Raw genomic sequence first — 58,470 nt, 5'->3', positions numbered from 1 at the left:
CAGTTCGAGGAGGAGCCATACCTGAGGAGTGTAGCTCCTGGTTAAAAGCTTGTGTGATTTTTTAGGCCTAACTACAGGCAGTTAAATGGCTTTATGTGTCAGGCCTGAGGGAAAGCTGTCCCCCCGACACCAGACTTGGTGCGTCGCCAGAGCACTGCAGTTTCTGAAAGGAGTTGCAGTCAAGGACTTAGGCCCCCTGGACAGTCATGTTCTTCACATATTTGCATTCCCAGCCCTGGCGCCTGCTTTCCTAAGTCTCCTTATCTGAGACCTTGAGCAGAGGTCTTCTTCAGGTGTCTCTGCTGAAACCTTCTCAGAGACATGAGGGAAACTTCGAAGACACTTTTCCCCACTCTGACTCAGTACCCAGTACCTTTTCCACTCCTCACGCTTTCTCCTTGTCCTCCCTCTGATCCCAGGGTCCATAGAGGTGTCAGAGCCTTTTGTTCAGGGCTCCTTCAACAGTGAGAGGACCCCCACATTGGCAGTGATCCACTTGACCCTTGACTGGTACATTTCATAAGGGCAATGAAATGGCGGAGTCGGTGTCTCCTCCAGTTCTAATCTCTTGCTTATACTATTGCAATGTGATTAAAGGCTTAACTCTTTCCTTTTTGGTTTGTTGCTTTAATTGGCTCCTCTGACATCTGGCAGCTCAGAGCTCTCTCTTCTAGCTCAGGTGAGCCCTGACAGATTGGTGCAGCAAGCAGGCTACTCAGTTAGGCACAGTGCCATTCTGGAAGAGCAAAAAGCCTTAAGAATCCTGCAGGGTACCTTTGGGAGGTGCTAACAGAGTCCATGGGGAACATTCTAGAGGAGTGCTAGAAGATTGTTTGCAGGAGTCTGAGGGTCACTAATGGGTCTTGGGAAGTGCTGGCAGAGCCCCTGGGACACTTCACCAGCCATGCCGGTGGGTCTGGGGCAGTGCTAGTGGAAACCATGGGGCATTCTTGAAAGATGCTAGCAGACTGTTTATGTAAGCTTTTCTATTCTCAGGTCCTTCTCTTTAGCCCCTAACTTCCCTGATGAGCTTGGCCGATGGGTCAGGTTAGAGATCCAACAAAAGTGTTCAGAGAAAGCTAAGGAAGCTATTCCCTAGCCACTGTTTGTGGTCTTCCAACAATGGGACCAGAGACTGTCAGTGGGCTCTCACAAGCTGAGTAACTCTAAGCAGGTTCCTGGCACCAGTAGACACACTTGGTGCAACAGGCTGTTGAAACTTCAGGAGAAAAAAGTGTGGGGGCCAAAAGATTTGGGTTCATTATCCTGGAGGATGGATGAAAGGTGCTATGCTTGCACGTGGTACAGGACAGACTGCCCACATCCCAGTCAATGGGGAAAAGTTCCCCTGTTAGGACGTGAGCCCCTTTGGACCCAGAAGCCCAGGTACAGGGGAGGGAGAGAGTGGGGATCTAACATCTCTTCTCTCCCCCTCCAGAGTAGCCTGTGTCACTTCTTCCTGGATAGGGAGGCCTGTTTGTTTATCCCCATGCAGCAAGCAGTACCTTTAAGGGAACAAATGTCTATCTGGCTGGCCAGTAGACAGCCTAATGCAAGACGACTATCTGCAACCATGGCTGCCAGGAAGTGTTGCCCTTCATTTAGGGCTCTGAGGGCTATTAAGGTTTTTTGTTTTCTTTTTTGAGGAAGATCAGCAATGAGCTAACATCTGCTGCCAATCCTCTTTTTTTTTTTTTTTTTTTTGCCGAGGAACATCATCCGTGAGCTAACATCCGTGCCCATCTTCCTCCACTTTGTATATGGGATACCTACCACAGCATGGCTTGCCAAGTGGTGCCATGTCCGCACCCGGGATCCGAACCGGCGAACCCCGAGCTGCCAAAGCGGAATGTGCAAACTTAACCGCTGCGCCACCAGGCCAGCCCCGAGGGCTATTAAGTTTTAATTATACATTTGGTTATTATCTTGGACATTTCATGACTGGCATCAGTTATTTTATTTTGTTGTATAATATTGTGGGTTCCTAAGGCAGCACCAGTGACTCCCAGTGTTGTCACTTGAATAAGGGCAATTGGCAAGAATACAGCACTCTTGTGTAGGAATAAGATTGGCATTGCAGTGTGTTTAGAGACAGACCAAAAGGTTACATTTTGCCCCAAAATGCAGACAGTGCAAGTCAAATTAAGGAGAAGCCTGAGGCAGAGGAATAAATGAAAACAGAAGTGAGGAGGTATCTAGGGCAAGAATACCAATAACCCTTGGGGGCTAAAATATTAGACAGTATTTTACATGGACAACCCAGATTAATATATTGCCAGTAAGCAATTTGATCATAAGATAATAAGAAGCCATCCTTAATAGCTGAAATTAGTGTTTTGAAGGGAGGACCAGGAAAATATTTGAGGTTTAGGTCTCAAGATGTGGCCAACAAAAATACATGGACAGAGGTTGGGTTGTGCTATTGTGAAGGTTTCTTTAAGATCAGCTGCCTAGGCAGCAGTACGGTCAGGTAATTGACCAATATTAATCTCCATTGGCCTTTCTCTGCTCTCCACACCATTGTGGGTATGGGTCCTGGGTCAATGATCTTCCTGAGTGAGATCATCATTATCAATTAAATATCCTTTATAGCTTGAAAATTGTGGCAAAGCTTGTGGCTTAGACAAATCATCACCATCAGGGTGCCTGAACGCTCTAGCAGATAGCCCAGAGGGGCATTCAGTAGTGAACGGATTATAGTTAACAATCCATCCTTGGTCTGACTTCCATCGAAATTGGGATGGGGACAGGACTCAAAAGGGACAGAAGAGGAAAATGAGAAATTTCTAGTTCAGTGTGATCTTCAAAAACCCTGATTTGTGAAGTCTCACCAGAGGGCAAGGAAAGGCAATTAAGATGTTATCAATACGTTTTGATACAAAGTAGAGGACCCCAGGGCCAGGAATTTAGTTCAATGAGGGCCAGTAGCAGGAAGGAGACTCATTTAGAAGGCCACTCTGATTTTGTAATTTCACTAAGGTTTGTTAAAACAAACCGGTGTAGTGTTGTAGAAGATTGGCAGCCTCAGCTGAAGAAGGTGAAAGTTACATTGACTGCCTTGTTCAAGAGGCCAAGATTGTGTAATTTGAGAAGTAAAGTGAGTGCCTTGGTCAATAATGTCTGGAACTCCAAAGAGAATGGAGTGTTTTAGTGAGGCCATGTACGGGAGCTCCTGCATGTCTTAGTGGCGTGGGCATGTAAGATGCCAGTGTAGGTATGTGCCATGGTCAAGGCATAATGACCAGCACCAGCAGAGGATGGCAGTGGCCTAATAAAATCCATTTGCCAGCGACTGTAGGAGCAGGACTGCTGTGGGATGGCACCTTAAGAATTATATTGTCAATGACAGGTCTTCTCACAGAGTGCATTGGCTTGTTACCACACTGGCCATGACAGAACAGAGGGAAAGACTTTTGCATTCATCCCAAGCAGTAAGGGTAGAAGCTCCTCGATGTTCTGGTATCTCACGGGCCCTGGACCAGAAGTAGGAAAATGGGATCTGGAGTGTCATCTGAGGAGATTTTGGCCTGAGTCTCTAAAATTTGTGCTTATCTATCAGCTTGGGCATTAAATTTGGCCTAAGCAGTTTGAGCCTTGGTGTAGGCAGAGACACATGTGACCTTAATTTGTATGTTTGATGTCTAAGAGGCAAGGAATCACCCAAAGTTCTTTATTATGCCAAAGGGGGAGGCCTTGAATGAGAAATTGTTGTTGCCATTGGCTGGATTAAATGGCTAGACTATTGGCAATTATCCTGGATTGTTGGACACGACATCCTCCAATGCCAAGATAACTGCCTGGAGTATGGCCAATTGTGCTGACCCTAATAAAAACAACAGCCCTCCAGCAAGTTCTATCACGTGAGATGATGGTGCTACCATCCATAAAATATACAAACTCCATTGGCTGTTCACTCAGTTGGTCCCAAGGGGCTCCCCAGGTAACCAAGGGGTCTGGGAGAGGGATGACATCCTCCAGCATGGTAGCATCTGGCAAAGGACTGAGGACAGAGGAGGTCACTTCCTCCTGCAGGAGGGATATGCCAGAGAGGCAAGGTTGGGGACTATCCTGTAGGTACCACTTCCACTTCAGCAAGGAGATCTCATTGGCCATCTTAAGCTTGCAGAGTACTGTTTCCATGACCCAGAGCATATTGGGCAGCTGGGTGTAGAGTCACAGGGTCAGGTCCTATGAGCCTCCATTTCTAGGAGGACCCAGTATGCAGCCAGCAGTTGCAGGTCTAATGGTGTGTAACATGGAACTGAAGTGGGCAGCTTTTTACACCAGAGGCCCATGGGCAACTTACAGCCATCATGGGTGGTCCACAGACTCCAAAAACCATAACAAGTGGCTGCCAGAGCTTGCACCATGAAGGAATCTCCAGGAAGTAATAAAAGAAGCAACGTTATATGGTCATCTGGACTGACTCTAGGGCCTTCTCTTGTAACGGGCTCCCATTCACAGTGGTTTGCAGGTGAAGGCATAAACAAGCATTAGTAATATTTGTAAACAGGAATATGTTGCCTCCAAAAGCCAAAGAGACCTAACAGGTGTTGGCCTTGCTTGTGAGTGGTTGGGCCTGATAAAGTTAGAAGTTGCCTTTTAAGTACATGAGTGGTGGAGCTGCCCTCAGCAGACCATATGAGGCCTAAAAACTTAACTGAGGCGACATGCCTCTGAACCTCATGTGGAGCAATAGCCCATCCCCTCTCAGTAAGTGCAGTGGTAAATGTTTGTATGTCCTGTGTCAGTATCTAGTGACTATCCCAACATGAGTGTCATGAATGTAGTGCCATACCTGGGAACATACGGACACCTGGATCCAATTGAGGTCTTGTCAGCAGGATTATGTGCAATAGTCAGGCTACTTACATACCCCACGGGCAACTGAGTAAAAATGCATTGTGTCCCTTCAAAGCTGAATGTGAACTGAGAGGCTGTTGAAATAGGTACTAAATGGAACATGTTAACTAAATCTATAACAGCAAAGTATTTGGTAGTGAAAGATGGAATGGTGTTGGTCATTTCTCCCCCCTACCCCAGCTTTATTAAGGTATAATTGACACATAAAATTGTGTGTGTGCATATATATATTTTATTTTTTTGCTGAGAAAGAGTCACCCTGAGCTAACATCTGTTGTCAATCTTTTTTTTTTTTTTTTGGCCTGAGGAAGATTAGCCCTGAGCTAACATCTGTGCCAATCCTCCTCTACTTTATATGTGAGTCACTGCCACAGCATGGCTGACGAGTGGTGTAGGTCTGCATCTGGGATCTGAACCTACAAACCCAGGCCCCCAAAGCAGAGTGCACCAAATTTAACCACCATGACATGGGGCCGGCCCCAAAACTGTATATATTTAAAGTGTACCACGTGATGATTTGATATACAGTCATATGTCACTCAACAGCAGGAATACGTTCTGAGAAATGCATTGTTAGGTGATTTCATCATTGTGTGAGCATCATAGAGTTCACTCACACAAACCTAAATGGTCCAGCCTACTACACACCTAGGCTATATGGTCCTAATCTTATGGGACCACTATCATATATGTGGTCCACTGTTGACTGAATCATCATTATGCAGTGCATGACTGTATATACATATTGTGAAATGATTCCCACAATCAGGTTAATCAACACATCCATCACCTCACATACTTACCTGTGTATGTGTGCACGTGTGGTGAGAACACTTAGATTTACTCTCTCAGCAAATTTCAAGTATACAAAATAGTATTACTATTAGTCACTGTGCTGTACAGGAGATCCCCAGAACTTAGCTTATAACTGAAAACTTGTACCCTTTTGGTCATTTCCGTTATGTTAGGTCCCATTTTAATGGGTGGGATGACATTAACATTGTGTTAATCTACTGTAAGGCACCACTCATTCTTTCCAGGTTTAAGACAGACCAAATTGGGCTGTAAGGTGGAGAAATAGGATAATTACCTGATCTAAGGCCCTGTTTCAATCTATATTGGGCCATATCAAGAACTTTGATGAATTGGGGCAGATCCATGAGATTCCATTTGGTCAGGCCAACATTAAGGGCCAGAGTTTTAATTTTATTTTAACGGGCCACATGACCAGTTAGAGCATCTATCCCAATAATGGAAAATCCAAAGAGGGTGTAAGACATGGCCACTGAAAAATTAGGCAAAGTTATTGTGCCAGTGGTCAAGGTAAGGTGGACTTGTTTGCCTTTAATTTTATGTCCAGTAATGCCCAAAAGAACACAGTGAGGGTCTCCTTTAAATTTCGTGGGGTTTCTGGGCATCACCACGATTTGGAAACTGGTATCAATAAAGGCTGTAAAAGGTTACACATTGTGTGGTGACCAGTGGACCACCACAGTTGCACAGGGTCAATTATCTGTGGGTGGTGGCTGGGGTCCCAAGGGCATGCTATGTCCCTACGAGGCTAGGGAGATTGCCATTGACCCAGGTTAGGGAATGGGGCAGTGGGTCCTACACTTCAGAGACTAGGTTTGGGCAAGGAAGGGACTGAATGTTCTGTAGTTTGTCATGGAAGAACCTGGAGCTCCTTGGGGTCTTATTGGGATGAGAAGCCCAGATCAGTGTTACCAATACCAGGTCTTTTGGTGGGGGTTCTGCAGTGGTAGAGGGCAGCCCTGGAAACTTTGAAATGGGGACTAACTTCAGTAGTAGGATCTGTTAAAAAGTATCTGTGCCACAGGACACCATAGGTGTTTTTCCAAATAATCCTGAGGATCAAGATCTTTGTTGTTCCTGAGTCCTGGGGAGCAGCAGCAGAAATACTTAAAAAGCTCTTAGTCGGCCGTCTGCTCTTAAGAGTAGAGACCTCAGCAAACCACGTCTGCTTTTTCACTCTCAAATGACTGCTCTTTCACAAGGAACCAGCTGGTGGGTGCGTATATTGTACGGAGTATCACTCTTTCTCCTATTTCTATAGAACAGGGGCCAGTGCCTGCTTGAGACACACAACCAGCAGTCACAGAATAAGAGTCATTCCCCTTAGCCAGCATCAGTTACAGCATATGCTGGAACCAAGACACAAAATTCTAAGACACACATAGATGTATCCGTGCCAAGACACACAACACAAGGCCACGTTAAGGAGGACCCCAATCCCATACCCATCCCTAATACCAATTATCAAGACTTCTAACTATAACAGATTTAATCAGTTATAGATTAAATCTATAACAGAGGCTCTGTAGGACTCAGCAAATGCAGCAGAGAGCAGCACAACTCAAAGCATGACCTTGCCAGCAAGCAGCCGAGCCATCTCCCACACTATTTAAAGTGGTGTGCACCAGCTAGTAAGCCAAATGCAAGAGAAGAAACATCTCCAAGTAGTGGTGGTCATAGCCTAGAGACTGTCCTGCCAGCTACACAAATTAATCTGTGGTCACTTCACAGAGTCGGGATTGACCTTCCTCTCAATTTTACACTGAATGTTGAGGCTGATGACACTCCACACATCAAGAGATTCTGAAGGTTTGTTACTCACAAAAGGGGCCCCTGGGCAGAGCAGGGCCCACACAAGCAGGTATGGAGCGGCTTGAGCAAGGCAGAGAGAACAGGTTGGCTTTTATACAGGGTGGGACTGGACGTGGGCTGGACTTTGCAAAGTTTAAATTTCCCACTGACTCCAAAGGAGGTGTACACAGGCTTTCCTGTCAGCCTTTCCAGACATGTGGACAAAGAGGATAGAGAAGGTGAGGCTTAAAAAGCAGCAAACATCAAAACTGGAGTCAGACTCTTTATTACAAATAGATGCTATTACTATCAACAGTTTACCAATTAATAAAATTAAGCATAGAGAAGTTAAACAATTTGCCTGTCACATAAAGAGTAAATGGTAGCCTTTCCTCATTTACTACGTTCTCTAGTGTGAATCTGTAGAATTGCAAGGTTTGAATAATGCTAGAAAACTTTTCTACATTCATTATCAATTTTTTTCAGTATTAAATTTTCTGATTCTGAATAAACTAAATATCAGATAAAAGGAATTGCCACATCCACTGTATTTTACTGTCACATGAAATCTGATGATCTCTGACAAAGGAATGGCAAACACAGGGTTTCCTGCAGTAATTATGTTAGATTATGAACTCTCTGATGTTGAGTAAGGTGTGCTGACTGTCTGAAGGCCTTCCCACACTCCTTACATTCATAGGGTTTCTCACCTGTATGAATGCTATGATGTCGGGTAAGTTCTGAGCCACGGACAAAAGCTTTCCCACATTCCTTGCATTTATAGGGTTTCTTGGCAGTATGAATTCGCTGATGTTGAGTAAGTTGTGAGGCACAAATAAAGGCCTTCCCACATTGTGCACACTCATAGGATTTCTCACCAGTATGAATTTGGTGATGCTGAAAAAGTTGGGAACCACAAATAAAGGCCTTCCCACATTCCTTACATTCATAGTGTTTCATACCAGGATGAATTCTCTGGTGTTCAGTAAGTTGTGAGCCACGAAGAAAGGCTTTCCCACATTCCCTACATTGGTAAGGTTTCTCACCAGTATGAAGTCGCTGATGTTGACCAAGTTGTGAACGCAATCTAAAAGCCTTCCCACATTCCTTACAACCATAGGGTTTCTCACCAGTATGGATTCTCTGATGTCGAGTGAGTTCTGAGCCACAAATAAAAGATTTCCCACATTCCTTACATTTATAAGGCTTGTCACCAGTATGAATCCTCTGATGTCGAGTAAGGTGTGCAGACTGTCTAAAGGCCTTCCCACATTCTTGACATTCAAAGGGTTTCTCATCTGTATGAATTCTCTGATGTTGAATAAGATGTGAGCCACGAATAAAAGCTTTCCCACATTCCTTACATTCATAGTGCTTCTCACCAGTATGAATTCTCTGATGTTCATTAAGATAGGAAAAATGACTAAAGACCTTCCCACATTCCTTACATTTATATGGTTTCTCACCAATATGAATTCCTTGCTGTTGTATAAGTTTTGAGCCATAAATAAAGGCCTTCTCACAGTCATTGAATTTACAGAATTTCTCTCCAGGATAAATGTGCCGATGTAGAGTAAGAGATGTCTGCAGGCTGAAAGTTGGCATTTTTTCATAAGTCATTAATGCTTGCCCCAAATATCCCTCCTGATTTATCTCTTGCCTCTCAAACTGGCCTTTGCATTCCCAGTCATCTCTGATACTGCAGCCCAAGAAGCTATGACTTTTTTCCATTATTATCCATTGGGATGATGTTACTTCACAGATTTCTTTTTGCAGAAACAGTTCCTTGGTCTTACATCTGAACTCCAAGTCTGAAAGATAAACAGAAAGTAAACACATAGTGTTTCCTCTTTGGGGTGAAATAAAACTTCTATGGTAGAAATAGGGGAAAAGCTGAAAGTAATGTCCATAAGAAGTAAAGATGTGTACATGACCTTCAATTTGAAAAAGAGGTCAAGAGCATAAACACTTAAAGAAGAGGGAGGTTGTCAGGAAAACAGGTTAAGTCAGTAGTTTCTAAATTCAGGTGTAGATCAGAATCACATAGTCTATTAAAAAATTGGATGTCAATCACCTAAGTAAGAATTTACACCAATAGGTCTTGGGTTTCCTATTTTTAATACATTCAACCAGCCAATTCTGATATTGCACCAAATTTAAGAATCCCACCTAGAATTCTTCAATGGTTTCCAGTTGTACTTAGGATAAAATCCAAACTCCTTACCACAGTTTATGAGATCTTCTGTAATCTCATCTTTTCTTTGGCATACCTCAATCAAAATCCTATCCAACATCTTGTCAACACACTTCTCCCCACTGTTCATTATGTACCAAACAGTCATCACCTGTGAGCATCTGAAATTTACTTTTCAAAATTTTCCACAGACTGTTTAATTTGTTAGAAATTCTCTAAACTTGGCTCTTTGCATGGCTGGCTTCGTAGCATACTATAAGGCTCTTCCTTAGAAAGGTTGAGCTAGACAACCGTATTTAAATTCACTTCTTCATTCTCTCTATCTCATCTAGTATTTTCTCTCTTGTTGCAATTTTCTGGATTTTAGAATTATACAATCATTTATTCATATGTAATCTTTTATTTTCTTCCTGTTAAAGCTCTTGAGGGGCAGGAACAATGGCTGTTTCACTCAACACAGAATAACCAACATCTTACTCATAAAAGGGGTTCCATAGATAATTGTTTAATGAATGAATCACTGCATTAATGAAAGAGAATTATTATAGGGATAAAGGGAAATATATAGATATGGAACTAGGAAAGGTATTTAAGAATTATAATATTCATTTCTATTTATAATTATAGAATAGTTAGAATAGAAACATGTCTCTGATTTTAATCTCTCCCATATCACTGAAAAGATGATATATGCTCTTTACTTCATCAGTTCCCTCAGAGACTAAAACAAAATCATAACCAAAGCTAGATTATTAAACAGTACAAGTGGAAAAATGCTATTATATCCACCTAACTTCCCATCCATCCAATTTTTTCTCCCTTTACATATATACCTCTCCCAATGCTCACTGCCATTTATGTATAGACACGACTATCTTTTGTTTCCCTATTTCAACCACTATACTGAGGTGCCTTTTCTTCTACCCTTCACTTGAATTTGTAGTATTCCTCAACCTTCCTTCCAATACAGTCTATTTTGTTCCTCCAAACCCTTTCTCAGGGCCTCCCTTCCACTCCTTTCTGTCCAAGACCACTGTATTTTTACTTCCCAGAAAACTTCTTTTCTCCAGGCATTAGAACAGGTTGAAACGTAATTAACAGGGCTATGTAATGTTGAGCAGAGGGACTTGAGAACGTTGGGAGACTAGAATTGCCAACTATTTGGCAGAATGAGTCTGAGGAGACTGGGGCACTAGGAACTCTACAACAAAGGGCATGCTGGATGTAAGCAGAAGGAAATAATGGCGAATGGCAATCCGGGCAATGGAGGAGACAGAAAATTCTAAAATGCTGAGTTGAGTACAGAATGATTACAACACAAATACTGCTGTGACTACAGTATGATACGTTTTGTGGATTCAATGAAACTATCATTTGGTGCAGATGCTATAAAGTTTGTCCTTGAAACAGTAACTCAGGCAAAGTCTCTAGCAATAAGTGACTTGATAGTAAAAGCTGCAAAATGGCTCAAAGTCAAATAGTAAGGAGATTTAGTGAGGACACAGGATTCAGACAGACCAGCATTTCAGAACCCCGCTCTGTGGATCATTACCTTTAATCTACAAGACGTATAGTTAAAGATAAAACACAGCTTGAGCTCAAAGTAATCCTCCCAATTCATATTCAGGACTACCGGGCTTTTACTTAACGTTACCAATGTTCCCTTTCCTTTCTCCCATACTGAAAGTCTTGATTTTAAAAGACTCCAAGTAAATTGCTCATTTATTTTATTCCACGTTACACACACCACATTCTCAGAATAACAATATCAACACTGCTATCACTAATACGGTTACTTTTTAAAAACAATGTAAGGTGGGGTTTTTTTGTCATTTCTTTTGTTCTTAGGATATATAACCACTGGATACCAACCAACTTTTAGACTGAGTTATTTCATTTCTCTTTTGGTTTCAGGGATTTTTTTTAAAGTTACTTTTGTTTTATAATTATGTAATATATTTATATAGTTCCCAACTCAAATCTACAAAACAAAGTATGGTGAAAGAAGTCCTCTTCATCCTACTCCTTTGCCCACCTCTTGTAGCAAACAACTAAAAAGACTTTTTAAAAAAATACAATATCGGGGGTTGGCCCTGAGGCCTAGTGGTTAAGTTCAGCGCGCTCCTCTTTGGCTGCCCAGGTTTGGTTCCCGGATGCAGACCTACACCACTCATCAGTGGCCATGCTGTGGCAGCAACTCACACACAAAATAGGGAAGACTGGCACAGATGTTAGCTCAGGGCAAATCTTCCTCAAGCAAAAAGAAAAAAAAATATATATATATATAATATCCTTCCTGTTTTTGATAAATAGCAGCATATTTTATATAACCAGTGTTTGGCCTTAGTTCTATCATTTTGATTTATGAAACAAACACTTGAGCATGCACACATCCATATCCTTTATATACAGTCTTTTATACGATGTATACCATTTTACTTATTCTCTATTTGGGGGTATATCTTTTCATATTTGGTCAAGTTTACAGTTTTGATCCAATGGTTATTTTTATCCTAATAAATTTATATAATAACTGTTGTCCCTTTTTTTTCTTTTTTGCTATTATCTACTGGTTTCCTAATATGAGAAACAAGGAAAATAATTATTAATCTCTTCTCCCTCCCCTAGCCTGATTTAAAATAATTACTCCCTGTTAATATCTATAAGGTAATTTGCAAGCTTATTGTATCTTTCATACACTCCCCACATTCTTACCCTACTTCCTGGGGAATTATATCCACACATCTACTGTATCTAAGTAATAATATTATACTGTCTTCCTTAATACCACCACTTGGTATTAGATATACAGGTTATTATATATTTAATGCTGACCTAGTCTTTAGGTTTATGTCTATTTCAGTTTTCTGAAGCTCACTTTCTGGTTGATTCCTCAGGAAGGGGTTAGGGAAACGATATCACCTAAGTTTCTGCATGTATATAACAATTTGGCTAGATGTAAAATTCTTAGCTCAAAATTTATGTCTTTGTATACCTTAAACAGAAAAATATACATCATCTTCTGGAATAAAGCTTTCCTATACAAAGGCCAGATGATAATCTGATTTTCCTTTCCTTTCAAGTGACTGGTCTTTATGCTTAGATGCCAAAGGTATGATTTTCCTGGTCACATGGTGTACTCTTTCAAAACAAACTTTCAATCCTTTTCTTCTTAATTTTAGTAAAGTTATCTTGAATCATTTTTGGCAACTGTTCTGTTCATTGCACAATTATTGGAAGTCTTAATGAAGATGTTTGACCTTCATTGTCTACTTTCTGTATCTATCTTTTTCTGTCTAATCCTTTTTCTCTCCTTGTTCATTTCTCCTTGATTTTGAAGTTTTCTTTCTTTTCCATCTTCTATTTCTCCTAAGTCATCATTTGTTGCATGTTTTCATTTTTATTTTCCTTCTAGTTTGGTCTTGACTTCTGAAATGGTTTTTTATTTTATTTCTAATTCTTTCCTAAGTTATGTCACCATCTTTTCAATTTTTTTCTCCAATCACCTCATATCTGAGTTTTTCTAATTCTGTAGAATTGTACTTTCAGAATGTCTGCCATTTTCTGAAATTTTCAGCTAATTTTGAAACATTATGACACAGTTTGTAGATATGACTTGCTGCTGTGTCTTTCATTGTTTATAGGAAATGTTTTATTCCTTATTATCTTTTATCTTTTTCAAAGACTGGCACCTGAGCTAACATCTGTTGCTGATCTTTTTTCCCCCTTCTTCTTTTCCCCAAAGCCCTCCAGTACATAGTTGTATATTCTAGTTGTATGTCTTTCTGGTTGTGCTATATGGGATGCCTCCTCAGCATGGCCTGATGAGCGGTACCAGCTCCACACCCAGGATCCAAACTGGTGAAACCCTGGGGCGCTGAAGCAGAGTGTGCAAACTTAACCACTCGGCCAGAGGCAGCCCCTCTCTTTTATCTTAAAGCAATTTTGTACAAGGTGAAACTACAATCTTTTGCTACTTTTAATTAACTTTTTGAAAATTTTAAATTAACATACAGTAAAGCTTTCTTGGGTACAGTTCTAAGGTTTTAATATGTGTAGAGATTCATGTAAGCACAATAATGATACAGAATAGTTCCATCACCCCCTAAAACTCCCTCCGCTATCCCTTTATACCACTCCCTCCCATGTCCCTAATCCCTGGGAAACACTGATCTGTTCTCTATCTCTATATTTTTTTCATTTCCAGATTATTATATAAATGGAATTACACAGTAACCTTTACACAATGTTTCCCACTCAGCATAATGCCCTTGAGATCCTTGCAAGTTGCTTCATGTACTTATAGTTCATTTCTTTTTATTAAGTAGCATTCCATTGTAAGGATATGCCACTCACTTGTTGAAGGACATTTGCAGTGTTTTCAGTTTGGGGCAATCATGAACAGAGCTTACTACAAATACCATGTATAGGCTTTTCTGTAAACATAAGTTTCCATTTCTCTGGGGTATTCATGAGGATTGCTGGGTCATGTGTGTTTAACTTCATAAGAAATTACCAAACAATCCTCCAAAGTGACTGGGCCATTTTGCATTCCCTCTAGCAATGTATGTGAGTTCCAGTTGCTCAATACCCTTGTCAACACTTGGTAAGGGCAGTATGTTTTATTTTAGCCAATCTAATAGGTGCGCAGTAGTACCTCATCATGGTTTTAATGTGCATCTTCCCAATAGCTAACAACGTTGAACATCTTTTCATGTGTTTATTTGCCATCCATATATCCTCTTTGATGAAGTGTCTGTAAAGTTGTGATTTGAGGGTTCTCTTCTTCTCATAGCTGTCAGACTCTCCCTCACTTTGCTTCTACTTCATCCCATAAAAGCTCCAGACACCAAAAGGATCTTGGGGTTGTCAGTTTATTCTCAATTAAGCCTCTTTTAGGGTTCAAGGGGATGACTTGTCACTTAACGTTGATTTAGATGATACCTGCGGACTTGTTTTTTGCTCTCTTAGTTGCTTTCCTATTTGGTTTGTTTGTTTTGTTTGGTGGGAGATGGGGAAGATTCAAGGAAAGCAAAAACATTACACATCCACTGCCACCATTTTCCCAGAACTCTCTTACAATTTTTTCAAAGTAATTTCAATCAGGAATGATTTTTGTTTCATAACTCCACTGAAAAAGCCCTCTAAGACCACCCAAACCCTCCCTTTCGTTAAATCTAGCGGTCAGTCACCCTTCTGCCAGCAGCATGTGGCAGCTGACTTACTGTACACCCATACTTTCCTTGGTCATTTTCCTACTTTACTCACCAGTCTGTCTTAGTCTCCTTTAAGATACCATCTAGGGTGACCAACTATCTTGGTTTGCCTGGGACTGTCCTGATTATAGCACTGAAAAGTCCCACATCCTGGAAAACTCCAGTCTCAGGCAAACTAGAACACTGGCCAACCTAATGTACCACCCTGCTTTCCTGCCTTCCAAGTGGAGGAACGTCTCAGAGCATGGTCCTTGACCTCTTCTCCTCTCGGTATTTCATTCATTTACCAAATGATCTAATTCAGTCCTATGGTTTTATAAACTATCCATATGCAGGTGATTTCCAGCTCCACCCCCTCCACTCTGCCAGAGGATCACATATCCAACTACTACTGATCCTGTTGGCTGAACCTTTGAAAAATATCCCAGATCTAATTTTCTCAACATTTCTACTGTTAACATCATAGGTATCAGCAAACTTTTTCTTAAAGAGCCAGATGGTAAATATGTTAGGCTTGCAAGCCATACAGTCTCCACTGTAACTGCTCAACTCAGCCACGGCAGCACAAAAGTAGCAACAGACAACATATAATGAACAGATGTAGCTACGTTCCCATAAAACTTTATTTACAGGCAGCTGGCTCACAGGCCATACCTAGTCTGCTGACCCCTAGTCTAATCTATCATTATTTGTGTGTGAGTTACTAATACAGCATCCCAGCTGCCCACCTTATTCCTACTTTTAGCTTCACTAAAAGTAGTCAGAAAGTATTTTTTGTTAAGAAATACATATAAACAAGAGTGGTTTGTGCATTTGTATATAGATATATAAAAAAGGTATGAAGAATAATGAAATGAACACCATGTATCCATCACTAAGCTTAAAAAAATAAAACATTACAAATATTATTGATGCTCCCGGTATATCCCTCCTAAAGCAAATCGTTCCCACTTTCCTGTACCCTACAGGTACCACTATTTTGAACTTCGTATTTCTCATTCCTTTTCTTTTTTATTATTTACTATATATATATGAATCATTATTTAAAATACTGTGCAGTTTAACAAAATTTGAATATTATATAAATAGCATCATACTTCTGGTTTTCTGTGACTTTTTTATGGTCAAATTGATACATTAGTTATAATTCATTCATTTCCTGACAATTTTGGTTTTACATAGCATACAATAGAAGTTGGGTGATTTATTGATCTATTTAGCTGTTCTTGGACATTTAGATTGTGTCTAGTATTTTGCAAACATTGCTGGTACTAACATTCTTACTCATCTCTCCCATTGCAACCTCCACTTCTGGCAATATGGTACACTATCTGTTATGAAAAGCAGTCTGTGTTGCAAAACACCCAAATGCTGGATGTGTCAAACAAACGTATCTTTAAACCTTCTGGTGAGCTTCCAAGAAAGTAAGGGAAATCCCTAAGGACAAAAACAGTATGAACATACAAAACACAGAAAAGAAAACTGAAACTGGAGTGGCAAGCAAATGCAAACACTGAAGCTATCTTGGGGGGAAAGCTCAACAGGGGAAACCAAGCGTTTTGTGGGTTAATATCCACGCGAAGAAGAGGTTAAGACTCAAAACCTGCAAGGTTAAGCGCTAAACCTGAGGCCACAGCATAAAACCCAGAACTGCAAAGAAGCCACAGCCAGAAGTAAAGAGTGAGCTAGGAAGAAAGTCTCCTGCCAGACAAGGGAGCTGACAAGTAATGTGCTTTTCTCTGCCATGGTTCTAGATTTCCCCACCAGCACCAAAAAAGTCTCACCTGGGAATTAATAAAGATCTGTCCTCACATAAGACTGGGGTTTGAATTTACAGTACCTCTCAGGGACACCTCAAGCTGAGAAGTTAATTAAAAAGTAGTCCTGGTCTCTGGAAGAAACAAATAATTTTCTAAAGGAATGTTTCCAACCCAGATTCAGCCACACAGAAATTCACAATGAAAAGTAACCAAAGACTAGCAGAAATAAACCACCAAAATGAGCATTAGCAGAAATAACAAAGAGAAGATTGAGGCCAGCAGCCACTTCAGATACTAAGAGAGAAATAATATAATTCACTATATGAAATATATATATATATATTTTAAAGATGAAGTCAAAAAAGTGAGAAAGTACCCAAGTACTGACAAGTACACCAAGTACCCAGATCTTGATTTCTAATAATATTCTCCAATAAATGGAACCAGGTTCCTTGAAGAAATTGCTGATTCTAGGACTGGGACAGGAAATATACATGGGGGGCCTGGAGCATCTTGTATTCCCAAGTAAGGAAGTGCTCCTGAAAACCCACAATGATGGGGTACGTCCAAAGGACACAGAAGCCAAGTGAAAGAGCTCCCGATCGTCAAAGTTGGAATAATCTGAGTAACAAAGTAAATAAAGTGGTATTAAACTTATAATTCAAAGTATAAAATGAGTTCATACTGATATAATAAATGAATAAATACATAAATGGAGAATAGACAAATCTCCTGTGCAGAAGAATTCTAAATAACTTATTTAGATTCTCTGCCCAAGGAGTTAAAATATAACTCCCATTCCTTAAGTGTGGATTGTGCATAGTGTCTTCCTTCCAAAAACTAGAGTACAGAAAGGGAGGAAGAAAGAGTAACTTTGCAGTGGAGAAACCTGACAAACGCTACTGCAGCCAGGTGATCAAGGTCAACATCAATGTGAAGTCATGTTGTTTGTACGCGCCTGTGAGAGGACATGATGAGAATGGCACTCTACGTCTATGGTCTTCCTCCCCAACATCCATAACCCAGTCTAATCACACAAAAAGTACCCGACAAGTCTCAATGAGGGACAATCTATAAAATACCTGACCAGGACTCCTCAAAACTGTCACAAACACGTCTGAGAAACTGGCACAGCCAAGAGGAGCCTAAGGAGACATGACAACTAGATGTATGTGGTGTCCTGGAACAGAAAAAGGGACATTAGGTAAAAACTAAGAACATCTGAGCCAAGCATGGGCTTTCGTTAATAATAATGGAAGAGTATTGGTTCATTAATTGTGACAAATGTACACATGAAAGACGTTAATAACGGGAAATTGTGTGGGTTATATGGGAATCTTCTGTACTATCTTCACAACTTTTCAGTAAATGTAAAACTAAAAGTTTCTTTTTTAAAAAAAGTGAGAATATAACAACTGATAAACAAAATGACCAGGCGAAATTCTTTTAAAGATCTAAATGGAACTTCTAAAAATAAAAAAATAATTGAAATTTAAAAGTCAATGGATGAATTAGAAATATGAAAATGCAGTCATGATGTGGTTTTTTCCCAAATATTTCCTAGTTCCATCCATTGAAGTCTTAGAAACAATGAGCAATCCAGCAGCACAAGCAGGCAATGACTAGCTGCTGTTTCTAAATACCATTTCTCACTCCAAAGAATCAGGGCTCTTTGGAGCATCTCAGGGACAGGGCAGGAAATGTATATTATAAGCCTGGAGCACAGTGGCACATTGGAAAAGCAAAGAAGCTATCAAAGACTCCTAGGGTCATGTCAAAAGGACTCAGGAATCAATTTGAAAAGGCTCCCAATGGTCAAAGATGGGACAATTTGACCATGGATTTAAGAATAATAGCAGTACTGTAATAACTGAGAAAACATCAAATATTTTTTAAATCTATGAGTTCATAATGATGATTAAAAAGTTCTTTTTGGGGCCAGCGTGGTGGTGTAGTGGTTAACTTCACATGTTCTGCTTTGAGGGCCCGGGGTTCACAGGTTCAGATCCTGGGCGCGGACCTAGCACCACTCATCAAGCCATGCCGTGGTTGCCATCCCACAAAAACAGAGGAAGATTGGCACAGATGTTAGCTCAACGATAATCTTCCTCAAGCAAAAAGAGGAAGACTGGCAACAGATGTTAGCTCAGGGCCAACCTTCCTCACCAAAAAAACCCCCTAAAAACAGAACTACCATATGATCCAGTAATTCCACTTCTGGGTATTTATCTGAAGAAAATGAAAACACTAACTCGAAAAGATATTTGCACTCCCATGTTAATCACAGCAAATAATTACAAAAGCCAAGACATGGAAACATCCTAACTGTCCACTGATGGAAGAATGGATAAAGAAGATGTGGTACATACACGCGCACACGCACACACACATAGACACAGAGGAACACTATTTCAGCCATCAAACGGAAGCTTTGGCATTCAACAACATGGATGGCCTTTGAGGGCATTATTGCTAAGTGAAATAAGTCAGACAGAGAAAGACAAATACTATATGATCTCACTTATATGCAGAATCTAAAAAAAAAACCAAGCTCATAGATACTACAGAGAACATATCAGTGGTTACCAGAAGTGGGAGTTGGGGGTGGGTAGGTGATGTGGGTAAAGGGGTGCAAACTTCCAGTTCTAAAATAAATAAGTCCTGGGGATGTAATGTACAGCATGGTACTATAGTTGTTAATATTGTACTGCACATTTGAAAGTTGCTAAGAGAGTAATTCATAAAAGTTCTCATCACAAGAAAAAAATTCTGTAACTGTATGGTGATGGATGTTAAGTAGACATTGTGGTGATCATTTCACAATACATACATATATCAAATCATTATGTTGTATACCTGAAACTGATATATTTGTGTATGTCAATTATAGCTCAATAAAAGATAAATAACTGAAACATTTATATGTATTGCCATGGAAAGGATACAAAATATATTGTTAATTGAAAAAAAAATGGCAGAACCAGAATTTGAATCCAAACAGTCTGGCTCCAGAGTCTGTGCTTTCAAATTCCAAATCAGTGGAGTAAAAATAAACACTGGAGCAAATTTTAGTTTTTAAACTCCAAATCAATCCAAAACAAGACAAAATAAGACAAAAAATAAAAACAGAGAAAGTGGGACAAAAAGGACAAAATAAGATGTTTAAAAAGTTCAAATGCTGGGGCCGGCCCCATGGCCGAGTGGTTAAGTTCACACGCTCTGCTGCGGCAGCCTGGGGTTTCGCCAGTTCAAATCCTGGGCACGGACATGGCACCGCTCGTCAGGCCACACTGAGGCGGCGTCCCACATGCCATAACTAGAAGGACCCACAACTAGGAGTACACAACTGTGTACCGGGGGGCTTTGGGGAGAAAAGGGAAAAAAATTAAATCTTAAAAAAAAAAGTTCAAATCCATCAGTAATTATAATAAATGAAACAGTTAAAGAAGAGAAAGCCAAATCCTATTAAAAGAAAAAAACAAACACATGAAGTCACAAAGTTGAAGTAAAAAATAAGAAAATGAAAATCAGGCTAGGGTAGAAAGCTGGGGTATTAGCATCAGAAAAAGGAAACTTCCCGATGAAAGCATTATTTGGAATAAAGAGGATCACTACCTAATGATAAAATATTCAATTCACCAGAAAGAAATAATAATTCTAAACTTGTAAGTATCCAACAAAATAATCTCTAAATATGCAAAGCAAAAATTGAGAGAATACAAGTTTAAAGCTTCACTTTGATTGTGAGAGATCTTAATACACCTCTTTCAGCAATTAATAAGTCAAGCAGACAGAAAATAAAAAAGGATATAGAGGATCTCAACATTATTATTTTTTTTAAAAAGATTGGCATCTGAGCTAACAACTATTGTCAATCTTCTTTTTTTTTTTCCTGCTTTTTCTCCCCAAATCCCCCCAATACATAGTTGCATATTCTAGTTGTGAGTGCCTCTGGTTGTGCTATGTGGGATGCTGCCTCAGCATGGCCTGACAAGCGGTGTCATCTCCGGGCCAGGATCTGAACCAGTGAAACCCTGGGCCACCGAAGCGGAGCACGCCAACTTAACCACTCAGCCACGTGGCCAGCCCCTCAAGATTATATTAAGCTAGCTATTTTGAATATATAGAGAATTTTACATGCAACAATTAAAAGAAGGTACAGATACATGTGAATCCTTCTAAATAACTGATAGTTCAGCAGTTCATGAAGGAGGTCTTAACACATTTCCAGAAACTGGTCTCATGATCATGTAAGTACTGACTAGAGGCAATTAAGGTAGAACTCAATAACAAAAAAACTATAAAAAATATTTGGAAATTTTATAAACAAGAAAAAAGACAGACATACTTATAAAAGCTCAATGGGTCAAAAAGAATATCGTGGAAATTTTTTATAACTGACGATAATAAAAATTCTTCATGTCAAAACTTGTGAGACTTCTGGTAGGGGCGCCCAAGCTACTACTCTGATGACTGTATAGGGTACAGAAGATAGAAGATATGGCCTAGGGATCGCCCAGGCTAATAAGAAACCCTGCCTAAAGCTGGGACTCCAAAGGGCTCCATCCTCGTGTATGAGGGAACAAGATATAAATCCCAGTGTGCTGAAGATGACAGCAAAGAAACTCACCTGATTCAATTTAGGAACTGATGGAGAGGACAAAAGAAATCTCTCCTGATAACCTATAACCACAATCTGACCTCCACCCACATTTGTGGTTTTAATTCACCCGACCTGTATGGTCTGAAAAAGCTAAAGTGCAGAATTTATTTAAAAGTGGTTCCGAAAATAATCTTTACATCTTTGCCAAGAGTCTGGCATATAGAAGGCTCTCAATAAATCTTCACTGAATAATTAAATCTAAAAAAGTAAAATAAAAGCGGTTGTGTCTTGGGCAAAAGGCAAAAAGCAAACAAAAAATCTCTCTGGAGAAAATCAATTCAACCCTCAGAAATTTCTCACAGATAAAGTTCAAAGGAAAGTGAGTGCTTCATAAGAGAAAATTTTAACACATACAAGGAGACAAGGTACCACTTGAAAAAAATGGCAGAAACAGAACTGAAAGACTTCAGATATTAGAATAACCTCAAAGAGAAGAAAATTATTGTGTTTAATAATGCTTAAAGAAATTAAAGTCTTGATACCACTAGTAAATAAAGTAACTACATATTTTTTATTTATATCTGAGTTTTTAGCCACTGTTACTTTTTTTTAAGTGCCCCCTTGTCCTCTAAGGTCTCAGCTATACTTTCAACACACTGAATAACCTATTTCCAAGAAGAGTTACATTTGCAAATGTTTATTAGGAACACATGATTTCTTACCTCCAAAGGTATATAAATTGTTGACTGAAGTTGTTTCTTTCCCCACTTTTCTCCAACTTTATGCATAGCAACATATTTATTCACACATTCATGCACGGTGTGTCTAAATGTGTGTGTATTTTTGTCTTTCTACAAAAATAGAATTGTCCTATACATATTGGTGTGCAACTTTTTTCCCCATATAACAATAGAACAGGGGTAATTATAAAGTTACTATTTACAGATTTATTTCATTTCCTTTAATAAGCTGCATAACATCCCATTGTGTGGATATACATATTTAAGTTTCCCTATTAATGCACTTTTAGATTGTTACTGCTATTCCAAGAAATCTTATACTTCTGTATAATATATCGTTAGCTACTACTATTATTTCTGTAGAATAGGTTCTAAAAGTGAGATTACTCATTCAAAGGGTAGGCATATTTTCACTTTTAATGTACTAGTTTTATTCTTACCAGCAGTGTAAGAGAGTGTCTGTTCCCTAGCCAGCAATGAATATTCCCATCCTTTTAGTTTTTAGTTTTTATCTGATGGACAAATATTGGTAGGCATCCATTGGAATATGCTAACTCTAAGGTAACTGGTAAATAAAGGACTCTTGTTAACCCAAAGGGCTAGATCCATCATATGGAATTTCAGTAAGTGCGGCAGTTAGAGTAAAAGATAGGGTCCCTCACTCCCTAACACTTGTATACATCCCTATTTTCCTGCTAGTGGCAGACTCAAGAATGTCTTGCTAGAAGGCTTAATTCCCCCATAATTGCCATTATTTCCCCCATTCTACTCCTAAATAAATCAGTGGGGAAAAAAACTATATATATTTAAATATATACATATAGATAGACAGATTGATATGAACAATTGATAAGTTATCTTATGTAAAGTGTGAGTAAAGATAGCTTTGGGAAGAAACAGAAGGCCAGCAAGCCCAAAGTTAGTTCTTTGAAAAGACTAATGAAACTGGCAAACCTCTCGTGAGAAAGATAAAGAAAAAGAGGAGGGACAAATACTCATATGAGTTCAAAAAAAAGAAAATATAGCCAAAGAAACTACAGATTTTAAAGATATAACTAAAGTACGTAACAACTTGATGCCGATAATATTGAAACTTTTTATGAAATAGACAAATTCCCAGGAAAAATATAAATCACTAAAATTTACTCATGATCAAATAGAAAACCAGAATTATACATAGCCACTAAAGTAAATAAATTGCTAGGTAAAAACTTTGCACTAGGCTTAACAATAAAAGTAATTTTAAAAAAAACAACTGAGCAGAGACATCAGTGGCCACACACTGTAGGAAAACAGACTACAGAATTAGTCCAGATAAGTCACTAAACAAATTTTAAAATAAAAAAATAAAAATAGCAATTACTACACCTGAAGAGATCAGAGTTGCTATACTATATTATCTGCAATGTTCAGTTTTCAACAAAAATCATGAAACATGCAAAGAAACGGTAAGTGGGATCCATTCATGAGGGGGAAAAGCAGTCAATAGCAACTCTCTCTCAGGAAGCCAAGAAAAAGTCTTCAGAGAAGTTATAAATAGCTTCAAAGAACCAAAGGAAATCATACTTAAGAAATAAGGGACAATGACTCATTAATTAGAGAATATCAATAAAGAAAAATTATTAAGAAAAAACAAACAGAAATCCTGGAGTTGCAAAGTTCACTAACTGAAATGAAAAATTCACTATGGGGGATCAATATTACATGTGAGTTGGTGGAAAAAAAAATTCAGTGTCCTTGAAGATAGAACAATAGAGATTGCTATAACGCAAAGAAAAAGGAATGAAGAAAAATGAACAGAGTCCCAGAGACCTGTGAGACAGACCAAGTGTAGCAACATACATGTAATGAAAGTCCCAGGAAAAGAAGAGAGAAAAGAACAGAAAAAATATTTGAAGGAACGTATCAGATTTGATAAAAAACAATCTACAGATTTAAGTTCAATGAACTCCAAGTAGGATAAACACAAACAGACCCACAACCAGTCATATCACAGCCAAACTGTTCAAAGACAAAGAGAAAACCTTGAAAGCAACAGGAGAAAAATATTAATAAAAAACAAAAGAAAAAGTATAGTGAAATGACAATAAAATTAACAGCTGATTTCTCATCAGATACAATGGAAGCCAGAAAACACGAGAATGAAGTACTCCAAAGCGATGAAAGAGAAAAACTGTCAGCCAAGAATCCTATATCCAATGAAACTATCCTTCAAAAATAAAAGTGAAATAAAAACATTTCCAGATAAACAAAGATTGAGAGAATGTGCTGCTAGTAGGCCTACCTTACAAGAAATACTAAAGTTAGTTCTTCAGGCTGAAAGGAAGTGACACCAAATGGTAACTTGAATCTATACGAAGAAACAAAGAATACTGGTAAGGTAACCATGTAGCTCAATATAAAAGGCAGCATAAATACATAATTTTTCCTCTTAACTAATTTAAAAAAGAATTTCATAAAGCAATAATTATAAAATTGTATCATTGGGCTTATAATGTATAAGATGTAACATATTTGACAATAATTAATACAAAGGGTGGGGAAGGATGAAACTGTATCTGGAGCAAGGATATGACAACAGGGGGTAATGAATCCACAGAAAGAAGAGTACCAGAAATCGTAAGCATGTAGCATATACAAAAGTGCTATTTATTTTTTCGCCTTCTCTTAAGCCTCTTTAAAGGGCATTAAGTTGTATAAAGCAATAATTATAACAATTTATTGTTGTATTTATAGCATACATAGAGGCAATATATCTGACCATAATAGCACAAAGAACCAGGAAGGAAATGGAACCATTGGAGCAAAGGTTCTGTATTTTATGGTAATTCCATTAGTATTAATCTGAAGTAGATTTTGATAAATTAAGATATATTTTGTAGTCTCTAGAGGAACCATTATAAAGTTAAAAAATTAAAGAAATTTAAATGGTACTCTAGAAAATTTCTAAATATAGAAGTCAGTAAAGAAGGAACAGAGAAACAAAAAAGCCATAAGACACATGAAACAGCCAAACAGCAGAAATAAATCCAACCATATTAATAACATTCAGTGTGAAAGGATTAAACACTCCAATCCAAAGGCAGACACTGTCACACTGGATAAGAAAACAAGATCCAACTATATGCTGTCTCCAGGAAACATGGTTTAGGTTGAAAGATACAAATAGGTTGAAAATTAAAGAATGGATAAAAATAAACCATTCAAACAGTAACATTAAGTAAGCTAGAGTGGATATACCAATATCAGAAAAATGGGCTTATGACAACAACAAAAGTATTACTAGAGATAAAGGGAGGTTTTTAAGGATAAAAAGCCAATTCATCAGGAAGATACAATTATAAACATATATGCAGCAAACATCAGAGCCCCAAAATATATGAAACAGTGACAGAATTGAAGGGAGAAACAGCTCTACAATAATGGTAAAATACTTCAGTATTTCACTTTCAATAATAGATAGAAAAACCAGAGAGGAAATCAATAAGGAAACAGAGGACTTGTACAATACTAAACCAAATGGACATAACAGACATACACAGAACATTCTACTCAACTGCAGCAGAATGCTCCTTCTCACATGCACATGGAACATTCTCAGTATAGACCATATGTTAAGCTATAAAACAAGTCTTAATAAATGTGAAAACACTGAAATTATACTAAGTATCTTTTCCAATCACAATGAAAGTAGAAATCAACAGATCAAAAAATCAAGAGCTAAGATTAGTGGATACCAGGGGAAAGGTGGGGTGGGGGGTGGGCACAAAGGGTGAAGTGGTGCACCTACAACAGGACTGACAAACATTAATGTACAACTGAAATCACACAAGATTGTAACCTATCATTAACTCAATAAATAAATAATAAAAGTAGGGGAAGAGGAGGTCAGAAACTAAAATCTTACAGTCCATGTGAAGCATGTAAACAAGTGGAACCTGACCAAATTTGATCTCCTTCACTAGACTGAAGTGCTGAGAATACATGGCCATTCTCATCTGATTATAAAAAATACAAAGCCCTACACTAAGAACAGGAAACCCAAGATTTACTTCTCTGTACTACAACTAAGCCTGTGTTATGGACAAATCAAGATTACAATCCCTATTTTAAGGATGGGGAAAATACTCATAGCCTACCTTCTTGACAAGAAGGCTGATGGAAAAATGAGATCATTTGTTTAGAATTTTTAATTTCCCAGGGGGAAAAAAGCTCTAAATAAATTTAGTTTACCATAAAAAAAAAAAAAAATCAAGAGCTAAAACTATAAAATACTCAGAAGAAAGCTTAGAGGAAACGCTTTATGATGTTGAATTTGGCAATGATTTCTTGGATATGATACCAAAAGTTAGGCAACAGAAGAAAAAACAGATAAACTGGACTTCATCAAAATTTAAAACTTTTGTGCATTAAAGGACACCATGCTATGGTCTGAATGTTTATGTCCCCCCAAAATTCATGTTGAAATCCTAATGCCTGAAGTGATGGTATTAGAAGTGGGGCCTTTGGGCGGTGCTTATGTCATGGGGGTGGAGCCCTCATGAATGGAATTAGTGCCTTATAAAAGGCTCCAGAGAGATCCCTAGTCCTTCCACCATTTGAGGACACAGTGAGAAGGTACCAGCTATGAAACAGGAAGAGGACCCTCACCCAACCATGCTGGCACCATGATCCTGGACTTCTAGCCTCCAGAACTGTGAGAAATAAATGCTGTTGTTCATAAGTTACTCAGTCTCTGGTATTTTGTTATAGCAGCCCAAACAGACTGAGACACACCATCAATAGAGGGAAAAGGATACCCAAAGAATGGGAGAAAATATCTGAACAACAGAAAAAACAATCCAAATTTAAAATGGACAAAGGACTTGAATAGACATTTTTCAAAAAAGATATGCAAATAGCTAACGAACATATGAAAAGATACTCAACATCACTAATAATTAGGGAAATGCAAATCCAAACCACAATGAGATACCACTTCACACCCATTTAAGATGGCTATTAAAAAAAAACAACAGAAAAGTGTTGGCAAGGATATGGAGAAATCAGAACCCTTGTGCACTGCTTTCTTCTGAGTATTTCATAGTTTTAGCCCTTGCTGGTGGGAATGTAAAATGGTGCAGCCACTGTGGAAAACAGTGTGGCAGGTCCTCAAAAACTTAAACATACAATTACCAGATGATCCAGCAATTCCACTTCTGGGTATATACCCAAAACCTTAAAAGCAGGGACTCACACAGCTATTTGTACACCCATGTTCTTAGTAGTATCATTCACAAGAGCCAAAAGATGGAAGCAATCCAAGCATCCATCGATGGATGAATGGATAAAGAAAATGTGGTAAATGCATACAACGAAATATTAATCAACCTTAAAAAGGAAATCCTGACACATGCTACAACATGGGTGAACCTTGAGGACATTATGCTAAGTGAAATAAGCCAGTCACAAAAGGACAAACATTGTATGATTCAACTCATATGAGATACCCAGAGTAGTGAAATTCATATAGACAGAAAGTAGAATGGTGGTTGCCAGGGCCTGGGAGGAGAGAGGAACTGAGAGTTATTATTTAATGAGTACACAGTTTCATTTTGGGATGATGAAAAAGTTCTAGAGACAAATATAGTGATGGTCACACAACAATGTGAATGTACTTAATGCCACTAAATTTACACTCAAATAAGGTTAAAGTGGTAGTAAACGTGGTTATTCATATTTTACCACAATTTTAAGTAAACAAATAAGTAACTCCTACAAATTAATTATTAAGAAAATAAACCTAACCAACCTAGCAGAAAACATGGCAAAATTTCACTTAAAAAAGAAGTACAAACAGCAAATACACTTTTTAATTTTTTTTTATTTTATTTTATTTTTTGAGGAAGATTAGCCCTGATCTAACACCTGCTGCCAATCTTCCTCTTTTTGCTGAGGAAGACTGGCCCTGAGCTAACATCCATGCCCATCTTCCTTCACTTTTTATACATGGGATGCCTGCAAATATACTTTTTAAAAAATGTTCAGGGGCCTGCCTGGTGGTGTAGTGGTTAAGTTTCCACACTCCACTTCAGCAGCCTGGGGCTCATGGGTTCGGATCCTGAGGGTGCAAATGTACATACCGCTCACCAAGCCATGCTGTGGTGGCATCCCATATGCAAAATAGAGGACAACTGCCACAGATATTAGCTCAGCAACAATCTTCCTCACCAAAAAAAAAAGTTCAACCTAATAACAACTGGGAAAATGTAGAATTTTGCATTCACTACTGTACAGTGAAGAATTAACTTTCCATAAAGAGAGGTCTGGCCTTTGTCCTGGCTCCTGGGAGGTAGCCTCTACAGCCTTGGAATTTCTCCAGTGATGGGAGTGTCTCTGTTACTCACAGTGGGCCCCTTAGACCACATCTGACAGTTTATGCTAACTCAGTGACTCCCAGTGGGGGCTGCCCCGTGCCAGAAAGATGAATTATATGATTAGAGGGTTGGGTCTTCGGGCCAGGCAGAACGAGCCTCCAAAGACGGAGAGGGGGCTGGAGGTTGAGTTCAACCACAAGGACAATAATTCAATCAATCATGCCTACGTAATGAAGCTTCAATGAAAACTTCGGACACTGAAGCTCAGCTGAGCATCTTGGGTTGGCAATACTCCACGCATACTGTCACACGTCAATGACAGGAGGGCAACACATCCCTGAGGACATGGAAGCTTTGCATTTGGAACGACCCCAGATTCCGCCCTATGTGTCTCTTCCCTTGGTTGGTCCTGATCCTTTTGCTGGCATTCTTATGCTATAATCAAACTAATCATAAGTAAAGTGCGTTCCTGAGTTCTGTGAGTTGTTCTGGCAAATTGTCAAACTTCAGGGAATCCATGAAGATCCCCAAATTTACAGCCAGGTGATCTGAAAGACGGGTGACCCTGTAGGCCCCTTGAACTTTCAGCTGGTGTCGAAGTCTTGAGCAAATCTGGCAGTCTAGAGAACTGTGCCCTTCACCTCGAGTGTGGCTAACTCTAGATAACTATATTGGCACACATTTTAAAGTGTGATTATAAATTCTAAGTGCAAATGAGGAAATGCATCAAAGAAAACTCTGGTGCTGGAAGAGCAAACTGGGACGACTACTTTGAAAATAATTCGGTATTGTCTTGAAAAGCTGAACATTTACATACCCTACAAACTAGAAATTCCACTCCTGGGGTAGAGCCTAGAGAAATTCACACACATGAGCGACAACAGAGGTTTACAAGAATATTCATAGCAATTTGGTTCAAAACAACCCAGATTACATTGAGCCAGGGAAAAGATATATAAATTGTGGTATAGTCACATAATGGGAGAATATATTACAATGAAAATTAATGAACCACAGCTACATGCAAAGACATGGGTGAATCCTATAAATATGATATCAAGTGAAAAAAAACCAGATGAGAGAATGCTCCATATAGTATGAAACCATTTTTATAATGTTCAATAACAGAAAAACTAAATACATTGCTTATGGATACTGACATACATGATAAAATTATGAAATCATATAAAAGGATCAAAGGAATAATAAACACAAAAATCAGATTAGGTGCTATGGGGACACTGGGGAGGCAGAAAAATACAATAAAAAATGAGCACAAGTTAGGTGCCATGGCACTGTAAAGTTCTAGTTCTTGGGTTGTATGGCAGAGTCACAGGATTTTTTGTTGTTATGCTTTATATTTCACATATATTCTTTTTCATATATCATAACTTACATAATAAAAAGGTTTTTAAAACAAAAAAATTAAGTAGAATGTTCTGGGAAGACTTCATACAGGCCAATCACTAAAAAAACGAGCTTGAATTACAAGGAGATAAATCAACACTGAAAAACTTGTGCACAGGAGAGGAACGGCCTACAATGACAGAAATGCAACAGAACCTTTTAAAAACGATGGAAATGTTCCAAATCTGCACTGTCCAACATGGCAGCCAGCGGCCACATGTGACTACTAAGCACATGAAATATGGCTAGTGCACCTGAAGAACTGAAGTTTTATTTTATTTTAATTAAAGTTAAATTTAAACAGCCACAGTAGCTGGTGGTTACCACATAGGACAACACAGCTCCAGAGGATTCTCTATTCACACGGGATTGCAAGAATCTTTATGTTGTCCCTTCACGTAAAAAACCAAAAGGTGAAATTACAATTCATGCCTCACGGGTTTAGTACGTGTGAAAGATAAGGCAGAACTCCAAATAGGGAAGCTGTTTGCAAAGAAAACACCTGGCCCAGACATCAGAAAATGGGTAAAAAATCTGCAATTAAATCTTTTCAGTAAAAATAAAATGGTTATGGCATACCATACTTTTTTTTCACTTTAACCTTTTCAATTAACTAACCGACTATTAATACTTGTCCGAATTGAGCTGGACAAGTCGGCATCACTGGATGATGCTATTTCTGCACTGGAGTATCAGGAGCTTTAAAAGGTTTAATCTCACATCTAAGAATCAAATACAAAAATACCCATCTAAATAAGGATTCATCAGAGGAGTAATTTTAAATAGAAGAAACTGCGAAAAGCAACCTATTGTTTAATAGCACTTAAACATGTGCCATCTGGGACTTGCTTTAAAATACCTCAGGGTGGGGGAGCAGAGGTCAATGGGGAGAAATGAAACAAGACTGGAAAACTGATAATCCTGACGCTAGGAAATGGATTCATGGGTATCCAGGCCGCTATCCTGGTGCATATTTGAAAATTTACGTAATACAATAAAAAAATTTTTAAACACATTTGTAATGTTCTGTGAAAAAAACTAAAAGGAAATCCTCCATATCCTACAATTAGAACACTTTTAAAAATGGATAGTATTTCCATTACTTAAAAGCACATTTAAAAAAAATAAAAAGCCTTATTTTTCTCATATTTCAAAAGAAAAATCCCTCAGTCTATGCTACTTACAACACAATTTTTGCCCACATTAAGAATGTCATCAACTTGTTTGAATGGGGCTGGCCCCGTGGCTGAGTGGTTAAGTTCGTGCGCTCCACTGCAGGCAGCCCAGTGTTTCATTGGTTTGAATCCTGGGCGCGGACATGGCACTGCTCATCAAGCCACGCTGAGGCAGCGTCCCACGTGCCACAACTAGAAGGACCCACCACAAAGAATATACAACTATGTACCGGGGGGCTTTGGGGAGAAAAAGGAAAAAAATAAAATCTTTAAAAAAAAAAAAAGAATGTCACCAACTTGTTTGAAAATGGATCTCTTGCTTTTCCTTGACACCTAAATCTTCTATAATTTACTTATTATCTTCAATCATTTCTGCATACTTTTTCCTCCTAAAAGCAGGCATGTCCTTTTCTCCTGGCACTCTCCCATATTTCCAGCTTCAGCTCTGTCTTCTAAGCACTATATTAGAAGCCTTATGCTTGAGTCTACTTTCTGGAAGTTATTTATGGACATGTTCTAGACTCTTTATTAGACTCTCTCTTAATAGTTTACATACTTCTTTAACTCCCACCCACCAAGAAAAAAAGGCTGCACTAATTGTTTTTAGTCAATAAACACTAATTAAAAGTGAATGCATATCCATTAATGCACGAAATTCCTGCATCAAAGCAAAACTGAGAAAGAAAAAGAAGGAAAAGTTAAAGATCAGTAGGACAGATGAACAGTAGAGCCTAAAATGTACTTTAGAGGCCGGCCTGATGGCATAGTGGTTGGGGTCATGCACTCTGCTTCGGCAGCCTGGGGTTCACGAGTTCAGATCTCAGGTGCGGACCTACACACTGCTCATCAGGCCGTGCTGTGGTGGCATCCCACATGCAAATGGAGGAAGACTGATACAGATGTCAGCTTAGGGCCAATCTTCCCAAAAAATGCATTTTAAGAGGTTAAAAAAAACCACACACACAAGTTTAAATTTAAAAGGGAAAGAAGTGGATCCAAGTTATATGAAACAGGATGGCTCCTGAAGAAAAAGGGCTTTAAAATTGGAGGGAATTCTGACAGATCAGTAGCATGGAGAGTACAGGTGGGGGTAACAGGAAAGGTCTTTCCTTTTTTCCATGTGTCTTAGGCCTTTTCTCCACAACCCCTGGATGGGCCTTCAAGGAAGAGATTCCTCATTAATACCTTTAAGGTGCTGCCTCCTCACCAGCTGGGTTCTTAACTGCAGTGTCTTTCCCAGTCTGTTCAACTGTTACTCACCTGGGCACCATCCTCCCGCCATGTTCCTCGAAACCATCCAGGGCTCTTTCCCTTGCTCCAATAAGGAAATCACATCAGGCTTAGAAAGAGAAAGTCCTGTTTATAAGAAAAAGTAATAAGACACAATCATGCTATTCCTGAATTCAAACCCAGTCCTCAAAACACAGGCAACTACCTGAAGGACAAGAGGCAGGTGTAAAGGTCTGAAGCCTGGAGAAGATAAAGGCTCCACAAAAGCTGCCCATCTCCTCATCTATAGAACACAAAATAATTCCCTAGGAAATCGGTAGAAATCCACCCAGACAACTGAAAGATGCACCCAAAATTCACAAGTGACTTGGGGATAGTTATCCCTACCGAGTGAGACCAGGTGGTGGTAGTTCTCCAGCATCACATCTCTGTACAAACCCCTCTGAGCAGGGTCCAGGCACGCCCACTCCTCCTGAGAGAAGTCCACAGCCACATCCCTGAACATCACCAACCCCTAAAAGGACAAAACCACGTAGTACTGTTGAAATTAAAGGAAACATTTTTAAGATGAAAGAAGAGATGGAAAAGGACACTGAGGGATGCAGAAAATACACTAAGCAAATGGGCGAGACCAAGGACAGGGCGGAGTAAAAAGATCGGGTGTAACGAGAACAAAGTACCTCCATCTTCTTGAATATTCCTGTTGCTGCAGACAAACCTCCTTCATACAATGAGACATTCCCATTATCCCATGGCTAGGGCTAGGAGTGAATAGAACACACATTTACTTGTAGTTTCCCCAATAAATGAAAGAGAGCACAAAAACACACAGCAACCTGTAGGCCTGACAAATTACTATTTATTTTCATGATCATTCATGACTTACCAATATTTTTATTGTGGAAACTTTCAAACATCAGCAAAGTTGAAAGAATTTTATAGTGAACATCTGATATACTAATTACTACTTACAATAAACTCTTAAATATGAGCTCCTCCCTTTGCTTTTTCTTCTTATTTCTTAAAGGAAGACAGAATCTTTCTAAAATATTTACCAAACAAGCGAAAACTCTATCACACACAATAGGACTTTGATATAATTAAGATGTACAGAAAATACTAAGGATCTCCATTGTTAGACAAAATCATAAGCATTTTTCCTAATAATGCAAATTCTTTAATAAATTTTTTTAACTGGTTGTATCTTTCATCTTAGGAAGGCAAGACATAATCATTCCATTATTTTGGATGTTTAGATTGAACAAGATCTCTGAGTTCCTTTACAGCTTTGAAAATTTACAATTCTCAAAAACTTATGCATCTGGCTAATCTTACCTGTTAAAAAGTTCAAAACTATAGAAAACCTAATAGTATACTGTTCAGGGATATTCAGTGAAACAATTATGAAAAGCGAGAAAATGAAGGCTACAAAATTGTCTTTACAGGTTACCCTTTGAGAGGGAGGGCACGGTGCAAAAGGGTCTTGTTAGGTACATGAATGTTCTATTCCTTTTTTTTTTTTTTGAGGAAGAGTAGCCCTGAGCTAACTACTGCCAATTCTCCTCTTTTTGCTGAGGAAGACTGGCCCTGAGCTAACATCCATGCCCATCTTCCTCTACTTTATACGTGGGACACCTACCACAGCATGGCGTGCCAAGCGGTGCCATGTCCGCGCCCGGGATCCAAACCAGCGAACCCCAGGCCGCTGAGAAGCGGAAGGTGCGAACTTAATCGCTGTGCTACCAGGCCGGCCCGCTATTATTCTTTTGAGTATGAAATACTTCACCTTTTTTAAAAGATTTTATTTTTCCTTTTTCTCCCAAAGCCCCCTGGTACATAGTTGTGTATTCTTAGTTGTGGGTCCTTCTAGTTGTGGCATGTGGGACGCCACCTCAGCATGGCCTGATGAGCGGTGCCATGATCTCGCCCAGGATTTGAACTGGCGAAACCCTGGGCCTCCGAAGCAGAGCGTGCAAACTTAACCACTCCGCCACGGGGCTGGCCCCAATACTTCATTTTTTTTTAAAGGGGGAACTCAAAAATTAAGGAAAAGTAAATAGGCTTGTGAAGATCAGTTATCCCACTCGACAGTCCTTTCCGCTTCATTAAGCCACGGTCTGATAAGGGAAGCTCTGCTCCTGCCCGCCCTGGAAGGTGCTTAGGCTCCGCCATGGAGCACTGCACACAAATGTGAACACTGTCACAGTGGGACACAAAGGGACAAGCCCAGGCCGCTGGGCACCACCACTCACTCCCTGACAGACTGGAAGGATGGGGGATGGGTTCATGGATGGAGCTCAGCTGGGCAAGGAAGTTTCTAGATAAAGAAAATAAATGTTCATGCAAAGAAAAAAAGAAAAAAACCAAGACACTGTATTTCAATAAAATAAATAAGTCATGGGGGTCATAATACACAGCATGGTGTCTACAGTTAATAATACTGTATTGCATATTTGAAAGTCGCTAAGAGAATAGATCCTAAAAGTTCTCACCACAAGAAAAAAATTTATAACTATATATGGTAATAGATGTTAGCGAGACTTACTGTGGTGACCATTTCACAATATAGACAAATGTCTGATCATTATGTTGTAAACCTGAAACTGTATGTCAAGTAGTTAAAACAGTTTAAAAGACACTATTTTTCAGAGAAGAAATAACTCACCTGGAGCATGGCTTTTAAAATTGTAACCCAAGCTGTATTTCTCTGGATTCCTCTCTTGGAAAAGTATAGCATCCCAAGAAAGCAGCTGTGGAGAAAGAAAAAATAACTCCCAGATATGCCCCAAAGAACTCCACACTCCCCTTCCAGTTCCTTGCTATGCTGCCTACCCCTACCTTCCCCACCCAACACACACACACAAACACACACACACACACACACTCTGATGGCAACTAAAAGGGGTGTATACAGATCCCGGCCCTTCCCTAAGCTCGGGGAACCCAAGAACGGCAGGATGGATTCAGGGCAGATGTGCTCCGGCACTGAGAGGGGCCCAGGCACCTCTGCAGGAGGGACTCAGGCAGACCATTACCCTAATCTCAAGAAGCTGATCTGGACCTCAGCGGGCACAACAATAACGGCCTCATTACAGTTCCCCCTTTGCAGGTGCAGCCAAGCTTCCCCAAGGAGAGTTACTGAAGTTACAGCCTAAGTCAAAGGGGGAGTCCTCAAGCTAGAAACCCACCATACTTGCACATGTTCAGCTCCTAGGCAAAGACTTCCAGAGGCTTCTGCACCAGGCTAGAGATATAAAATCTCTTGGCTTCTTCCTGGCTATATTTAGAACCATCGAGTCTAAGCAGGGGCTGCCCAACCCATGCCAAAGACTGCAAGGCCTTGAGTACCTGGCCACACAAACTAGACAGAAAGGAAGACAAGAGTATAGACACAGCCCATGCTGAATGAGAAATAAACCTGTCACGTTAAGATACTGACATTTAGGTGTTGTTAACACAGCATGGCCTAGCCTAGCCTGCCACTGCTACAGTAAGAAACCATACTAAATTCCCTGTCCACCCCCTCACTGTCCTTGGAACACCACAGAGATATACTTTAGATTTTGTTGTAGATGATGGACACAAACACATAAATACATTTAAAAATTGGTATGCAAATCAAAACCACAGTGAAATATTGCTTCATATCTATTAGAATGGCTATTAACAAAAAGACAACAAATAATGAGCATTAGCGGAGATGTGGAGAAAAGGGAACCCTTGTGCACCATTGGTGGAAATGTAAATTGGTGCAGCCACTATAGAAAATATGCAGAGATTCCTCAAAACACTAAAAACAGTACTACCATGGGATCCAGCAAATCCACTTCTGGGTAGTTATCTCAAGAAAACACACACAGTGACTCAAAAAAATATCTGCACCCCCATCCATGTTCACTGCAGCATTATTTACAATAGCCAAGACATGGAAGCAACCTGAGTCCATCAGCGAACGAATGGATAAAGAAAACATGGTGTATATATGCAGTGGAATACTACGCAGCCATAGCAAAGGAAATCTTGCCATTTCTGACATGGATGGAACTCGAGGGCATTATGCTAAGTCAGACAGATAAAGACAAATACCGTATGATCTCACTTATATATGGAATCTGAAAAAAAAACCAAACTCATAGATATGGAGAATAGATTGGCAGTTGCCAGAGGTGGGGGGCGGGGAGATGGCGGGTGGGTGAAATGGATAAATGTGGTCAAAAGGCATAAACTTCTAGTTTTTAAAATAAATAAGTCCTGGGGATGTAACGTACAGCATGGTGACTGCAGTTAATAATACTGTATTGTATATTTGAAAGGTGCTAAGAGAGTAGATCTTAAAAGTTCTCATCACAAGAAATAATTTCTAACTATGTGTGGTGATGGATGTTAACTAGACTTACTGAGGTGATCATTTCACAATATAGACATACACTGAATCATTAGGTTGTACACCTGAAACTAGTATAATGTTACATATCAATTATATCTTGGTAAAAAAATGGTACTAAGAGCTACGGAGAAAAATCAAATAGGATAAGAGAGATAGGAAGTACATGGTGAAGAAGCTGTTTTATACAGGGTGGTCAAGGAGGGCTTTTCCAGTTTGTTGACATGTGAGGCAAGTCTTGAAGACGTGAAGGAGTAAGTGATGCAGATGTTGGGAGTACGAAAATTCCAGGCAGGGGGACGAGCAAGCTCAAATGCAGAGGAGGCAGAATTAAGTTATAAAAAAAATTACAGAAGCTAAAGTCAGAACAGAAACAGATCACACAGGGCTATGTACGCCACGGCAGAAACTTTGGTTTTTATTCTAAGATGGAAAGCCACAGAAAGTTTTAAGTCAAGGAGTGACATAATCCAACTTACATTTTGGAGGAATCACCTTGGCTGCTGTGCTAAGGAATTTAAGCAGGCAATGAAGGAAGCAGGGGGACCAGTGATACGCTATTGCAAGATCAAATGAGAGATGGCTGTGGCCTAGATGGGGACCAGCTGAACTTTCATGTGCACGGTTTCCAACTTCTGAGTTCCTCTCACTTAGCTGAGCACAGGCTTACCACCTTCTCTCCACTGTCTAGAACTGCTCCCTTGCTCCCAGTAATAAATTGTCTACCTAGAGTTCCAAACTTTAGATGTTTTATAGTCTAATTAATTGCTGTATGAAGTCTAGAATGAGACACAACATTGCCTAAGCAATCCTGTGTACATGTTGTCCACCTATAATGTTTTGATCACCTTACCCCCCTTCTCTTTGCCCCTTCGCCATCCCTACCCCAACCAGGGCAATATGGGAGTATAGGCCTCTGGAGAAGAAGAAAGTCTGCCATTTCAGAGGAAGGAAGGATTTGTGGATGTGGTCATCATCTGCTAGCTAGATAGACAAATGGCTAAATTCTATTCAGAGAGATCTCTTCTAGGAAGTGATACTGGAGAAGTCAAGGAGCCTAGTTCTGCTGACTGAAAATAGTTTTCCCCTATTATTCATAATCTGCCTTTTAGGACATCTATTTCCTTAAAGTGAATCTTCAGGGAGCTTCTGAGGAGCTTGACATTGTTTAAGACTTGTTTTGAGATTTACTGAGCTGCAAATTAAGAGCTCTGAAGCTTCATCATTCTGCGGACTTCACATGCCTTTGGCCCTCTTACAAATACTTCTCTTCCTAAAAAATACGGGGGCGATTTAAATATAACAATTTCTTGAGTATTTCTATTTATTTTACTGTTGCTTAATGTTACTCATAATAATGAAAATGCATATGCTGTATCTCAAACATAGTTTTAATCAGCTGCATAAAATGCTCCCGTATAGTGGGATTTATTTAAAATTTCCCTACTTACGAAAACTAATTTTGGATATGATTATCTCAAGGGTTGTCCCAAGGTGTTATACTCTCTGCTTTTAGATCTATCCATGGTTCTCCTTTTTTGTAAGCCTAAGTGATCATCATTACAGTCCGCCTTCCCTTTAGAAGTCCAGTGGGGGAGTCCGCGGACTCCAGGTTGAGAACCCCAATGAGGACCATTTCAACATTTAATTCAAAATAGACCTGGAAACTGGTCCAAGTGTTTATCCACAGATTACGTGGCAAATCCCTGGTCCTACTGGTGTAGAACTCTTTGATCGAGCCCCTAGTCTCATTCCTACTCCAAAAACACTGGCAAAGTGAAAGATCTTATCACCTCCTTGGAACGAGACTAACCAACACCTTCTCATAAACGGCATGGCTTTCAGTACCAGGACTGTGGTGTGTGATGCTACAAATGCACTAATCTTATTTTCAACAATTCGGCTGTTATGATAAAGGCTGTTGTATTTGCCTCACTAGGCCAGCAGAGATGTTAGAGGAGATCTGGCACACAAGAGAAACTGCCAAATTAATACTAAGACAGAGGGATAGATAGGAAACTGGGTCCTTGGGTCTAACCCTAAGGCCCCCATTATGTATCAAAATGGGAAATACCTAGGACACGGTCTCTTGAATGGGCTTTTGGTAGTTAGGAATGGTCAGAAGAGGAAAAATAAAATTAAGCTCTGAAAAACAAGAAAGATTTCAGCGAAGAAAGAAAGATTTCAGGGAAGAAAGAAAAAACTTCACAGAACCTTGATCTCGGCCTTTGGATGTTCAATAACCATTCTTCCCTTTTCCTCTCAGTGACAGAACTGTGGGAGAAAGAAGAAATTGATGAGACATATGGCTTTTCTTGAAATCCCAGCCGACCAGGTTGGAACGCACACTTCCTCCAGCCCCTATACACATACACACACACACAGAGGAAGGTCAGGGAAGACTGAAGAGTTCAGCCAATGCTCTTACAAGAAAGGGCCAGAACCAATTATGAGCTCACAGACGTCTCCTGGGTACAGAGCGGTGAAGTCATACTTGCACAAGCACAACCACCTCCCTCCCCCCGTGTGCACACATAGCGCTGTGTTAGGTCACCTGGTTACATATAACCCCACATACACACCCAGGGGACACACAAAGTCCCAATCGCAAAGCCACTGGCCTCCCCACACCCACAGACCCATTGCCCCACCGCCAGACAATCACAATCTCACACATACACTCACCAAGGGGGTCCCACTAGTTGCACCTGCACAGCCACAGTCGCCTAACGTCACACAGTCACAGACCTCCAACTCGCACACACACGATGCTGACACATTCACACAACCACACACCCACCACCTGGGCACAGGGTCCCAACTGCACGATCACCATGCGAGACGGCGCGCCGTCGTGCAGTCACAGTCACGTACTCATTTTGGGAACACACATGGACACTAGAACTTCCCTCCATCATCCAGAGTTATCACTACCTACAGTCACAGTCACACACGAAAACACAGTAACAATCACAATCCTTCTCACACACACACATACGATCTTCTCTCTTTAGCTCGCTCGGGAGACAAAAGGATGGGAAACAGACTCCTCACCCTAGTCCTTCCCTAGTTCCGGTCCGGCCCAAACCGGCCAAGTTGCGCCGGACTCCAAAGGCCCCACAGCAGGTAACTTCGCGGAGCAGAGCGTCCCGCCACCCTGTACAGAAGCGGCCAAAATCCCGCGGGACGTAGCGCGCCTGCAGAGTCCTCTGGGAAATGTAGTCCAGAGGTGGACGGCAGACCTCCTAACACCTCTCAGCGCACTGCGCTGGGCTTGCGCTCATTTACCGCCTCTCCGCACCAAAGAGAACCCACGGTCCGGCCGCGGAGCGGCTCGCAGGTGGAGCCAGCCGGCTGGCTAGCGGCGCCAGGCCCACTCATCCCGGGCAGCTCGGGTATCGGCGGTACGCTCAAGACGAGACGGCCGGTTCGCGGCGGAAGTAGCTTCCAGCCGCAGAGCCTATGGGTAATGTAGTCCAGGCTAGAAAAGCAGCCAATCCGGCCAGAATGCGAGCGAACTGATTCTTCTCAGCTCGGAGCCTGGTCCTGCCCCGTAACCGCCCGGCGGCGCCTGGAGATGCCTGGAGGTTGTAGCTCGCCCACGGAAGGCAGAGGGCATGAAACACTGACCTGACGTTCTTATCTTTGTCCATCGGTGAGTTTGGCCTCGGTCCGCGCAGCGCTGAGGGTGAGAGTGAAGGTGGAACCTGTCTCGGTCTGGACCGGGTCGAGGAGACTACAGGGAGGGAATCACAGTCTCGGAAGCCGAGCGTGTGCGCGCGCGCGTGTCTGCGTGCGTGTGCGCGCGGCGCGCCCTCAGGCGAGGAGGAGGGCGGGCACAGGAGAATCCGAAGATGCTGAGCTGTGACCGCAGGTGTGACTGGGTGTTGTGTACATGTGAATGTGGGTCACCTATCTGGGAGACCAAGATTGTTCTCTGTATCAGACATTAACCTCTGAGCCTCATGTTAGTCATTTGTAAAATGATAACAAGAGCGCATCTTTCTGGACCATCAATTTTATTTGGAGGTTGACAGGAGGACAAAAACAAACCTATTAGATGATAAACCACATAAACGGATTTTTATGTTAACATAGTCATATTTATTATGATTAGAATGCAAATTCAACATGCTTTTAAAGGAAGAGAGAAGATTGCAAAGTAATTTTTTGTTATGAGATGCTTGGTTTTGTCTGTCCCCAATCCCCAAGTATCCTCATCTCTCTTCTGTATATTTAATGAAACTACTAAAGTATTTGGGTTTAAGTGTACCACCTTACTATTTGTTTTCTGTTTACTCCACCTGTTCACGATCTTAACATTTTCAAGGAGTACAGGTTAGTTATTTTGTATAATGTTCTTCAATTTGGGTTTACCTGACGTTTCTTCATCATTTATACATTTTGGGGAGGACTACCCCATAAGTGATGCTATGTCTTTCTCAGTTTATCCTATCAGGAGACACATAACGTCAATATAGTTCATTACTGTTGATGTTAACTTTTATTACTTAGTTTAAATGGTGCCTATGAGGTTTCTCCACTGTAGAGTTAATTAATCAGTGTGTTGGATTTATCAATGAATAAAAGGAAGCCAACTGGCAAAGGAGCCTGGGAAATGTAGTTTGCAGACTGCCAGTCCCAGTATTACAGAGAAGTATATAGAAGGTTCAGTGTGGGACTGAAAAACTAAACCAGCACATGAACATCTTGGGAATTTCCTTCAACCCTTTCCTTTCTTATGTTGGATTACTGGTTTCCTGGAGCTTATGTCTTCTTTTTTTTTTTTTCTTGATTTAGTCCATTTTTTGGTAAAAAAAAAAAAAAGTCCTCCATTAGCATCTTAGGTTAATTTGGAGTATAACTTTGGGGCCCTTACAAAACTGAAAAACGTCTTTATTCTGCCTCTTTTGTGTGATAGCTTAACTAGGTTGGAATTTTAGGTTGGATATAGCTTTCCCTGGGAATTTGAGAGAATTATACGATTGTCTTCCAGCTTACAGTTTTTATCTTAAAGTATGATGACAGTTTGACTTGTGTTTTGTTATTGCTGCTCTTTCTTTTTGGAAGCATTTAAGATCTTCTCTTCATACCTAGTTTTCTGAAATTTCCCAAATGTGTGCTTCGGTATGAGTCTTTTTTTGTTCATTGTACAGTGGACTTTATTTTGAAGAAGGGTGACCTGTATTTCCAGAAATCTTATATTTGTTCTCTGAAATTTTCCTCCATTCAATTTTCTCCTCTTTCTTTTTCTGGAACTCCTTTGAGCAGGATGTTGAAATTCCTGATTTTATCTGTTATTTTTCTCATCTTTTATTACCTTGTTTTTTTACTCTTTATTTTTTTTTCAGCAACTGGATGATTTCCACAACTCTATTTCCCATACCTGCTATGAATTTTTTTTTCCTGAGGAAGATTTGCCCTGAGCTAACATCTGTTCCAGTCTTCCTCTATTTTGTGTGTGGGTTGCTGCCACAGCATGGCCACTGACAAGTGTTATAGGTCCATGCCCAGGAACCAAACCCAGGCCGCCAAAGAGAGGCATGCCAAACTTAACCACTAAGCCACAGGGCTGACCCCTGCTATGAAAATTTTCATAATAGCTATCCTATTTTTAATTTCCAAGAACAGGTTTTATAGTACTTGGTATTTGTTTCCTTGGTAGAATATCTCCTCTTATCTCTCTGTGCTATTGTAGGGGGGTTTGGGCAGGGGTTTTTTGTTGTCTTTTTCTGTTCCTTTCCTATAGCCATTTCTGTAGTTCTTTTTTTATTGTTTTCATCTGTCTTTCATATTACCAAGTTTACATTTACATTACGATTACATATTACTAAGTTTTCCCTAGTTGATTAATAGCAGTCCATTCATCTTTTATTAATAATGCACTAAAAAGATGACTATCATATCTATATATGTAGATATTTGAGGGCTTGTCAACTTGTAAGCTTTGCTGTAGAACTTTCGCTCAAGAATTCAGACATTTCTTTGTTGGCCCAAAAATGTTATTACTATAGGTCTTCTGGGCTGTTCCATCTTGCTGGAGAAGCGTCTTTTCATCTCTTGACTATCAGAATTTTGGGACTCCAACAGTGATGAGATCCCACCATTTATTGAATGCCCCTAATTTCATTTTGGTGCCCCCCCCCCCCCGCCATCTGCTTTTCTTCATATCCCTGTGGCTGAAGCTTCTCTGATTCATTTTTTCGAGAGAATAAATATTCTATTCTTTGCCAGGGTAGTATAGTGGTATATTAGTTATCTGTTTCTGCATAAAAAATTGCCCCACAACCTCGCAGCTTAGAACAACAAACATTTATTGTCTCAAAGTTTCTGAGGGTTACATGTGGAAGCAGCTTAGCTGGCTGATTCTGCCTCAGGATCTCTCATGAGGTTGCAGGCAAGCTGCTGGCCAGGCTTGACTGGACTGGAACCTCTGTGCCCTGGTTAGATGGCTCACCCACATGGCTTTTGGTAGTTCCTTGCTGGCTCTTGTCAGACAGCTGCAGTTCCTTCTTACATGGGCCTCTCCACAGGGCTGCCTGAGTGTCCTAACAACTGGCTTAATAGCCTCCCCCCAGAGCAAGTGATAGAAGAAAGAGAGAGAACATAGTCAGAAAACCACAGTACCTCTTATGACCTAGGTTCAGAGGTCACATCCCTTCACTTCCACCACAATCTGTTCATTAGAGGTGAGTCGCTAAGTCCAGCCCACACTCAAAGCAGGGGACCAGGAAAAGTATCCAAAAAATCTGTGGACATAGTTTAGAACTACCACGGGTGGCAATCACTTCACTTGAGTGGGGATGAGGTTGATGAGTTTCAAACTACTTATAAATCTTTTTTTCAGCTGCTTGCTTTGTCACCGCCTTTTGAGGCATTTGGTTCCTCCAGTCCATGAGCTGTTGCAGTGATTGGTTTATACCTTACTTTTCACTGACATTCTTTTCTGCAGGCACCTTTATGTGCACTTCCAGTCTGCCGTCTGCTTGCCGTCTTTGAAAACTTTGTTGATATATCTCATCAACTATAGCAATTCTCCTTTTTCTTGTGAGTTTCTGTTGTCCCACTCTCCCATTTACATAACTTTAATGAAATTTCTGGAGGAAGCAAAAATAAGTGCCTGTGTCATTCTGTTATGTTTAACACACTGTGTCCCCCTTGTTTATCCTTTTGGTCATTCTAACCTCTGTCTAGTCATCTAAATAGACTCTTGTCATGAACTCACTCTTTCATCCTATTTGTTACTTACTCATTTTGTGATCCTTTCACTTTGCTGATTTCTGAGTTATGGAAGGTTAATTTAAAAGCATTCAAAGCTATACATACTAATCAAATGTCAGTGTTCTACCCAAAGTTTCTCTGTAAGAGTTTCCTTCTCAAAATTAGGGGCCAGTGGATATTAGCACTCAGGATTCCTGTCATATTGTGGGATTCTTTGGGCCTGAAACTGAAGAGTCTACCCCCTAGTAGCAAATATCTGAAATTTTATTAATAATGTAATAGTGGAAAAATTTTTAAGTGATGATGATTACAGTAATAGTTTTTTGCATGCTTACTGCATGCTAAACAGTGTTTTAAGCAATTTTCACATATTAATTTTTAATGATTATTCTTTGTACTTCATTTTAGAAGAAATCTTGGAAGTTAATAAGCAGTTTTAGAGGCAACTGAAAGACTTACAAGTCAAATTATATATATCTCCAAGAAAATACAGAGGAAAAAGGCAGTGAATGTGAGTAAATTGGAAAGACATACCCTCTGAGTTCACATATTGTTTCTTCAAGACAAGGCCTATGTCAATGTGACTGACTTGGAAAGAATTGAAAACTTAATTTTGACTTAACATATTATGAAGGAATCTATGTAAGAAAGAAATGCTATGAATATAATAAATATGTTATAACTCATCCTATCATGTAGTAACTCCCATTAAGCGAAATCTGTATGAACAGGGATTCAGAAGTAAATCTCATCAAATACCTGAGAATACACAGTGGAGAGAAACCCTGAGAACTCTGTCCATGTGGGATCCTTATATTCATGTGCTTCTTCTTATTAGTTGCTAGAGAAATAATGTAGCAGAGAAAACCTGTACATGCAAGGAATATTGGAAAACCTTCAGCCAGTTATTCAAACTAATTGAATATGAGAAAATTCAAACTGTGGAGAAACTCTATGAATGTAACAAATTTGGAGAACTGTTCTGCCAGAAGAAGCAACTTCTGGCACAGAACTTTAGAAAATTTAAACCTATGAATGTGAGAAAGCTTCCATTCAGATGTCAAACCTCATAAGTCATCGGAGAATTCATATTGGAAGGAAATCTTATTCCTATAAGAAATGTGGGAAAGCCTTCAGCCACAAATCAAATATCACTGACCATGAGGAAATTCATACAGAAACCCTTTGAATGTAATGAATGAGGGAAAGACTTCAGGCAGAACCAATACCTCACTAAGCATCACATTGCTCTCTGGAGAGAAATCCTACAAATGTAAGGAATGTGGAAAATCCTTCAATCAGAAAGAAAATCTCATTACCCATCAGAAAATTCATACTAGAGAGAAACTATTTGGATGTAATGACTGTGAGACAGCTTTTATTCAGAAGTCAAGCCTCATTAAACACCAGAAAATGCATACTGGAGAAAAATTCTATACATGTAAAGAATGTGGGAAAACCTTCAGCAGCAAATCAAATCTCACAAAGCATGAACAAATTCATATTGGAGAGAAACCCTTTAAATGTAATGACTGTGGAACAGCCTTTAGCCAGAAGCAATACCTCATTAAACATCACAACATTCATACAGGAGAGAAACCCTTTGAATGTAATAAATGTGGAAAATCCTTCTCTCAAATCACATCACTTATTGTACACGTGAGAATTCATACAGGTGATAAGCCTTATGAATGTAAGGTATGTGGGAAAGCCTTCTGTCAAAGCTCATCTCTTACTGTGCATATGAGAAGCCACACAGGGGAGAAGCCCTATGGATGTACTCAGTGCGGGAAAGCTTTCTCTCAGTTCTCAACTCTTGGTTTACACGTGAGAACACACACAGGTGAGAAGCCTTATCAGTGTAGCACATGTGGGAAAGCATTCAGTCAGAAATCACACCACATCAGGCATCAGAAAATTCATACTCATTAGAGATAATATGAATGCCTTAAATATAGTAAAACCTTCAGTAGGCTTTCTACACATCAGAGATTCATTCTGGGGTAAAACATTATGAATGCAGGAAAGCCTTTAGCAGCAGCTCAAAATCTCTGAGACAGCAGAACATTCTTATGAGGAGAAACATTAATGAAAAGCCTGTATCCAAAAAGATTTTCAGTAAACATCATAGTTAATGCTGAATCTTTGGAAACATTCCCATTAAAGTCAGAGACGACCTGGATGCCTGATATCACCACCACAAATCAGTGTAATCCTAGAGGCCAGAGCCAATGCAGTAAGATGAGGAAGAGGTATAAGATTGAAAAGGAATAAATATTTTCAGATGGTATAATTTTTTGATACAGAGGTATGATTATTAAAACGTTGTGACAGTATGCACTAATAGATATTAGATTAATGGAATGGAATATGAAGCCTAGATACATTCCAGTTCTGTGAAGAAATGATTACTTAAATAATATTTTGGGTAATAATTGGCTTTCTCTGTAGATAAAGAGAGAGAGAGATTCCTGCCTTATATCTTACATTAAAAAAGAAAGATCCAATGTGAAAAAAAATCTAAACCTTTAGGAAAATGACTTAATAAACTTGAATAGAGAAACTTTCCTAAAGTTACACCCTCAAATGCACCAAAATTTCTTTTTTTGGTATTATGCCTTAGAGAAACTCTGAAACATATACACAGGGAGATGTGTGCCATCACGTTCTTTGCAGTGTGATTTCTGGTAACCAGAAACCATTAGCATGATTTCTAGCAGCCACATATTGGGGGTGGGGAAAACTGGAAATGCCTATCATTAGGGAAATGGTTGAATAAAATGTGTTATATTTATATGATGGAATAATGTACAGCAATTGACTGCAACAAACTATAAGTATTAACAGGGAAAGATCTCAAAACCATGATGTTGAGTGAAAAATCAAAGGGCAGATGATGCATGTAATATAATGATATCTTAATTGGAATAAAAACATTAATATTGGATATTGGTTATGGGTATAGGGTATGTATGTAAAGGCATAAAAAGAATTGGAAGTTTGTACACTAAATTCATGATGGTGATTGCCCTTAGGGACAAAGAAGGAAGGAGAAGAATGGGATCAAGATGATAGTTAAAGATTTTGGCTTCACAACTAAAGTATCCATATTTATGGATATATCTAAATATCCATAACGGTAATATGTAGAATTTAGGGTTGGAAAATCTTAAAAATAGTTTCCTCTTTTCTTTCTACATCAAAGATCTGTATTTGCTAAACTGTTTCTTGCAAGGAGATGTGCTGGTCCTACAAGTGCTGATGTGCTGGTCAAGAATCTTGTGCTATTTTGTAGCTTTGAATGATATGCTTGAAAGAATACATAAGTATAATGCCATTAGAGAGACGCAAAAATACATAGGAAGCTTACTAGGAAGACAGTTATTTTAGGAAGGAAAAGTTAGCTACCTTGCAGCAAGATGGGAAATGCTGCCGATGCACATAAGAATGGTAGCAAAGGTCTTAGATGTCCAAAAGCTGAGTATTCCATGTACCGGGTGCTTCTTTAAAAATAGCAGGAAGAGGTGAAATGAACTAGTGAAGTGTCTATACCAGTTAATGGTATTTATTATTATTCTTATTTTATGGTGGTGATTAATGCCAATTAAAGCAGTAACTGAATAGAACATGATAAATAAATAGTAGAAAAGTGTGGCCTGTAAGTAAAGATGGAAGGTAAGATATTTAGGAAGCTAAATCTGTTGGGGAAAAAGGCTGACCTCTCTATCTTCAGCAGGTGATCTCCCAGTCAGCAGCCCTGGGGATATTTATTGTTTGAGGAGGAACTTGCCTGTGTTGCAATTCTCCACTTTTAGTCCTGCTGGGTAGCCAGAGAGGTGTGCCTTCCTCGAAGATACACCAAGAGGGGATTTCTCCTTTGTTATAAAGTCCACAGGATTCTGTACTTGTTTGGTTTTATTTGCTAGAGTCTATCATAAGGCCCTGGAGGGAAGGACTGAATGTTGTCCACCTCTGTGTGATTTACAGCACCTCAATGCATAGATATGAATGAATGAATGAATGAATGAATACTGCAGAGAAATTGAGAAGCTTTCTGATTCTGAGGTCTCAGTTTGGGCTTGCTTTTTGGAGTGGATAGATGAATACGTATTTTAAAGGCACTCAAACAAATACATGTTCAGTGATTAAAAGTAAGAGTAACTCCTTATACTAGAATTTTCCCACCGGCAGAAGCCAGTGCCCCCAGTGCTCATTCCCCTTTTCCTCGGTCATCTCATCAAGAAGTTACTACACTATGTCTCTCACGTGGGTGATGAATGTTAGAAGCATTTTAGCAGACTGTGGCTGGGCCCAGAATGGGGTCAAGTAAAAGTAAACAGCATCCTTATTAGACGATGCTGGCCTCCACTGGTGCTTTTTTCCAGATACCCACACAGCTTCCTGGTCTTGCTAGAAAGCAGACCTCCTGGGATACGCATGCACGCGACGGTTCTGACCTCCAGGAACTTCTTTAGTTGGGCACCACCTCCTTCCTCGCTCCTTACCCTGGATGGTTTCAGGAGGATCTTACCTCCGTGCACAGACGCTCACCGCCTGCCTTGTATGGCCACAGGAGAAACTGAGCCCAGCACTGGGGAGACGCGATGAGGGCCGCAGAGGGCTCTCTTCAGGAAACCCAGCAAGCCTGCAGCCACACATTGTCTAACTAGTCACATGTCAAAGGGGAGCAGAAGGACATATGGATGGACTAATGTTCTCACACGACCTGTGACTGCCAGAATTCTGATTCTCCAGTGCTGGTCTTACACAGCAGTGGATGTGGTGGTGGAAGTTGGGGTGGGAGAAGATCCATTCCATATATTTGTTTACTGACCCCAAATATTTTAAACTGTAATTTTTATTTAATGCTCAGAAACTAATTAACGTATCATGTATTGATTCATCATTTTTACATCAAGCCATTTCTTTGATTTTTTCTTTTTTCTGAAAAATTCTAGAATTTACCTAACTGCGATTATACATGCATTTATCATGCCTATGTTGATGTTTTAAAATTTGTATCCATGGGTTATTTACTTTTTTTTCAGTTCATGAAAGTTTTCCTCAACTACTTCTGTTGGCATTTGCTCTGGAGCCTTCCTGAGGAATATCTGTAATTGTTTAGTTTGTATCTCTAACCCCTACTCTCTGTATCTGTCATATTTTTTCTTTTTTCTTTCATCTCTTTCCTCTGAATCCTGGGAGAACTTTGCCTTTGACATCACTGATATGATTTTTTGCAGTGTCAATTTTTTTTAAAGTTTTAGTTCTTAGCAGCTAATATCAACCTTTCCTATAGTGGTGAAGTTTTTGGAAGTTACTCAAAACTGTTAGATTCAATTGTATGAAGTTTTGTTTTTTAATGGGGGAGAAAAGAATCTTTTCTAATAGAAAGTATTTCTGAAAACTAACTGCTTACTGTATAAAATTAAATTACTTAACTAGTTTATTAAAAATGAAATCAGGGGCTGGCCCAGTGGTGTAGCGGTTAAGTGCCCACGTCCTGCTTCTTGGCAGCCCCAGGTTCACTGGTTCAGATCCCGGGTGTGGACATGGCACTGCTTGGCAAAAGCCATGCTGTGGTATAAAACAGAGGAAGATGGGCATGGATGTTAGCTCAGGGCCAGTCTTCCTCAGCAAAAAGAGGAAGATAGGCAGTAGTTAGCTCAGGGCTAATCTTCCTCAAAAAAAAAAAAAAATGAAATCAGAGTGGCAGTATAATAAGTTAAACATTTTAATTTGCTGTTTTACTGTGTATGGTATATTATGTATAGTCTATTTTCTCATCATTTCTAGCATTATTTTGCAACAGATTGGTTGGACTCATATATTTGTTATTATCCTGTTATTTAAATAATGATACATGCAGTGTCTTTGTGAAGAGAATTCAATTTCTCAGAGAAACTGACTTGGGTATTCATTTCCTGACTTGTTCTCTTTAAGCTGAATAGTAAAGGTTTAGAAATTTAGTGTCTTATTATAATATTTTAAACGAAGAAAATCATTCTACTTTCTAGATCTTCCATTAAGCCATTGAGTAAAATGCCAACCTATTCATCTCAGCTTCAGTCTTGCAGACTTTTTTTTTTTCTCGAACAATTCTGACTGATAAGATTTTCTGAAAGAACGCGTGCCACAATTACTCCCATCCCTCCCAGTGGTGAGGGAGCTGGGATAGTTACATACCAGTCCCTGGGGGATGTTGATTCCCCTTCCTTGTGACCTGCTGCCCTCTCCTGGGCAGAGCGGTATTTCACAGCTATGAAAAAATCCCTCAGGCACAGAGATGCAGGTACCAACAGCTGAAAGTTGTCTGAAGCATACTGCCGCTCTTTGCTCCTGTTTAATGGTACTTAGGAACAAGTAGGCGAACATGGCCACTGCCTACATGAGTTTTACATTCTAGTGGCAAAGGGGGAAAAAAGTGAAAAAAGTAAAGGAGGGAAATGAGGTAATTTGATATTGTGATAAATACTGCAAAAGAAAGAAATAGGTGATAAAGAGTAAGCTAGGTGATATTTTCAGTAGAATTGTTAGGGAAGATGTCCGAGAGATAACAGAGCTGGGATGGTAAGGAAGCAGCAGTGTGGAAGAGTGTTCTAACGAGAGGGATAGGGACTCTCAAGACTTTGAAATAAGACAGAGCTTGGGGTATGCCAGTCACAGAAAGGAAGCTGGTGTGGCTGCAGCTTAGGGAGGGGGAAAGCGGTCCACTGAAGGGTCTTCAGTATGAATTACATTTTGAAAAGATTGCTATCTGTAGAAAATGGATTGGGGGGAGCCTGAGTGAAATCAGAGAAAGCAAGTAAACTACTGCCGTAATTCAATGTAGGGATGACAGTGGCTTACACTGGAAATGTTACAGGGGGAAAGAAGAGAAATGGACAGTTTGAGATATATTTTTGAGGTAAAAATAGGACTTGAGGTAGCTGAAGAGAAAAAAGGAGTTATCAAAGATAATTTTTAGGTTTTCTGATTCAGCCACTGAGAAGTTGGTCGTGCCATTTAGGAGCATGGGGAGACGCATGGAAGCAAGAATGCTGTTTTGGACACATTAAGATTGAGGTGTCTCTTTAATAGGAAGTACAGATGTAAAGCAGACAGATTAGTTATATATGATTCTCAAGATAACCGGCATTTTTGCCATTTCAGACCACATTGTTGGATTAAAGAAGTTTGTTTTTGACCCCCATAGCTTAGCCATTCCACACTTTCAAATTCATATTTGCATTCTTTCTTACATTAAATTAATTGAGTTCTTGAATTTCTTCACTAGCAGACTGGGCATTGCATCTGACTGGAGCCAACATTCATGGCTTCATTTCAAAAGAAAATAAATCTGAAAATCGAGTTTTCATTTCATCTTTAAAGAACACAAATTATTTGAATAATTTTTAAAATCATTCTCAGTGAGCAATTTATTGACTTGAGCTCCCACACACCATGATATTTTCTCATAAATTGCTTTTAAATATTTCCAGTTTTACAGTGATGGACGTTGCTATGGCCTGAATGTTTGTGTCCCCCAAAAATTCATGTGTTGAAATCCTAACCCCCAAAGAGATAGTATGCGAGGGGGGCCTTTGGAAGGTGATTAGGTCATTAGGTTTGAGATTAGTGCCCTTATGAAAGAGACCCCAGAGAGCTAGCTCGCCCCTTCCACCATGCCAGAAGTCTGCAACCCAGAAGAGGGCCCTCACCGGACCCTGACGATGCTGGCACTCTGATCTTGGACTTCCTGTCTCCAGAACTGGGGGCAATACCTTTCTGCTGGTTATAGGTCACCCAGTCTATGGTGCGTTGTTACAGCAGCCTGAATGGACTGAGACATGTTAACATGCATCTTCGGTCTATCATCATAAGTAAAATCTCTTGCAGTTGAAGTGGTACTTCATTAAGTTTCAAAAACAATCAAAGCCGTAGAGCATGTGCTGTTTTGCTGTTTGCTGCTCTCTCAGACCTCACATATTCTTCATTATCAACACAAAATTTTCTGAAAAGGTGATCACAGTTGTTATGTGACATTATTGATAGTCTTAATTACTAAGAGGTCGGTAAAGAACTAACAGTTTTTCATTTGCTCCATTGAATCCTTATGATGTAAGTATTATTATAATTACAGTTTTACAGGGGCCGGCCCCGTGGCCGAGTGGTTAGGTTCGCGCGCTCTGCTGCAGGCGGCCCAGTATTTCGTTGGTTCGAATCCTGGGCGCGGACATGGCACTGCTCATCAGACCACGCTGGGGCAGCGTCCCACATGCCACAACTAGGTGGACCCACAGCGAAGAATATACAACTATGTAACGGCGGGGGGCTTTGGGGAGAAAAAAATTTTTTTAAAAATCTTAAAAATAAAATTAAAAAAAATAAAAAAATAATTACAGTTTTACAGATAAGAAAACTGAGGCAAGTTGCGCAAGGTAAGCTAGAAAATGGGAGAGCCGGACATCAAACCCCAGCAGTCTTGCTCTTACTGCGCTTTACTCCTTCTCACACACGACCTTGGAAGAGACTTTCATGAATTAGAAACACCAAGAAATGGTTAAAAAAATTGCTAAGTCAAAATTAACTGGTCAAAAAAAGGAATAAGCCATTGGACAGTAAGAAAAAATGATCAGAAGTGTTTTTTAAAAATAGGCATTTGCGGGGGATGAAGACACAAGTATAAATACAAACGAGCAAATGAAAAGGAACAAGAACTTAAGAGCTAGTAAAGGGTGTCTACTGGGGAAGAACGAGGGCACATTCCTTTTTGAAATGAGAGGGAAATTGAGGTAAGGGCCCAGAGAATAATCATTGAGGATACAGAAGGGTCATGCTGAAAAGACCTTATCTCCTCCCAATGTCCCTGGTCTTTCTCCATAGGCCATGGCCTTTGAGGAGACCTTCCCACCAAAGATCTCAGTGTTGTTTCTGGGGCTTTCCCCTACCTGGTCAACCTTTGCTCACTGGGGACAGTCCTTCTGTCACGTCCCTGGCAACCATCCAGGGCCCTTTCCCCTGTTCCAAGAAGGAGACCACATCTGGCTTAGAAATGGAACATCCTGATCATAAGAAAAGAAATAGGACTTGATGGTACTGTAGAAGTTCCAGAATTCAAATTCTGTCCCTTAGAAATTAAGGAAGACAGGCAAGTGCAGAAGGGATGAGAAAGAGGACGAAAGCTCAATAGAGCGGCCCATTTCCCAGTCTGCAAAGCACAAAGCACGCCCTTAAGAGGAGGGGAGAGCAGTTCTGCCATGCACCTGAAAGACAACCTGGAAATGCGCAAATAAGGAAGAAGAAACTCCAGAAATCTTTGGAGATGGATGTGCTTACCCACTGAGATCAGGTTGCTCTCGTTCTGTAACATTGTATCTCTGTACAAATTCTTCTGAGCGGAGTCCAGGCACTCCCACTCTTCCTGAGAAAAGTCCAAGCCACATCCCTGAACGTGAGCAATCTCTGGAAAAGCAAATCCCTGTAGTACTAGTGAAGTTAAATACTTTAAGATGGAAGAATAGGAAATGTAAAAGGACAAAGAAGGGAAAGGGTGAGAAAGGCCAGATCTAGAAGCTTGTGTTATAATAGAGCACACTAAGATAATTAGAGTACATTCTAGTTGCTTCAGCATGGTAGGACCAATCCATTAACCGCACGTGCCTGGGAGTGAACAAAACCCACGTGGAGATTCGAAACACAAAACACAATGTTTATAAAATTCAAAGCAAACTATAGGCTTGTCAATGAACAAATTGTCAAAGACAGAAATTCCTCATCTCCCTTGAAGGACTAAGGAAGAAATGGGATTTTTCCAAACTATCTAATAAATATTTATTTCTTGGAAAGTAGGATTTGTTAGAACTAGGAACTAAAAAGTGGCTGGATCTAGGAACAAGAGGACTTCCAACTGGAGAGACAGAGGCTGGGCCTTCTTTTCACTGTAATTTTTAAAAACAAATTCAAGCTTACAGGATAGCTGCAAGTACAGTGGAAAGACATGCCCCATACCTGAATATGTGTGAGTGTGTTTCTAACAAACAAGGACATTCTCATATATAACACAATGCGACCCTCAAAATCAGGAAACATTGAATAATGATTGCCTAGACAAATCATTTGAATTTTGCCAATTGTCCCAGTAATGTCATTGATTGCAAAAGAAGTTCAAAATCATGTCATGTCTCCTTCATTCCTTCAGTCTGAAGCAGTTTTTCAGTATTACTTTGACCTTCATGAATTTGACCATTTGAAGATTATGGGCCAGTTATTTTGTGGAATAACCTTAAATTTGGTTTTGCCTTATACCTCCTCATGATTAGATTCAGATTAGACATCTTTGGCAGAAACGTCACACAAGTGAGACTGTGTTCTCAGTGCATCGTATCAGGTGATACCCAGCTTGTCCCATTACTGAAGATATTCACTTAGATAATTAAATTAAGGTGGTGGTGTCAGACTTAGCTGAGGAAGAAACTTCAAGAGTATGTAAATACTTTTTAAGAAAAATGGCCCACGTTTCTGAATTTTTTTTAATGTACCCATATTATTTTCAATATGAGGAAAGAACGGTTAAACTATTTTCAACACAGGAGAATGAAGGTGGGCAATATCCAAGGAGGGGAGGCATTCTGAGCAAAGGAAAATTATGAGAAAATAGGACAATGTTGTGACTTAAGAGGTGGCCAGGAAGAGAATGAGTGTGCCCGAATCAAATCACACCTACGTGTTCCTGAATATCCCTTCAGTATCCCTTGTCTCAGGCTAGAGACAAAGCCTCCGTGGAACAGAGAAATATTATCATATCCAGACCATTCTGTGAATAAACAAAATTCAGGTGAGTGCCATTTCAGAAGCAGTGACACTGTGCACATAAAACAGACAGCACAGGATCTGGCACACAGCTGGTGTTCAACAATATAAATGTAAGTTCCACTCTGTCCTCTACTGAGTTACTTATTTTAAAATTCTATGGATAGAATCTTTACAAAATACCATGCAAATCTTTACTGTGGATGGAAATCTTTATAAAATGTCTTACAAATCATTACTTTAGAAAATGGGATTTAATGCAACTCTAAACATTTCGTAAGTAGTTTATTCCTCATTAATAATGTCTTTAAATGGAATATCATAAACACTTCATTATGAAAAACCTTATAATAGTAATTTTTATTAGATGCATATTCCACTATGTGGATATAGAATGATTTACTTGACGATTTACCTATTACTGCCTGTGAACTCTGGACCAGTTCTTTACACATACAGAATTCTGCATATCTCTAAGTATATCTATGAAATAAATATCCAGAAGTAAAATCATTGAAAATTAAAGGTCATTCCCAGGTATTACAGTCTTTGATTCTGGACAAATCATTCTAAATCTTCTTTTTTTTTTTTTTTAGAAGACTTCTTTAGTCTCCTTCCTTCTTTTTTTCTTTAAGTACGCTTTTTGGTGAGGAAGATTGGCCCTGAGCTAACATCCACAGCCAACCTTCCTCTTTTTTTTTTTTTTCTCCCCAAAGCCCCATACATAGTTGTATATCCTAGTTGTAGGTCATTCTAGTTCCTCTATGTGGGATGCTGCCACAGCATGGCTTGATGAGCAGGGCTAGGTCTGCACCAGGATCTGAACCAGCAAACACTGGGCCACAGAAGCAGAGCGTGCAAATATAACCATTCGGCCACGGGGCAGCCCCTAAACCTTTTGAGGTTAGATTCCCTTTGGAGGATATTAAGGAAATATAGCTTCTTTCCTCAGAGGACAGAACTGGACTCTTCGGGTCCACCTGAGCACTGTCCAATAAAAACATAACGCAAGCCATACACGTATTTTTAAATTTTCTTGTGGCCATATTTTAAAAAGTAAAATGAAACAAATAAAATTAATTTTAATAATATACTTTATTTAATCCAGTATTTCCAAATATCATTTCATCACATAATCAATATAAAAGAATTATTAAAGGGCTATCTTACATTCTTTTGTCCTAGTAAGGAAATCTTGAAATCTGAGTGTATTTTACACATACAGCACATCTCAACGCTGACCAGTTACATTTCAAGTGCTCGAAAGCCACTCATGGCTGGTGGCTAGCAACCTGGAGAGCCCAGGCACAGCGCTGCAGCTCCCATCATCCCCTCAGGCAGGAACAACCGAGAGGAAAGATCACTGGATAGGTCTTGATTAAGACATCTCAGGAGAAGGAAAACAAACACTCCCGTGCTCTGAAAAACAAGGCAGCACTTTCAGGGAAGAAAGAAAACAGCCACTCGCCTCACAGTGTATAGATGTCCACCGTTTTTTTCCTTGTCCTCTGGCGCCTTTCTTGGAGATGGGCACAAGCAGGGAAAGAGGAAGGAGTCGTGAAACACAGGCCCCTTCTTGCAACCCAGACTGACCAAGAAAGATCACAGCCTCCATCCTTCTCCCCTACTTGTCACAGACCCACAGAGGGAGTCTGGGAAGGCAGTCCCTCCAGGATCAGAGAAGCGCCAAGTTCCTGGGGGCCAGGGGGGTGGGGGGGGGTGGTGCAGTCCAAGGGTCCAAGGTAGGGCAATTCAGAGGATGCAGGGCATCTGCTCCTCCTGTCCCAGAGCTAAACTGGGGGGAACTTTCCATTCTAACTTTCATTCTGAGACCTGGTGTGGGGCATGGGGACTCTTCACCTGAAACCTTCACTCCAGGCTCATGTTCCTACTTGGGGGCCATTTCTCTGAAACTGAGGCCCCTGTCACAATAAGGTGAGAGGACAGAGGAGTAGCAGAGAACTCATAGTCACAAGCTCCTAGAAACTCTTGCACCCACAGTTAGCCTCAGGGTGCACGTCACTCCCATAATGTCCAATTTGTGTCTGCTCCTAACAGGATACAGAGTGGACATACCAAGAGGAAACTGTATAGCGGGGCTGGGCCCCTGGCTGAGTGGCTAAGTTCAGGCGCTCCACTTTGGTGGCCCAGGGTTTTGCTGGTTCGGATCCTTGGCATGGACACGGTGCTGCTCATCTGGCCACGCTGAGGCAGCGTCCCACATGCCACAGCTAGAAGGACTCACAACTAAAAATACACAACTGTGTACCAGGGGGCTTTCGGAGGAAAAAGGAAAAATAAAATCTTAAAAAAAAAAAAAAAAAACTGTATAGGACGTGCTCCCATGGAGGCACTATTGTAAAAACCTGGGATAGGCCCTGAAAGAAAAACAAGGGACAGGCACTAATACCAATCCCAGAAACACGGAAATCAGACACACAATGCACCCATCCCCTGACAGTTACATTCCTATAGTCAACATTGACCAGGGGCTACCCAGTGGCATAGTGATTGAGTCTGCTCTTGCTTAGGGCCAATCTTCCTCACCAAAAAAATTAAAATAAAAAAAAAAATTGACCAATGGTCAAATGTTCACAACTTCCCTCACAGTCTCAAAGATCCCCAAAAGAGATGATCCCAGAAACCCAGAAATGAAGACAGGAACCTCCCACACCCACTAGCTTCTTAGCCAAACTCCTACAGCCCTTACACGATGTAACCACACTCACAGTTGCCCTCACAGAGACACAAGAGCATCCCCACACAGCCACAAACCCACCGTTAGAAACAGTGAAATGACGACACGCTGCTCCCCAGTCCCAGCCAAATTCCTACCCAGTCAGTAACACAAATGGTGACACACAGCCACACAAACGATGTTTCCACATTCTCAAAGATCCGCAAAAGCACTATCACACTGTCACAATCCAGCCAATATAAATACCAGAGACAGCAGAATGACGATATGCTCGGCCATCTCCACTTCCCCTCGCCACCAAACTCTTACCAGTCAGTAACGTCAGTGTGACGAATGGTCACACGCAGGCACTCAGATTCACATTCACGGTCGTACCATCACACTCACAACCCGGACTAGAAAGACAATCCCTCTACATACACTCAGTAACAAGGGCAAGAGTCACACACAGCCCCGCAAGCCCCGTTCCCGTCGTCGCAAACAGCCACACACGCAATCCCAAAGTAACAATCATGCACGATGTCACCCAGCCGGCCGGCGCGCGCACACACACGCCTCGCCTTCGCCGGCTCGGGCCCCCGCAGCCCTGAGTCCCCCGCCCCGGGCTCCCGGCTCCCTCGCCGACCGCCTCTCCCGGGTGGGTTCGGTGCGGCTGGGTCTCAGCCGAACCCTCCACAGCCGAACTGCAGGAGCGGAGCTCCCGCCTCCGACCCGGGAGCCCGCGCCCGCCCTGCACCCCCAGGCGAAGGGACTGCGGCAGAGAGCAGCCTCGGGCGCAGGCGCCCCCAGGAGAGGTGGCCCAGAGCCCGGAGAGCCGCGGGCGGCGCCAACGGGGGTCCTGGCTTCAGACCTGCACTGCGGGGCCTCAGAGCACCCCGATCTCCCTTCCCTGGGGAACCAGAGAGTTGGCCCAACCGCGAACGGGGGCAGGCGGTGGCCTCGAGGAGGGGAGGGTCCTGGGAAATGTAGTCCAGGGCAGGTGGCCCCTGGGGCGCAGTGGACCCTGGGAAAGGTAGTCCCGAGTCGGGCCGGGCGGGACTCCTCTCCGCGTTGCAAGGGCTGTGCCTGCGCAGAGCCGGCTTGGCCTGCGATTAGGGACCGGGCCGGAGCCCCCCCGCCCCCCCGAAACTGAGCCTCTTTCGTTGGCTGGGTCGTTCATGCACTCTATGCGCGAGTCGGCGCCCCTAAAAGGTGTGAGTGTCCGGGGAGGGGGCAGCATCCCGCTCTA

General features: G+C 40.4%; 1 protein-coding gene, 1 long non-coding RNA gene and 1 pseudogene across 4 annotated transcripts; 1 reads left to right on the top strand and 2 right to left on the bottom strand.

Annotated features, from left to right (window-relative positions):
• Positions 1-7,737: 7,737 nt before the first annotated feature.
• On the bottom strand, positions 7,738-40,325 carry LOC100060759 (zinc finger protein 850). 3 transcript variants are annotated; one of them, XM_014733355.3, is made up of 7 exons: positions 40,163-40,325; positions 38,747-38,806; positions 34,814-34,898; positions 32,829-32,909; positions 32,536-32,662; positions 32,179-32,274; positions 7,738-9,278 (listed from the first exon to the last, which is right to left on the bottom strand). In XM_014733355.3, the coding sequence occupies exons 4-7, from the start codon at positions 32,832-32,834 to the stop codon at positions 8,086-8,088; spliced, it is 1,422 nt and encodes a 473-aa protein (XP_014588841.1). In that variant the 5' UTR covers positions 32,835-32,909; positions 34,814-34,898; positions 38,747-38,806; positions 40,163-40,325; the 3' UTR covers positions 7,738-8,085. The 3 variants fall into 3 exon arrangements, with proteins under 3 accessions (XP_014588841.1, XP_014588838.1, XP_023507116.1); XM_014733352.3 differs by having other exon boundaries at positions 39,587-40,323; XM_023651348.2 differs by lacking the exon at positions 38,747-38,806 and having other exon boundaries at positions 40,163-40,287.
• A 4,349-nt stretch (positions 40,326-44,674) lies between these two features.
• LOC106782081 (zinc finger protein 260-like) lies at positions 44,675-49,815 on the top strand (annotated as a pseudogene).
• A 5,805-nt stretch (positions 49,816-55,620) lies between these two features.
• Positions 55,621-58,176, bottom strand: LOC138915898 (uncharacterized). The gene is made up of 3 exons (XR_011422340.1): positions 58,093-58,176; positions 56,621-56,820; positions 55,621-55,963 (listed from the first exon to the last, which is right to left on the bottom strand). It is a non-coding gene; the product is annotated as an uncharacterized lncRNA (long non-coding RNA).
• Between the last annotated feature and the right edge of the window lie 294 nt (positions 58,177-58,470).

This window comes from Equus caballus, chromosome 10, assembly GCF_041296265.1.
Source record: "Equus caballus isolate H_3958 breed thoroughbred chromosome 10, TB-T2T, whole genome shotgun sequence".
Taxonomy (NCBI): domain Eukaryota; kingdom Metazoa; phylum Chordata; class Mammalia; order Perissodactyla; family Equidae; genus Equus; species Equus caballus.
The sequence above is the reverse complement of the archived record's forward strand: the minus strand, read 5'-3'. Positions and strand labels throughout refer to the sequence as shown.

What these genes read in the sequence shown, in the direction of transcription:
- LOC100060759 (XM_014733355.3), bottom strand. An exon ending in CCACCACCTGGTCTCACTCG is followed by an intron (nt 32,275 to 32,535) that starts GTAGGGATAACT and finishes TCTTATAAACAG; the next exon opens with GACTTTCTCTTTCTAAGCCT. An exon ending in GGCGGGAGGATGGTGCCCAG is followed by an intron (nt 9,279 to 32,178) that starts GTGAGTAACAGT and finishes TTTATCTTTCAG; the next exon opens with ACTTGGAGTTCAGATGTAAG.